The following is a 72,089-nucleotide window of genomic DNA, read 5'->3' as shown; positions in this document are numbered from 1 at the left end:
AGACCTAAATAGACATTTCTCCAAAGAAGATGTACAGACTGCCAACAAACACATGAAAGGATGGTCAACATCACTAATTATTAGAGAAATGCAAATCAAAACTACAATGAGGTATCACCTCACACCAGTCAGAATGGCCATCATCAAAAAGTCTACAAACAATAAATGCTGTAGAGGGTGTAGACAAAAGGGAACCCTCTTGCACTGTTGGTGGGAATGGAAATTGATACAGCCACTATGGAGAAGAGCATGGAGGTTCCTTAAAAAACTAAAAATAGAACTACCATACTACCCAGCAATCCCACCACTGGGCATATACCCTGAGAAAACCATAATTCAAAAAGAGTCATGTACCACGATGTTCACTGCAGCTCTGTTTACAATATCCAGGACATGGAAGCAACCTAAGTGTCCACTGACAGATGACTGGATAAAGAAGATGTAGCACATATGTACAATGAATATTACTCAGCCGTAAAAAAGAAATGAAATTGAATTATTTTTAGTGAGGTGGATGGACCTAGAGTCTGTCATACAGAGTGAAGTAAGACAGAAAGAGAAAAACAAATAGTGTGCTAACACATATATATGGAATCTAAAAAAAAAAAAAGGTTCTGAAGAACATGGGGGTAGGACAGGAATAAAGTCGCAGACATAGAGAATGGACTTAAGGCCTTGGGGAGAGCAAAGGGTAAGTTGGGACAAAGTGAGAGAGTGGCATGGACATATATACACTACCAAATGTAAAATAGATAGCTAGATGGAAGCAGCCGCACTGCACAGGGAGATCAGCTCGGTGCTTTGTGACCAGCTAGAGGGGTGGGATGTGGGGGTGGGATAGGGAAGGTGGAAGGGAGCTGCAAGAGGAAGGGGATATGGGGATATATGTATACGTATAGCTGATTCACTTTGTTATACAGCAGAAACTAACACACCATTGTAAAGCAATTATACTCCAATAAAGATGTTAAAAACAAAAAAAGCTTATCAGATATATGATTGCAAATATTTTTACCCATTCTGTAGATTGTGTCCTTGAAGCTCAAAAGTTAAAGTCCAATTTATCTATTAATTTTTGTTGTTGATTATGCTTTTGGTATAAACTACTGTCTAATCCAAGGTCATAAAATTTTATGCCTTTGTTTTTTTCTAAGAGTTTTATAGTTTTAGCTCTTACATTTAGAGACTTTGATCCATTGTGAATTAATTTTTGTACATCTTACAAAGTATTGATCTACATTCATCTTTTGCATGTGGATAAACAGATATCCAGTTGTTCCAGCACCATTTGTTGAAAAGACCATTCTTTTCTCCATTGAATTGTCTGTGTACCCTTGTTGAAAATCAGTTGACTATAAATGTGAAGATTTATTTCTGGACTCTCAATTCGATTCCATTTTTATATGTCTATTCTTATCCACACTGTCTTGATTACTGCAGCTTTGTACTACGTTGTAAAATTGGGAATCATGAGTCTTCCAACTTTGTTCTTTTTCAAGATTGTTTTGGGAGTTTTTGGGCGTATTAACCATCTGTATTAATTTTCTATGGCTCCTGTTATAAATTAGCACCAACCTAGTGGCTTAAAACAACAGAATTTTGTTATATTACAGTTCCACATGGATTCACCAAAATCACAAATTTCACATGGGTTCACCAAAATCAAGGTGTTTGCAGGTTTGTGTTCCTCCCTAGTTGCTCCAGGGGAGAATCTATTTTCTTGTCTTTTCTAGCTTCTAGAGGCCACCCTCATTCCTTGGCTCCACGATATGCTTTTCCATCTTCAAAGCCAGTGGTGGCAGGCCTAGTTCTTCTCACGCTGCTCTCTCACACATTCTCTCTTTTGAGGGAGGCACACCTCCCTCCCAAAATAATGTTTTGTAGTTTTCAGTATACAAGACTTGCACGTCTTTCATTAAATTTATTTGTAAATGTTATTCTTTTTGGTACTATTGTAAATGGAATTGTTTTTGTAATTTTGTTTTCAGATGGTTTGTTGCTAGTGTGTAGAAATAAAATCTATTTTTGTTTTTTTGATCTACCCTGCAAACTTCCTAAACTCCTTTATTAATCCAATGATTTTTTTGTGTGTGAAATCTTTAGGATTTCCCACAAGAAATATCATGTCATCTCAAAATAGAAGTAGTTTTACTTTGTGTTTTCCAATCTAGCTGTCTTTTTCTTGGCTTATTGCTATGACCTCCAATAAAATGTTGAATAGATGTACCAGAGTGGACAACCTTGTCTTGTTCCTGATCTTTGGGGGAAAGATTTCAGTTTTTCACCGTTAAGTTTGATGTTGCTTTGTGTTTTTATGTAGATTCCCTTTATCCCATTAAATAAGTTCCCTTCTACTACTAATTTGTTGAGTGTTTTTTATAATAAAAGTGTTTTGAATTTTTGTCAAATGATTTTTCTACTTCTGTTAAGATGACAGTATATCCTCCCATGTTTTTCTCTAAAAGCTTAATAGTTTTAGCTTTTATTCTGAAGTCTATGATCCATCTTGAATTATTTTTTGTGCATTGGGTTATCCTGAAGTAGGAGTCAAGGTTTCCTTTTTTCTAGTTGTTCAGTACCATTTGCTGAAAATAGTTTCCTTTCTCTATAGGATTGCATGGGCTCCTTTACTGAAAATCAATTTACTGCATAAGCATGGGTCAAAGTCTGAATTCTCTCTTCTGTTCCATTTATCTATTTGTCCCTCCTTATGCCAATAGCATACTGTCTTGATTACCATGGCTTTATAGAAAATCTTAATATTATATAGTATAAGTCCTCTAACTTTGTTCCTCTTTTTCAAGGTTGTTTTGGCTCTTCTAGCTCCTTTGTATTTACACATACATTTTATTTTTGTTACACGTCTTTATTGGGGTATAATTGCTTTACAATGGTGTGTTAGTTTCTGCTGTATGACATAGTGAATCAACTATACATATACATATATCCCCAAATCTCCTCCCTCTTGTGTCTCCCTCCCACCCTCCCTATCCCACCCCTCTAGGTGGACACAAAACATCGAGCTGATCTCCCTGTGCTTTGTGACTGCTTCCCACTAGCTATCTGTTTTACATTTGGTAGTGTATATAGGTCCATGCCACTCTCTCACTTCATCCCAGCTTACCCTTCCGCCTCCCCATGTCCTCAAGTCTATACCCTATGTCTGCGTCTTTATTCCTGTCCTGCTCCTATGTTCTTCAGAACCATTTTTTTTTTTTAGATTCCATATATATGTGTTAGCATACGGTATTTGTTTTTCTCTTTTTGACTTACTTCACTACGTATGAGTCTCTATGTCCATCCACCTCACTACAAATAACTCAATTTCGTTTCTTTTTATGGCTGAGTAATATTCCATTGTATATATGTGCCACATCTTCTTTATCCATTCATCTGTCGATGGACACTTAGGTTGCTTCCATGTCCTGGCTATTATAAATAGAGCTGCAATGAACATCGTGGTACGTGACTCTTTTTGAATTATGGTTTTCTCAGGATATACTCCCAGTAGTGGGATTGCTGGGTAGTATGGTGGTTCTATTTTTAGTTTTTTAAGGACCCTCCATACTGTTATCCATAGTGGCTGTATCAGTTTACATTCCCACCAACAGTTCAAGAGGGTTCCCTTTTCTCCACACCCTCTCCAGCATTTATTGTTTGTAAATTTTTTTTTGGTTTTCTGTATGTGGGCCTCTCACTATTGTGGCCTCTCCTGTTGCGGAGCACAGGCTCCTGACGCGCAGGATCAGCAGCCATGGCTCACAGGTGCAGCCTCGGCGGCATGTGGGATCTTCCCAGACCGGGGCACGAACCCATGTCCCCTGAATCGGCAGGTGGACTCTCGACCACTGCGCCACCAGGGAAGCCCTGTTTGTAGACTTTTTGATGATGGCTATTCTGACTGGTGTGAGGTGATACCTCACTGTACTTTTGATTTGTGTTTCTCTAATGATTAGTGATGTAGAGCATCATTTCATGTGTTTGTTGGCAATCTGTATATCTTCTTTGGAGAAATGTCTATTTAGGTCTTTTGCCCATTTTCGGATTGGGTTCTTGGTTTTGTTGATATTGAGCTGCCTGAGCTGCTTTTATATTTTGGAGATTAATCCTTTGTCAGTTGCTTCATTTGCAAATATTTTCTCCCATTCTGAGGGTTGTCTTTTCATCTTGTTTATGGTTTCCTTTGCTGTGCAAAAGCTTTGAAGTTTCATTAGGTCCCATTTGTTTATTTTTGTTTTTATTTCTCTTTCTCTAGGAGATGGGTCAAAAAGGATCTTGCTGTGATTTATGTCATAGAGTATTCTTCCTATGTTTTCCTCTTAAGAGTTTTATGGTGTCTGGCCTTCCATTTAGGTCTTTAATCCATTTGGAGTCTATTTTTGTGTATGGTGTTAGGGAGTATTCTAATTTCATTCTTTAACATGTAGCTGTCCAGTTTTCCCAGCACCACTTATTGAAGTGGCTGTCTTTTCTCCATTTTATATTCTTGCCCCCTTTATCAAAGATAAGGTGACCATAAGTGCGTGGGTTTGTCTCTGGGCTTTCTATCCTGTTCCACTGATCTATATTTCTGTTTTTGTGCCAGTACCATACTGTCTTGATTACTGTAGCTTTGTAGTGTAGTGTGAAGTCAAGGAGCCTGATTCCTCCATCTCTGTTTTTCTTTCTCAAGATTGCTTTGGCTATTCGGGATCTTTTGTGTTTCCATACAGATGGTGAAATTTTTTGTTCTAGTTTTGTGAAAAATGCCAGTGGTAGTTTGATAGGGGTTGCATTGAATCTGTAGACTGCTTTGGGTAGTATAGTCATTTTCACAATGTTGATTCTTCCAATCCAAGAACGTGGTATGTCTCTCCATCTGTTTGTATCATCTTTAATTTCTTTCATCAGTGTCTTATAGTTTTCTGCATACAGGTCTTTTGTCTCCTTAGGTAGGTTTATTCCCAGGTATTTAATTCTTCTCGTTGCAGTGGTAAATGGGACTGTTTCCTTAATTTCCCTTTCAGATTTTTCGTCATTAGTGTATAGGAATGCAAGAGATTTCTGTGCATTAATTTTGTATCCTGCTACTTTACCGAATTCATTGATTAGCTCTGGTAGTTTTCTGGTAGCATCTTTAGGATTCTCCTGGTATAGTATCATGTCATCTGCAAACAGTGACAGCTTTACTTCTTTTCTGATTTGCATTCCTTTTGTTTTTTTCTTCTCTGATTGTTGTGGTGAAAACTTCCAAAACTCTGTTGAATAATAGTGGTGAGAGTGGGCAACCTTGTCTTGTTCCTCATCTTAGTGGAAATGGTTTCTGTTTTTCACCATTGAGGATGATGTTGGCTGTGGCTTTGTCATATATGTCCTTTATTATGTTGAGATAAGTTCCCTCTATGCCTACTTTCTGGAGTGTTTTTTAAATTATAAATGGTGTTGAATTTTATCAAAATCTTTTTCTGCATCTATTGAGATGATCATATGGTTTTTCCCCTTCAGTTTGTTAGTATGATGTATCACATTGATTGGTTTGTGTATATTGAAGAATCCTTGCATTCCTGGAATAAACCCCACTTGCTCATGGTGTATTATCCTTTGAATGTGCTGTTGGATTCTATTTGCTAGTATTTTGTTGAGGATTTTTGCATCTATGTTCATGCGTGATATTGGCCTGTAGTTTTTTTTTTTCGTGGCATTTTGGCTGGTTTTGGTATCAGGGTGATGGTGACCTTATAGAATGAGTTTGGGAGTGTTCCTCCCTCTGCTATATTTTGGAAGAGCTTGAGAAGGATAGGTGTTAGCTCTTCTCTAGATGTTTCATAGAATTCGCCAGTGAAGCCATCTGGTCCTGGGCTTTTGTTTGTTGGAAGAGTTTTAATCACAGTCTCAATTTCAGTGCTTGTGATTGGTCTGTTCATATTTTCTATTTCTTCTTGGTTCAGTCTTGGAAGGTTGTGCTTTTCTAAGAATTTGTCCATTTCTTCCAGATTGTCCATTTTATTGGCATATAGTTGCTTGTACTAATCTCTCATTATCCTTTGTATTTCTACAGTGTCAGTTGTTACTTCTCCTTTTTCATTTCTAATTCTATTGATTTGAGTCTTCTCCCTTTTTTTCTTGATGAGTCTGGCTAATGGTTTATCAATTTTGTTTATCTTCTCAAAGAACCAGCTTTTAGTTTTTTTGATTTGCTAGTGTTTCCTTCATTTCTTTTTCATTTATTTCTGATCTGATCTTTATGATTTCTTTCCTTCTGCTAACTTTGGGGTTTTTTGTACTTCTTTCTCTAATTGCCTTAGGTGTAAGGTTAGGTTGTTTACTTGAGATGTTTCTTATTTCTTGAGGAAGGTTTGTCTTGCTATAAACTTCCCTCTTAGAACTGCTTTTGCTGCATCCCATAGGTTTTGGGCCATTGTGTTTTCATTGTCATTTGTTTTTAGGTATTTTTTTATTTCCTCTTTGATTTCTTCAGTGATCTCTTTGTTATTAGTAGTGTGTTGTTTAGCCTCTATGTGTTTGTATTCTTTAATTTTTTTTCCCTGTAATTGATATCTAGTCTCATAGCATTGTTGTCGGAAAAGATACTTGATATGATTTCAATTTTCTTAAATTTACCAAGGCTTGATTTGTGACCCAAGATATAATCTATCCTGGAGAATGTTCTATGAGCACTTGAGAATAAAGTGTAATCTGCTGTTTTTTGGATGGAATGTACTATAAATATCAATTAAGTGCATCTTGTTTAATGTATCATTTAAAGCTTGTGTTTCCTTATTTATTTTCATTATGGAAGATCTGTCCATTGGTGAAAGTGGGGTGTTAAAGTTCCCTACTATGATTGTATTGCTGTCGATTTCCCCTTTTATGGCTGTTAACATTTGCCTTATGTTTTGAGGTGCTCCTATGTTGGGTGCATAAATATTTATAATTGTTATATCTTTTTCTTGGATTGATCCCTTTATCATTATGTAGTGTCCTTCTTTGTCTCTTGTAATAATCTTTATATTAAAGTCTATCTTGTCTGGTATGAGAATTGCTAATCCAGATATCTTTTGATTTCAATTCACATGAAATATCTTTTTCCATCCCGTCACTCTCAATCTGTATGTGTCCCTAGGTCTGAAGTGGTTCTCTTGTAGACAGCATATGATCGGGTCTTGGTTTTGTATCCATTCACCCAGTTTATGTCTTTTGGTTGGAGCATTTAATCCATTTACATTTAAGGTAGTTATTGATATGTATGTTCCTATTACCATTTTCTTAATTGTTTTGGGTTTCTTATTTTAAGCCTTTTCCTTCTCTTGTGTTTCCTGCCTAGAGAAGTTCCTTTAGCATTTGTTGTAAAGCTGGTTTGGTGGTTCTGAATTCTCTTAGCTTTTGCTTGTCTGTAAAGGTTTTAATTTCTCCGTCAAATCTGAATGAGATCCTTGCTGGGTAGAGTAATCTTGGTTGTAGGTTTCTCCCTTTCATCACTTTAAATATGTCCTGCCACTCCCTTCTGGCTTGCAGAGTTTCTGCTGAAAGATCAGCTCTTAACCTTTTGGGGATTCCCTTGTATGTTAATTGTTGCTTTTCCCTTGCTGCTTTTAACATTTTTTCTTTGTATTTAATTTTTAATACTTTGATTAATATGTGTCTTGGTGTGTTTCTCCTTGGATTTATCCTGTGTGAGATTCTCTGTGCTTCCTGCACTTGGTTGACTATGTCCTTACCCATATTAGGGAAGTTTTCAAGCATAATGTCTTCAGATATTTTCTCGGTCCCTTTTTTATTTCTCTTCTTCTTCTGGGGCCCCTATAATTTGAATGTTGGTGCATTTAATGTTGTCCCAGAGGTCTCTGAGCTTGTCCTCAATTCTTTTCTTTCTTTTTTCTGTATTGTGCTCTGTGGTAGTTATTTCCACTACTTTATCTTCCAGGTCACTTATCCGTTCTTCTGCCTCAGTTATTCTGCTATTGATTCCTTCTAGAGAATTTTAAATTTCATTTATTGTGTTGTTCATCATTGTTTGTTTGCTCTTTAGTTTTTCCAGGTCCTTGTTAAACATTTCTTGTATTTTCGCCATTCTATTTCCAAGATTGGAACATCTTTACTATCATTATTACTCTAAATTCTTTTCTGCCTATTCCTGTTCATTTGTTTGGTCTGGTGGGTTTTTACATTGCTCCTTCATCTGCTGTGTATTTCTCTGTCTTCTCATTTTGCTTAACTTACTGTGTTTGGGGTCTCCATTTCGCAGCCTGCAGGTTCATAGTTCCCATTGTTTTTGGTGTCTGCTCCCAGTGGATAAAGTTGGTTCAGTGGGTTGTGTAGGCTTCCTGTTGGACAGGGCTGCTGCCTGTGTTCTGGTGAATGTGGCTGGATCTTGTTTTTCTGATGGGCAGGACCACGTCTGGTGGTGTGTTTTGGGGTGTCTGTGAACTCATTATGATTTTATGCAGCCTCTATGCTAATGGGTGGGTTTGTCTTCCTGTCTTGCTAGTTGTTTGTCATAGGGTGTCCAGCACTGTAGCTTGCTGGTCGTTGAGTGGAGCTGGGTCTTAGCGTTGAGATGGAGATATCTGGGAGAGCTTTTGCTGTTTGATGTTACATGGGGCCAAGAGGTCGCTGGTGGACCAATGTCCTGAACTCAGCTCTCCCACCTCGGAGGCTCAGGCCTGACACCTGGCCATAGCACCAAGACACTGTCAGCCAGAAGGCTCAGAAGAAAAGGGAGAAAAAAAAAAAAGAAGGAAGGAAGGAAGGAAGGCAGAAAGGAAGGAAAAGAAAGTTTTTGAAATAGAAAAAAATATTAAAAATAAAAAAGTAATAAAAAAAAGAAGAGAGCAACCAAACCAAAAAACAAATCCACCAAAACAACAAGCAGTAAAAGCTATACTAAAAAAAAAAAAAAAAAAAAATACAGTCAGAACCCTAGGACGAATGGCAAAAACAGAACTGTACAGACAAAATCACACAAAGAAGCATACACATACACACTCACAAAAAGAGAAAAAGAAAAAAATATATATATATAAATTAAAAAAGGAAGAGAGCAACCAAATCAATAAACAAATCTACCAGTGATAATAAGCTCTCAATTCTAAACTAAGATAAACATAAAACCAGAAACAAATTAGGTGCAGAAAGCCAACCCCAAGTCCACAGTGGCTCCCAGTGTCCACTGCCTCAATTTTGGATGATTCGTTGTCTATTCAGGTATTCCATAGATGCAGGGTACATCAGGTTGATTGTGGAGATTTAATCCACTGCTCCTGAGGCTGCTGGGAGAGATTTCCCTTTCTTTTCTTTATTCGCACAGCTCCCGGGGTTCAGCTTTGGATTTGACCAAATCTGTGCGTGTAGGTCACCTGAGCACATCTGTTCTTTGCTCAGACAGGCTGGGGTTAAAGGAGCAGGTGATTAGGGGGCTCTGGCTCACTCAGGCCGGGGGGAGGGAGGGGTACAGAATGCAGGGTGAGCCTGTGGCGACAGAGGCTGGCATGATGTTGCAACAGCCTGAGGCGTGCCTTGTGTTCTCCCGGGAAAGTTGTCCCTGGATCATGGGACCCTGGCAGTGGCGGGCTGCACGGGCTCCCTGGAGGGGAGGTGTGGATAGTGACCTGTGCTTGCACACAGGCTTCTTGCTGGCTGCAGCAGCAGCCTTAGCGTCTCATGCCTGTCTCTGGGGTCCATGCTGATAGCCGCGGCTTGCATCCGTCTCTGGAGCTCGTTTAGGCGGTGATCTGAATCCCCTCTCCTCGTGCACCCCGAAACAATCGTCTCTTGCTTCTTAGGCAGCTCCAAACTTTTTCCCGGACTCCCTCCCGGCTAGCTGTGGCGCACTAGCTCCCTTCAGGCTGTGTTCGTGCAGCCAACCCCAGTCCTCTCCCTGGGATCTGACCTCCGAAGCCCGAGCCTCAGCTCCCAGCCTCCACCCGCCCCGGCGGGTGAGCAGACAAGCCTCTCGAGCTGGTGAGTGCTGGTCGGCACCGATCCTCTGTGCGGGAATCTCTCCGCTTTGCCCTCTGCACCCCTGTTGCTGTGCTCTCCTCCATTGCGCCGAAGCTTCCCTGCCGCTCTCCCCCATCTCTGCCAGTGAAGGGGCTTCCTAGTGTGTGGAAACTTTTCCTCCTTCACAGCTCCCTCCCAGAGATGCAGGTCCCGTCCCTATTCTTTTATCTGTGTTTTTTCTTTTTCCTTTTGCCCTACCCAGGTACATGGGGAGTTTCTTGCCTTTTGGGAAGTCTGAGGTCTTCTGCCAGCGTTCAGTAGGTGTTCTGTAGGATTTGTTCCACATATAGATATGTATTTCTGATATCTTTGTAGGGAGGAAGGTGATCTCTATGTCTTACTCCTCTGCCATCTTGAAGGTGCCCCCCTGCACATACATTTTAGAAGCAGTTTGTAAATTTCTACAAAAGCATGCTGAAACTTTGATGGGCATTTCATTAAATATGTAAATCTTTTTTATTTTTGATAGATTTTTGGATAAATTTGGTAGCTCTGTTAGGCAATTAAGTAGTTTGGTTAGCTTCTTTATTGAAGCTAGACTCTGTAATTCATGAACTAAGCATGGCCCTGTGCAAGTTCTTTGCACCTGAGTATATGAAGAAAAGTGTCAAATCTAAGTCAGTCATATGACTTGGATTATTTAAGTGTCAGCAAATTTACTCTCCTGGAGATTTTTCTTCAGCGTTTTTTTATGTTAGGAAAGCAAATATACAGCTGAATTTGTAAATGTGAAATAGTAATAGAATCAGCTGACACTTAAGAAGAGGAAAGTAAATTCCAGGCTCTGTGTTAAATGTTTCACAGGCATTTTCTAAATACTTCCAATAACACATAGAAAGCAAGTGCTAGTATCATTCCCATTTTATGGATAAAGAGGCTGAGGTTTAGAGGGTCACACAGCTATTCAGCGGTGGATCAGAATTCAGTCTGGTTGTCTGTAAAGCCTGACCTCTTGAGAACTAGCCACTCAGCCACCAGCCTGTGATTGCACAGACTCCTTCCATGGTCTTGTTCCAGAGGTCTGTGATTCAGCAACAAAACATCTATTCCCTGCCCTTGGCCCCAGGCTAAGAGCAGGCTCCTGGATCTCTTCTGCGGTACATGGTCCTCTTTGCTCCTCGATCCACAGATGTCTTTTTGGCTATAAATATGTCATCTATTAAATTAGAATCTAATTCTCTGTATATCAGCAGATGAGATCTGCCAGCTGAGGGCCATCAGAACCTCCTTTGGTAGAGGTAATTTCCTTCATGCAAAAGTTGGGAAGTATTGTGCCGCTTTTTATTAGCTTTTATTTCTAAAGGTCTGAAGTCATTGGGCAAAAAGTATAAACAAAAACAAACAATAAACAGGAAGTATCAAATAAACACCACTACTCCAGGTAGAGAAGCTTAGGAATTTTTAGGTTTTCACTTCCCTTAATCAGTCACTGTGACTCTCTTGCATAGGGCTGCATGGATGTTAAATATTTGGATTTCTTTCCACAGTGTGTTTTACCTTTTAAAGTATAAGCATTTTATGGAGTGTGCATTTTTTGATGTAACAAAAGTCACTAAAGACCTTTTCTGCAATTCAGGTAAATTCAAGACTTCCTCTCTTTCTAAAAATAATTTCACTCCTGGCAGATGGCTACTTTTAGTAATAGTAGACAAACACATTTTCCTTTTGGTATAAAAATGAAAATATTTTGCAAAAATCTTACAGAAGACTCTGATACAAGGGTACAGAACTGAGGTAAACTTGTGCTACAAACTGAGGTAAACTTGTGCCCCATGTTCTCCTGAACAATTAGACATCAGAGTAAATCCTATTTTCAGTTTTCACAGATTCCACATTATTAACGGGTTGAAGGACAGTCTCACTAGAAATGTGAACTGTGACTAGATATTTGATGATATTAAGAAATTATTGATAATTATTTTTATGTGTGATAATGGTATTTTGTTTTTGTTTCTAAAAAGGATCGTTATCTTTTAGATAAACATATTAAATATCCATGAATACTATATCATGTCTGGGATTTGCTTCAAAAAACAATCCTAGGGAGAGTAGTGAGAAACAGAGAGGGGGTATTGATGAAAGCATGTTGACTATGTGTTGGCAACTGTTGAAGGTGGTGGGGAGTCTGTTATACTATTGTACTAGCATGATACTCTTTCCTACTATGGTATATTTAAAAAATCTTCCATAATAAAAAAAAATGAAGGCAATCCCACTGACTTCTGTTAAAGAGTGGAAAATAAAACTGGATTGTTAAGTATTTGAAAGATAGTTTCTGAAAGATACATGTAACTGAGAATTATTAAACTACAGAGAGTAAGAGAAGAGCTTGTGACCAAATTCTGATTTCCTCACTCTATGTCATCAAACTACAGCACATTAGAATGCCATTAATAATAGTAACAATAGCTGCTGCTACAGCAGCAACAGTTCATATTCATTGAATACATACCTTGAGCCTGGAACTGTTTTAAGAACTTGGCATTGATTATCTCACTATTTTTAGCCCCACTTAATAGATGACTAAACTGAGGCTAAGTAACTCGGCTACTGTCCTAGTAGTAAAATCCTGAGAAACCAGGATTTGAACCCAAAGAGTCTCACTCTACACTCCATTCTTTCATTCATTCTCCAAACACCTATTGAGCAGCTACCATGTTCCAGGCACTGGAGCAGCAGTGGTGAATAAAAGAGCAAAAAGTCCTGCAAGCATGGGGCTTCTATTCCAGTGGGAGGAGCAGACAAAACCCAACATGCTTAATAAGGAATATGTGTGTTTTACTTATGTATTTATTTATGTTTTTAAAATATACTTTTTAAAAATTAATTTTTATTTATTTTTTGTCTGCGTTGGGTCTTTGTTGCTGTGTGCAGGCTTTCTTTAGTTGTGGCGAGCGGGGGCTACTCTTCGTTGTGGTGTGCGGGCTTCTCATTGCAATGGCTTCTCTTGTTCTGGAGCGTGGGCTGTAGGTGCGCAGGCTTCAGCAGTTGTGGCACGTGGGCTCAGTAGTTGTGGCTCGTGGGCTCTAGAGCGCAGGCTCAGTAGTTGTGGCTCACCGGCTTAGTTGCTCCGCAGCATGTGAGATCTTCCCAGGCCAGGGATCGAACCCATGTCCCCTGCATTGGCAGGTGGATTCTTAACAACTGCTCCACCAGGGAAGTCCAGGAATATGTGTGTTTTAGAGACGGTAGTAAGTGCTGTGGAAAAAAATTAAGAAGGGAAGAAGATAGGGAGCGAAACGGTTGTCAGAAAGACCTGAAAAATGTGGTGACATTTGAGAAGACCTGAACAGGTGGTATAGGGAATTTCAGGCAAGAGAAACATCAAGTGCAAAGGTCCTGTGGCAGGAGCTTGTGTGGTGGGTTCAAGGATCAGGACAGAGGCTTGTATGGCTGCAGCTGAGGATAGACAAGGAGTACAATAAAGGCAAGACCAGGAAGACCCACATATTACAGGGTCTCTGGAGCTTATGGCGCCCCAGGACCTCCCTGGTTCCTTCTCAGAAGGTCAAGAAGGCCCTTTCCTGCTCAGTGCTTGAGAAGGAGAGAGAAGGGCCAAGATGTGGATGGTCCCCATGGTCTCAGGCCTCAGACCTGGCCTCCAGAGTATCCTCACAACTTCTAGGACTTCCAAGGCTCTCCTCTGTTTCCATCCTTCCTCTTCCCTTGGCCGTGTTTCCTGAGACCCCACAGGCAGGGTGTTGAGGACCACAAGGAGAAAGAGGCTGCAGTATGACTGAGCTCTGGGACACCAGGGGGCGCGCTAGAGCCCAAGATGTTTTTAGCAGACCAGGAAAATGTTTTAGTGTCTTCTAACATGATATAAAACATAATAATATAGTCTAGCTTGCCACCAGTGCAGTCATAAAACATAATTTAAGCAATAAAATTTTCTGTGAGGAAAGGGGCCCATGAGGGCAAACATGCCTAAAGTCTACAAAAGACATAATGTAACCCTGGAGAGGAGATAGAGTCAAACTATGCTTGGACAACATGTCCATCCTCACACAGTTCTGTGGATTCTCTCAGCTAACTCAGTTCACTTACTCATGTTCAGTTTTATGAGGGCCTTCCTTTATTAATCTTGAGACTACGTTTCTTGTTAGAGCTACTCCATTTCCAGCAACAAAAAAGAAGTTGGGGCTTGGTGGATCAGTCTGTCTACCTGTCTGTCTGTCTATCTATCTATGTCTATCTGTCTATCTAAATATCATTTATCTATCTATATTTATCTGTCATCAGCTATGTACCTATTTATTTTTATAGAGACTTAGAGAGTCAGTAAACCTGACCAGGTCTACCACTGTTTCTCTGCATATACTGTGATAAGTAAACATGTTGTCTCAGAGAACTTAAATTCTCAGTTTGAGAATTGATAAACAACTTGATATAAAAAATTTCTTTGTGGGTGATATTTGGTAGGTTGAGTAATTCTGTTTAACTTATCTAAATACACTTACCAAGAAGTCTTTGACAAATTACCTGAGATTGAACTAACATCGCTTTTTGTAGGTTCTACACTTGAAACTTTTATAAAAATTTTTAGCAACAACTTGTCCCAAATTCTTTATCAATGGTTTTCAATTGGTGTCCCCCACCACACACACAGAGCTTCTCTTCAGAGACCCTTCAGTGGCTGCATTGGGGGTGGTGTGTGAGATGATATCACAGGCAGGATGAAACTCACATCCTCTTCCCTGCCCTCTTTCTATTTATAGCAGCTCTGGTTTACTTGTGGATACCATATAAAATTTTATTTGAACAATAGGTTCCGTGACTAAACAAAACTTGTAAACCATTCTCTGTAACTGGAAGTTGTAATTCTTTTTCCATAATGACATTTTTGAACACTGACATACCTTTAAATAAGGCAAGTGTGTGTGTGTGTGTGTGTGTGTGTGTGTGTAAGCAATTTAAAGGAAATAATAGTTTATATCTTAAAGATTGGATTTTTAAATGTAACATTTTTACCCCACATATTCTGTTCAACAGCTGAGTGTTAACTTTGGCTCTTAAAGGTTAGAAAAGTCCTACAACCTTTGGCATGCTCTGAGATCTCAACTGGTTCGGGAATCAGAGAGAAATTCCATCTTTGACATTAAAATAAATGCTTCTATTACGTTTTGTGATTGACAAGGAAGAGAGGAGGGAAGATGTTGCAATTCTACCTCCTAAAGAATCTATGTTTTAAAGGTATGTATTTGGCTCTAACTGACTTCTGACACATGTCATTCAACCCTATAGAAATTCTCTTGGATAAGAACCTGACCCAGGCAAACCCACTTGTAAACTGGAGAAGGGGGAGGATTTGAGTGTAAGCACCTTGAACCAGAGGACTTTTTTTTTCCATTTAGAAAAACCTTCCTGGGGTTGATTTCCATAAGTGTACATTTCCTCTTCATAATTCTAGTCATTAATCACCAGGTAGTGTTTAAGAGCACCTGCGTGGAATCACAGATTCCACAATCCAACCTGAAAACTCGAATTTGGGATTACTTCTTTCTCTAAGAAGTATAATCCATCCCCCGGGTCTGCTCCTGGCTCATCTGGCATCTCTGCTTTTGAAACAACTTGGATCAGGGCACAGGATTTCAGTGTCTTCTCTTACTCCTCTCTTCCTGAATCCAGGGTCTCTTAACCTCCGCACTATAGACATTTGGGGCTGGATACTTCTTTACTGCAGGGGAGGGCTGTCCTGTGCATGGTAGGATGGTTAGCAGCACCTCTGACTTCTACCCACTAGGTGCTAGAAATGCTCCTACCCCAGTTGTGACAACCAAAAATGTCCCCAGACATAGCCAAACGTCCCCTTGCAGAGGTAGTAGGTAGGACTGTGAAGGAGCAAACTGTCCCCGACTGAGAACCACGGCTCTCTAATCCCTGAGGATCCCCAAACTGAGAATCCTACCAGGACTTACCCGGTCACCACTAGACATGGTTCTCAAGGATACCCATGTACTTTAACCAGGTCAGTGCTCTCAACACTGGCTGCACATTAGAATCACCTGAGATGTTTACCAATGACCAACTGAGCATTAGCATTTTTTAAAAAGCTCCCCAGAGATCTCAATTTGTAGACAGGACAGACAACCTCTGAACTAAGTGTACTTAGCAATCTTAATACTTATTAAAACTCCAAAATAAAACCTCACCCCAAATTTATTTCAAATAGGAAATGCCAAGTAGTTTCAGAGAAATAAAAAAATCCATATATCAATCTATTACAGTCTATTATAGGCCCCTGGAGACATTCACATGTGCTTTTTGTTTTGTTATCATCACAAAGTAGTTGAGAAACTGGATGACTCTGGGAATTCTGAGCTTTATAACAGTTTGACTGAAGGTGCATCACTTGATGTAGAGCAGTTTCTCTGGTGCTTGTAACTCATGGACTTTTTTGACCAAAGTGACAGGGAGGAGCCTGACCAAGAGGAAATTCCTGGAATGTACAGTGTTAGAATTGGCAGGGAAGGAAGATCAAGACTTAGCAAGACTAAGCGTGGCCTAGGAAGGGAGGCCTCTGATAATGTTCTTCAGCAGATGAAAAGTATGATCTAATGGCTACCTCTTTCCTTTGTTAGTGCTTCAGTAACAGTGGGAATAAAACCAGACAGTGGCGGTCTTCGTAACTTAGGATCCAAAAGAATGATGCCCAGAAGGTGTACATGTTCTGGCAGCTGCCAGTCCCACTTCTGGCCGGCCAGGAGGGGCTGGCCAAGGTTTTCATCCAATTACTAATCTTCTGAAAGGTATAGGATGCATTCAGTGATGTTCAACTTTCCATGTGACCTTAGGCAACTCAACTTCCCTGAGATTTTGTTTTCTTATTTGAAAGATGAGCAGCATGATATTTACCCCAGACAGTGACTATAAGGATTAAATTAGATAATATGTGTGAAAGTGCTTTGTGAAGTGTAAAGCCCAGTAGGTAGCCAATTGTAAACCCGGAGCTGAGCATGCTGTTACATTAGCACATTAAGTTCATGTTTCTCTGGTTTGTCCTCTGGCTGTTCTTCCTCGCAGTCTGGGTTAGGATCCGGGTGGTGGATTTCAATGACAAGAACATAGATGAGGCCTCCAGCCATAGCACCAACAAAAGGGCCCACTACAGGAATCCACCAGAAGTTATTTCCAGCTCTGAAATCAAACAAAGAAATTAGTGATACACCACTTGGCCTTCTTCCTGGTATTACTGCTAGTTATTCACTAACCAGCTAGTCATTTCTCATGCTCATGACTCCCTTTTAAATCAGCAAGAGCTAAGTATAAGGGCACTCACTGTAGCTTGGCAACCATCATCCTAGATTTTGCAGTATACCTGATTTCAGATGATCTATTCCATTGTCCTATTAGTACTTGTGAGAGAAATGTCCCGTTTATTTTCCTTTCGGAAAATATAGTCCCCGAAACCCATGGCTACAATTGAGGGCATTCAGGGAAAGTTCAGGTTGAATATTCGGGAGTTGCCTTCCCCTCATCCTGAAATAATGAGTCCTGGGGATTGCGAATGGTTGGGAGATGTGGAGAGATTCCTGGACATGATTGGTATATGAGGGCACTTACAAAATAAACAATCGGGAAACATTTGCCAATAAGTGAATTAAAAAAAATCAAAGGTAGAGATATGAATTACCTACTAAATATAATTGAATTCAGTACTTATATTTTGAGGTCACAGCTTAGTTAAACTTACTCTCTGATAAGGACTTTCTGCCATGTTTCCCTCTCCCCTCCAGAAATCCTCAATGTCAGCACATTGTATTGGAGGTATAGTTCTGAGAGAAAGCAGGTGCCTTTGTGAATTGTCACCGTCTCTTTTGGAGATAGAAAATCCACTTAAATAATTCTGTAGAAAGGACCATGGGTGGTCAGAAGCAAGTAAAACTATACAATTTGTTGTTTAAGGATATGTACGTTTGAGATAAAACTTTTTAAAAGCAGGATAATTATGAACAAAAAATTCAGAGTAATGCAGAGGAGGCAGAGGAAACGAGGAACACAACTACGCATGGGAATTTCACAGTGTTCTATTTTGGGGGAAGGATTCATGGCTGCTATTTTTAGTTTTATTCCTAACAACTATACGTATTTCCATGGGACCTTTTGTTTGTATCAGTTTTTTATTAGGGTAATAAAGGAAATAAGCACAAAACAGGGGGCCTGTCCTAGAATTCATGAGATTTAGTTCTAATCTCAGGAGGGTCCAGATGGTCTTTGGGCAAAGTCTCCTCATCTCTGAGCTTCATTCTTCCATCTGAACAGTGGTCCCTTCCACCTGCATCATCCAAGCACTCTCTTAGATCCTGAATCTTAGATCATCAATGCAGGCTCACAATAAGATAATAAGTCTTAGAGCATAAACGCAGTCTCCGGGGAAGAGCACCGTCATTAAGCACAGTGGCCAGCAGATGTCACTCTTACTGCACTGGAACGAGGTCACTGCATTCAGCTGTTCTCACAGCGCCCTTTCCCGTGCCTCCAAATCCAGGTGGAATTTTCTATGAGAGGCACCTGAGCTTTAAAGAACTAGGAGCCTTCTCTTCAGGTAAGCACATGAAGCAAGTTTAAGCCACCTTATTTGGTCCATCACTTCCTTTCTTCCATCACTGGTTTGTGGCACATCTCTTACTGTCGTTTAACAGATTAGGGTCCAAGATATCTGCCAGCACACATGTCCTCCTTTCACTGGCTGGACTCTCTTGAGCTGGATGTGTTGCACCAGGGTCACAAGGCTTAAATGGAGGAGCTCTGATACGGTTCCCTGCCTGGCCTCACAGGTAAACAAGGTTATTTGCACACTGTGATTTGGGGGATGCCAGAAATATGTCTGTGTTAATTGCTTACGGTACCATCATGAGGGATTCATTCCTTTGGTTAAACTATTTTAAAAATTAACAATACCCCTGAGATCCTTCATCCACTAAATTATCAACACTTTAAAGTGAATTAGTGAAGACCACTCGCTTACATCCTAATACTTAAGGGAAAAGCAAGAGTCAGCCAGGGTCTGTCTTGCCCTTGTCAGACCTGCTGGAGCCCCACTCCCACTGTCATCCTCACTCCGTGCCATACAGGGGCAAGTGAGGATCCAAGGCAGTCTCGGTTTTATCTGAGACCTTGGGTGTGGATCCAAACTAGAAAGTCCCCTGAGATACTTAGCTTGGATGTAGAACCCTGAAAGGATGGGGCACTTTAGGGACACTTTGGAGTCCTGTTATCCCTCAGCGGTTTCCTTGGGAACTTTTTGGTTGAGGATTATCAGTTAGTCTAGCTATTTCGTAACTGGTTTCTGCCCCCTCTACTCATCTTTAATCTGTTCTATATAATAATGTCGGATCAATTTTGCTAAATTGAAGTTCTAAACGTGTCAAACTTCTGCCCTAAATCTTTTGTTGCTTCCTGTAACCTACAGAAGAGGGAGCAGCAAAAACCCCAAAGTCTCATTCTGGGAATCTAGGTCCTCCAATGGTCTGAAACAATTGCCCTTCCAAGCTTCTTCACGCACCCTTCCAACTAAACTAGATCATGTGTTATTTTAACATTCTGTCTTGGGATACAGAATCCTCTCTGCCTGAAATATCCTCTCTGTCCGCTGTTTAAGCATGTCCAAATACTACCAAATGCCCCTACTTCCACCCCCATAATTCTCAAATTTGGAGCTACAAACCTTCTCTCAACTCTTGGAGTTAACTAGTCAAATCTCTTTAATGGCACTTGACAGCTCCAACCTGTGTAAGAGCCTATGCTCACTACTCTGAAATAGAATGTAAATAAAGCAGTGAAGGGCAACAACAGTGAGGGGCATCTTTAGCATGGGGCCTTGAATAAGAAATCAGGTAGCTGCATGGATGAATGAATGCATGAATGAGGGGAAAAGACCCTGATGCTAACAAGGGACATGGTGCTCAGAGTTTGGCATTAGGTGATTTCAGCATTCTCCCACAGACACGGTCTCCTGCCATATACTCAACAAAGCAAAGAAAAGAGGCAAGATCTCTACCTCTTTAGAACCACCATCACTCTTAGAACTTTGGGTGAATCACCAAGCAGGGCTCAAATAGAGGTCACGTCACTGTGGGGCACCTTTGTTCTCGGGGTCTGTGTGAAGCTCACAGAGGTGTCTTGATGGTAGGGGCAGTGGTCTCCTGGAGTGAACCTCAGCAAATTGGGATTAAAGGAAACTCATGGGCCAATTCTGGGCTTTGGAAATAAGGAGATCTTTAACGTATGCTTTTGACAGTACATGGGAAGAATACAAATGATCTTCCTAGTTGGCATTTTGTTCAACCTTTTCACGTTCTAGTATGATCATTCTGGAAGAGAGCTCCTCAACTGTGGCACTCTTAGCGTATTTGGCTGAATAATTCTTAGTTGTGGCGATCTGTCCTGGATACTATAAGATGCTTAGCAGTATCCCTCTACTGGCCTCTACCCACTAGATGCTGGTGACAACATCTGCCCCCACCCTTCCCAGCTGTGACAACCCAAAGTGTCTCCAGGCATTGCCAAATGTCCCTGAGGGCAACATCACCTCTGGCTGAGAACCACTGCTCTATAAATTCACTGCATTGTTCGTTTCTTAAAGATAGGGAATGTTTCTTGATTCTTTTTTATCCCTCATCTCCTAGGACATGTGTGTCACATAGCATTTATCCATACTTTTATTCAATAGCTTTTATTGAGGCTTTCTATGTGCCAGACCACATCCTAGTCACAGCGGACACAGCAGTGAAAACATGGTCAAGGTCTCTGTCCTCATGATGCTTACGCTATAGCAGCTCTAATGCTGTCTGTGGTGGTTATCAGAATGGTGTCAGTGATTTCAGTAGCTTGTGTTTCACGATGGTGAAGGCAACCCAGACTCCTAAATGAATTCATCACTTGTGTACAGCTATATATAGGTCAGCATTAGGGACACTCAAGTGTTTTGTTCCCACAGCAGACATTAAACTAAAATTTGCTCACACATGTTTTCCGTGCTTCTTTCTCCCATGTTAGAGCCCTGTTTCCTGGGGAACAAAGGTGGGTGCCTTTCCCAGAGAGAGATGTGATGAGTGGTTGGGGACTGGCCACCATGACTTTAGGGGGGGACGGTGGGAAGGAATTAACGGGAAAAGTTTGTCCTGGGAGCTTGGTACCAGCAGTTGGCATGTTTCATCAGCACATTCTGAGGTGTAAGGCACGGGGTCTTGCCACTTCCTGTGCACAGGCTCTCTTTGATGCCTGTTCCACTAGGAATTTCTTATGCTTCAAGAATTCAAGGACCAGTGATTAGGACTCCGCGCTCTCACTGCCAAGGGCAAGGGTTCGATCTCTGATTGGGGAACTAAGACCCCGCAAGCCACATGGCATGGCCAAAAAAAAAAGAAAAAAAGAATAAGCTCAGCACTCACTTCTTCTGTGGTGCCTCCCCCAGCTTCCCCGGGTAGAGGTAGCCAGTCCCTCATCTGTGTTCCCTTAGCGCTTTGTTTCAGGGGTTACCAGAGCACTTGTTACATTGCTCAAGGCCAGTGTCTTATCTGATTTTGACATTTCCTTGCCTAGCACAGTGACCACAGCATAGGTGGTGATTAAGGTAGATCTGTTGAATGAATGAATGAAGCGAAGCTAGCATGGTCTCCTAGAAGGAGCCCTATAGTAGTATCAGAAGATAGAAATTCTACCCCTTTGTCACAAAGTGAATACGTAGACAAGTTCTACATCCAAAATAGTCACATAAAGCCATATACCAGTTGAGAAGTTATTATTATATAGGACAAACCTATCTCTTTGAATCTATCTAGAGCCTCTCTATCTTTCTCTGTTTCTCTGTCCCTCTCTGTCTCTTATTATGTCTCTGTGTCTATCTCTTTGTCTCCCTCCCCCTTCTCTCTCTCTCTCTCTTTCCTACACACACACACACACACACACACACACACACACACACACACCGTATCATAAATCACCAGTGATACGTTCCACACTTATGATGAGGATGTGCTTAACCTCACCCTCCCATCTGCACTCTCTTGGATCTCCAGGTCAAAGCACAGCCCTCCCCATTGAGGCACAGTGTGAATCTTCCTCCCTCCTCCCTGACCGTTGTTACTTACGTGAAGACCTCAAACCCCCAACCTGCCAAGGCAGTGAAAAGTCTGGGACTCAGGTCTCGAGCTGGGTTCATGGCACAGCCACTGTTCATTCCCAGAGAGGAAGAAATGACAACAATCAGGAAGCCAATGACAATGGGCTGTAGGCCTTTGGGGACTCCCAAGTTTCTTGAGTCAAAAATGGCAAAGATGACAATGAGAAGAAACATGGTGGCCACTACCTGGGGGAGGGAGAAAATATACAAGGGATTTAGCTTATATTCTTCCCCCTTGCCCACCTCAAAATTCACCCACTCTCATTAAAAACAAACCTAGTAATAAGTAACGTATGCTGGTTGAGCACTCTGTGCCAGACCCTTATCGCAGCAATCCTAGACATGGGTGCTGATATCATTCTCCTTTACAGATTAGTTACCTGCCCAAGGTGACACAGTCAGTGACAGGCAGGTGTGGATCCAGAGAGTTCAGCTCTAGAGACTGTTATCTTTACTACACTATCCTGCTGAGCTACTACCAGCTAGATGGAGAGCAAGCTACAGGCTGGAAAAATGAACAAAGGGGCTCATTCAAATTGGTGAGAAAAACAATGTGAGACATCAATAGATGAATGGGCAAAGGAAATGAAAATTCATAAAAGAAAAATAGATTTAAGAAACAAGAGGGAAAAACTGATTCACAATGAAAAAAAGTGCAAACAATACCAAGTGTTAGGGAACTGATACCACTTCTCTCAGGCTTTCCTAATTAAACTAAGCACATACTACACTTTTGAAAGGCAATTTATCAGTAATTTAGCAACATGCATTAAAAATAATCCGTAAGATTATGTACTGAATTTGACCCAGTTGGATATTTTGAGAACCACATCATGGAAATAATCTAAAATACGGAAACATCATAAAGCAAATATGTAAATAAATAGTTAAACATCATTTATAGTATTGAAAAACTGGAGTCCACATCAATAGGGAAAGGGCTAACTATATTATGAAGTGCCCATTCTATAGTCTGTTATACAGCCATCAAAAACAAATACAAGGGCTTCCCTGGTGGTGCAGTGGTTGAGAGTCCGCCTGCCGATTACAGGGGACACGGGTTTGTGCCCCGGTCTGGGAAGATCCCACATGCCGCGGAGCGGCTGGTCCCGTGAGCCATGGCCGCTGAGCCTGCGCGTCCGGAGCCTGTGCTCCGCAACGGGAGAGGCCACAACAGTGAGAGGCCAGTGTACCGCAAAACAAAACAAAACAAAAAAACAAATATAAGAGCTATCTGGTAACATTTTTAAATGCTTATGATATTAAGAAAAATATGTGCATTATATTTGATACTTGAAAACAACATAAAAACAAGTTGTAAGAGATTATACAAACAATGAGAGCAGGTATTCTGAACTGGTGTGGTACAGTGGGTGTTTTCCCCACTCTCTAGTTTCTAAAATTTCCAAACTATTATTTTACTTTAACAGCTAAATCATAGCTTCTATTTACTAGGCACTTATTATGTGCCAGGTACTTCATATGCTTTTTCTCTTTAGAACTTCACACCAATCGGTGAGATAAATCCTATTTATTCACAGTTTACAGATGAGGAAATGTAGATAGAAGGAGGTTAAGAAACTTGCCCAAGGGCACACAGCTCATAAGCAGAACAATCAGGACGAGAACCAGACAAGTGATTTTAGACCAGAATAGTTGTGCTATTGGCTACACGACAGATGCTTGGATGCAGCTTGTTTAAATGTCATTAAGGCAGAGACACTTCTAGCTGCCTAGAGAGTCTGGATAAACCTATGCACGTGGGGAGACACAGAAGACCTGGGATACTCTAAGCTCAACTACTACACTTCACAGTCCTTGAACTGAGATCACAGTGTCTTTTCTTGAGGCCTCTACGTTTAGGTCATGTGCACAAAAGAGACAGTTAGGTGGAACAAACCCCATTTGCCCCTACAGGGGTTGAAATGTCCAGTCATGCACTTTTCTCTGAAGCTTGACTGATGTGGAAGAAGTGTATGTATTAAAGAGGAGGCAGGAAACCCGTAGTGGTATCAACTTTGGCAAGGGCAGATATTTGTCAGCAAAGCTTGGGTTATGCGTAGGGACCTCTGACTTTGGAAACATAGCCTTTCTTTTCTGATAGGCCTATAATGTTCCTATGCATCCCCCTTATTAGATTATGTCTTTTCACGAAAGTTAGGTCTTTGTTGAATGTACACTTACTTGGTCTGCAAATGCATTCACCAGAGACAGATACGGAGCTGGGTATGTTGCGAAAATGTGTGCTGTTGCGTTTTCTCCCACGACGAGCAGTTTTCCACCAGCAAAAGATAGAAATGCATCTATGGAAGACAGAGCTCTGGCATGTTAGTGTCCTCTGGGCAGGGGGGGACGTAGGCCTATGCCAGGTCTTATGCTGAACAAGTACAGGCGAACCCTCAGGTTCAGCTAGGAAGATCCATATCATTTGCCTCTTTTCACTTCACAGTATGGTAGCTTTAGAGATACCCAGAGAACTCCCAGGATAGCGGGTCAGAGAGAGAAAGCCCTGGCTTCCCTTGATGGTTCACTCCACGTTTGAGCCAAATCCTTATCCAGTGGGTCTTGGGAACCATTTTTCTTTGAGGGGAATTCTTGGAATTTTCAAGATTGACTAAAAGTGAAAGTGAAGCTTGGACTTGCTCTATGCAGAGCTCATGATTCCCAGAGAGTTCTCAGTAACCCCTAATAGCAGTCCAGAATTTGAGGGCATCAAGGTACAGTGAAGATGCCCTTAGAACAAGGAACACAGCAGTCCCCGACATAGCCAGCACCACCCCCAGGCCTCTCTGGCCACAGCAGCTGGTGCTCTAGGTTTCTGGTCTGGTCTTGAGTAATTCTTTAGTCTTCTTACACTCTAATTCTTAGGATACTCAGTGGGAAGAGGTCCCTTTCCACAATGTACCTCTCAGCCTTGGCTCATAAATTCTAGTTCCTAAGGGCTTCAGTTTAAGAGTCATAAAGTATTAAGACTTACCTTGGGTTAGAGAGAAGGAACTACTTTAACACTTGATTTTATGGAACCCCAAGATTTTTTAGTTTGAAGGGCCTAAGAAGTCACCTACTAGTTCAATTCCTTTATTTTCCAGAGGAGGAAACTGAGACCAATAAGGTCAGATGACTTACTGAAGTCACACAGCTATGTACATAGTTCACATGGAACTAAAGTCTGGGTCTTTGATCGTCAGTACTGTGGTTCCCCCAGGACTGTTGCAGAATGGAAGCTCTGGCTACTGGATGGAAGGGAGAAGAGGTTCCCCACCCAGCCCATTTCTCTGCTATGCTTCTTCCTTCAAAGACTTTGTTCCAGATTCCTTCTTTAAGTACTTACTCATCATTCTCCTTGCCACAAGTCAACGGCTCCCTTCCCAGCCAAATCAGAGAAAGCCATGGAGAAGCCAGTGGCCTATTGCTTACTTTGGCATTGTTCACAGTGTAGTGCTGGTTGGGTCTAAAAATATACTTCCTTTAAGTTCTGCCCTCCATTTAAGTTGTGACCATTTTCACTAAGAGGCTTCCTGAACGTGCCCTGATGATAATGTTGACCCCATTATTTAGAACTTACGACTCTTAGAACTGCGTGTCAAGTGGAGAACGTTTTCTGTTCTTACCTCATCTCACCTCTTCCTACCAAGTAATTCTGACTTTCAACTTATAGCCAGTTCTCCCTAATCTCTGGACTCAGGGGTCCTACTCACCATAATAAATGCCAAAGAGGGTTGCAGCCCCTAAAAAGGCTCCCAAGAGCTGGGCCCCCACATAAAAGGGGAATTTGAACCACTTCGTCCGTCCAAAAAGACACATTGCAAAAGTCACAGCTGGGTTGATGTGGCCACCTGCAAGGAAGATAAGGTGATTAGGAAAGTCAGAGGGCAGGCCAGGGATAATTATTGTGAAGGAAACCTTATCTAGGGACTGCAGGCAGAATTCAGTCTTCTAGGTGTGAGGAACTGTATGTGAGGAGACAGAGGGGTGTGTGTGTGTGTGTCTGTGTGTGTCTGTGTGTCTGTGTGTATGTGTGTGTGTGTGTTTGAGTGGAGAGGAAGAGAGGACTAATAATCCTCATGGCATCATTAGACACTGTTTAGGAAGTTTAGCTTTCTCAAAAGAAAGTCAAATATATAAAGAAACTTGTACTCAAGTGGCTCATTTTCTCTCTCTCTCATCTCTCTCTATCTATCTATATCATCTATCTACTGGGTTTTGCTTAACTATAAAGCAATAACCCCAAAGAGATTGATATAAACAGTTAACTTCAGTATATTTGTAAGTCAATATACTTACACTTGTAAGATTTAAATCTATATCCAGTCATTTCTAAGTCCATGTCCAGAGGATATAGAAACAATCTTAGGACTGAAAAGAGATATCTCTTTAAGGGGAAATGGCCCTTCCTTTGTGGGCTGTGCCTCTCACTGAGGTAAGGGGCTCAGTTTATTTTGAGGTAGTCACAGTGTCTGAGTGGATTTTCTGTAGTTTCTCTGCAGAAACGATGTATATCTCACACACACAAATGGAGCAACACTTCCTCCTCCACTCCAGCCTAAACTCTGACTAGAGAAATCAGCTTCTTTGATTCTAACCCAGTTGCAAGGTCAGGTAGAGGGGCTTGCTCTGGGGTAGGTTACTGATATCCCCAGCTGGCTTTGCTAGTAACAACAGTAACAATAATGCATATTGAACACTTGCCAGATGCTGTCATAGGCGTATTACATGCAATTGATCCTCCTAAGAACCCGGTGAGGTGGGTACTAGTCCAGTTAACTGCTGAGGAAACTGAGGCACAGAAGTTAAGTAAAATTTTAAGGTCACATGGCTAATAAGTGGTAGGTCTAGGATTCAAATTCAGGTTTATTTGAACTCTTGGGCCTATGTTCTTTTCTAGACCTTCTTCACCAAGTTTATAAAGGTGTCTCTGCCTTAGAAAGCAGGGAAAAATTTTTCAAAGATCATCTTTGAGCATATGGGCTTGATTCCTAGGAATGAAGGACACTCATATGAAGAGTGCCAATGACATTTAGTGTGGAGGGGGGAATTAGAGTAACTGTCAATGTGACCACGCTGAAATGTGGACCTCTGGGTTGTGGAAATAGTTGTAAACAAAGGAGTGATGATGATGATGATGGTGATGACACTTTGCCATTTGACCCCCCACAGAACCTATTGGTGAGCTTGTTTTGGGAAGCCTTCCCTCTTCTCCCCAGTCCGTGAAGAAAGCTATGCTTTTCCTGAGTCTCTAAGCCAAAGTGGGCTTGCAGTGGGGAGGGGTTCTGACTGCTGACTACACCATGAGGGTCCTTTCTTCACCTGCCTCTGCCACTCTGGGGCTAATACGAACAAGAAAAATGTCAGTATATCAAAGCACAGGTGACTTCCTGAAGCCTTACACACGTATCACCTGTTTTGTTTTACTTTTAAATCTAAGAGAGTCATAATTTTGGAGACTGGCAGGAGTACAGCTTCCTAGGGAAGCTGGAAACAGGGGTTAGAAGAGGGGAGCACCCAGGGCAGTGGAAAGTTCCTGGAGCCAGCCCTGTTCCTCTTCTCCCAGAGCTGGTTGGAGGGTAGCCGCCACCCAGCCAGCCTGGAGGAACCCATTGTGAAAGGACAAGGGGATGTAAGAAATCACCTCCAATCAAAAATGTCTCCCCTCAGATGAGTTCACCAATGGGACAGTTACTGTTTAGCAAGCTCCTCTTCCAAAATAAGACTTGCTGTAGGTAGGTTTATGCTTTTAGCCCCTCAAAAGCACCCTGAGGCAGGAACTATTGCTCACCTTGACCTTGACATGCTGCAAGGCACTTAGTAGGTTTTCAAGATATGAAAGTTGATGTATGTGGAATCTAAAATATGGCGCAAATGAACCTATCTACAAAGCAGAAACAGACTCATAGACATAGAGAACAGACTGGTGGTTGCCAAGGGGGAAGTGGGGAGGGAGAGGGATGGACTGGGAGTTTGGGGCTGGTAGATGCCAACTGTTACATTCAGAATGGATGAACAGCAAGTCCTAATGTATAGCATGGGGAACTATATCCAATCTCCTGAGATAAAGCATAATGGAAAAGAATATAAAAAAAGAATGTCTCTGTGTATAACTGAGTCACTTTGCTGTGCAGCAGAGACTGGCACAACATTGTAAATCAACTCTACTTCAATTTTAAAAATTGAAGAAAAAAAAAGATATGAAAGTTGAAGAAATAGTCAGAGGTCTTTATTCAGATAGCTCAGACTACAAAGATCTACAGAGGGAAAGTTGTTTGGGAGTCAGAGAGGGTGTGCCCAGGAGGGTGCTTTGCAAAGCAACGAGGAGAGTTTCTCCTTGCAGAGATGCGTGATCACTTGGCTTACCCGAAGGACAAAGCAGAGCAGTGTAGTGGAAAGAACATGAGTGCAAGAGTCAGAGAAGGCCACACTCACATCTTGGCCCTGCCAAGGTGGTTGTGATGATCAGATTATTCACATAAAGAGCCCAGGGGGATAGCTGGATTCCCCGAGGCCTGAGATGAAAGTCTTACATGAGCAAGGTGAGCTCTTTCAAGGTTCTGTCCTAGACGAGTCTCCTGCCCACCACCCACAGACAACTCTGTGATAGAGATCATCTTAACATTTTATTTGTCATTAAGCAAAGCTATTTTGATTTTTCAGTGAATTTTTATTGCTTATAAAAAAACTACATCAAAAACAACCGCCATAGTCTAGGTACAAGCTGGCAGTGTAAACGCTTTGTGGGGGATGGTGCATAATTAGGGCATTATGAGTTCTGATTGGCCAGATTGGATTGCCAGACTACTGGCAAGTTCACAAGGGAGCAGGGTGTGGTAACTGCCATGCAGTAAAGTAATGCTTTATGTTCCACAACCAGATGTCAGCTGACCTTACCAGTCTGGACCACAAAGTGGGATCCCATTTATGTTTATACCTAATATACATTGGTTATTTTTGGAATTCCCAAAGAGGGCCTCACATATGCCCACAAACCAGCATGTTAGCTGCAGCCACTGTGAGAAAGTCACCTCCCCTATGTAGTCTTCCTCTCCTGTTCCTGGGCTGCTGAAGCCAATACTGAATCTGCACTGATGTCATCAGTGGGCCAGTGTGTTGTCTGTGCATGTTCCCCCCCAGTTCTCAGGGAGCTTGAATATCATTTCCAAACAGAGATGGGGAGATAAGCTCCTTTTCCAACTCAGTGCTACCTTATATCAGCCAGGCTCAGAAACTGCTCTCCTTGCATTTTGAGATCTCACAGTCTCTCATAAACAATGTGGACAGCTCCCAAGCCTCACCCAGAAGCAGCCTCTAGTGAAAACAGTCCCATCAGTTCTGTGAAAACAGTCCCATCAGTTCTACTCTGAGCGCAGGGGCTTAATCCCAGTCTAAAGGCCGGATGGGAAGACTCCACACCATCCTTTACTCCCTCTTCCCCCTTCCTGCTGGTCCCTGTCCCTTCTCCTCCTATCGTGACTCCAAATATATCAGTGGATGCAAACAGACATTGACAGTGCTGGTGGTAAAGGGTGTTAGCTACATTGGTAGGGTCTGGGACCAATTTATCCTAAGTAAATATTTGATGAAGTTTAATTCAGGGTGTTATGCAGGTGAAATACTGCAAAACCACATCTCCACCTTAAAAAAATCACTGAAAACATGCCTACATTTATATTGCATGGTTTGTGGAAACAACACCTGTGTGAATGTAGTTGGGAGCGTGAGGGGAGGCAGTGGAGCATCCTGCATGCTTATTTGAAGCCAGGAGTGTGTTGTGTGTCTGGTGTCAAGGCCTGCAACTGTAATTAAGCCTTGGCACATTCATGGTGTTCCCCTGGTTATTCTTGTGTCTGAGGTAGGTAGTACAGTGCTGGGATCACAGCAAAGGCTCGGCAAGAGTTTGAACAGAAACACCGCTCGGGCCAAACAAACCACATGTATGGGAATCTGTAACCTGGTCTGCCCCAGGATCTGAGTCGGCCGGTGATATGGAAAGGCTGACAGCTAGCAAATGACTGTTCCAGGTGCCCAGCCCATGGATGCTCCGTGGGGGTCTGGGCAATCATTCTTTAGCGCTCCAGTGGCAGCACTTGTCACCAGTTCAGCCAGCTCAACTGCAGGATCCTCCAGCTGGACCGTACTGCCCATAGGCCCTGCCTGTACTGTCCTTCCCATAGTAGACCACTGGAAATGTTGTATAATAATGGGGACCTGTGCTTTGCTGTCGTATAGACCTGGGTCAAATCTTTGATCTGTCTCTTTGCCAGCTGTGGAACTTCTGGCAATTTACTCAATCCCTTGGAGCTCCAGTTTCCTCTGTAGAATGGACAATAATACCGGCCTCAGAGTGCTGCTATAGAAGTGAGAGGAGATAAAGTATGTACAGCACCCAGTACAGTGCCCAGCATGCAGGGGGTCCCTGCTTCCGTTATCACCAACAGTCTTGCCTTAGTTCTCTGAGCCCCCAGACAAGGCTGCTGAGGATTCTGCAAGCCTTTGGGAAGTGGATCATTTCCACAGTTCCTTCCTAAGGTCCCAGGCTGTATTAAATATCATTTCATTTTGCTCCTCAGAACCTTGAGAATGGCTTCTAATTAGCCTACCACTCAGAACAGAATTGGACAAAGACCTTCTGACTAGCCCTGCAGCTCCATGAACACACTAGCTATTTTGCAAATGACCTAGGCTCTCCCTGATTGCTGTGGATAAAGGTCCAGGGAATTGCCTCTGTTGGAGTGATATTCACTGGGCTATTCACAGCATATCTGGGAAGTGGTTTCCAAGCGTGGGGAAGAGCTAGTAAAAGACTCTATTGATAGATGAAGAATACTATTCCGTAACCAGATTTAGGAATCAGTCAGTTCTGAGTTCCAACCCTCATCTCTGTCTTTTGCTAAGTGTTGCCTTTGTGCCACTCACTTAGCATTTGCTGGCCATTTAAATTTTGTCATCTATAAAAATAGAATCAAATACATATTCTTGCAGGACTGTTGAGATCTAAAAAAATTAAGGTCTGTAGAGTACCCAGAACTGCACTAGTACATTGGAATGGTTGAGTTAATAGTAGCTGTTATTATTATTATTTCTATTACTTACCAGAGACACCTCCAGCAACATAAATGGCCATTACTATTGCCATTGAAAGTCCAATATTGATAGTGATGATTCCTCCATGACGTCCTCGGCTGAGGACAGCTTGGGCAACACAGCCACATCCAAGGACCTGGAATGAAAGGGAACTCAACAAGTAAGTGAAGATGGCCACTGTCAAAGACAATGGAAAGTCAGAGTAACAAGAAGCATTTTTCAAGCACACTCATGGCTTGGACTGCCATAGGCCTCGTGCAAATCAAATGATAATCTTCCAGCTGTGCACAGGTAGCAAAATGATGGTCCCAAGGCTGCATCTGGCTTATGGATGAGTTTTGTTAAGACTGCACAGTGTTAAAATGTTGTATGAATTTATAAACCAAGTGATTTGGTAATCATTTCATAATATATATAAATATCAAATCATTATGTTGTAAAAGTGAAACTAATATAATGGTATATGTCAATTATACCTCAAAAGGAAGGAAGGAAAGAAGGAAGGAAGGAAGGACGGAAGGAAGGAAGGAAGGGCAGGAAGAAGTAAGGGGGGAAGAAAGGAACATTTGGTGAGGGAGGGTTATTGGAAAAGATGAAACAGTCACATACAAGTTTGGTAGGAAAACAACAGGACAACGAATCACCATCAGCCTTTGTCACTCTGTGGTTGAAAGAGCCAGTGTGGTCCTGGAGGAATAAGTTCTGGGCTGCAGGATCATTAGATCATTGCTCTTAGATGTCAAGTAGCCACAACTTTTTGTAGAATACAGGTTCTGTTTTGGGTTTTATAACTAAAGAAGAGCAACCAACTGGAGGGAGGGCTCAGCATCAAGTAATGGATATTATTTAAGGGCATATGAAGAAAGGTTTCAGAAACAAACGTATTTAAGGAACAAGAGATTAAGAATGTGAAGACTTCTTATCAGGAAGGTAATAACCAGCTCTTGTGTCCCTTCACAAAAGAATGAGAAAGGAAGTCTGAACCTGAAATATGAGAAGTTGCACATAAGTCATTTCCTGATAGTGATGAATTAATTCTAAATAGCTCCCTTGGGACCCATTTGTGGAGTCCTTCAGAGAAATACAATTTACAAACAATGGATATTTAATACATATAGAATGATTTTGGTTTACTCCTCCCTGAAGGAGGAGTAAATCTCCCTGAAGAGAAATTACCTAGATGATCTTTTAACATCCACTCCAGTCCCTGATTCTAAGATATATTGATTTAGCTCTACCTGATAGACAGTAAGGAGAAGTAGGACTTGACATCTCAAGGGGAGCACAGGGGCTGCATATCACACGCACAGGGCTGTCTTTGACATTAATCACAGACTCCAGACCCTGTACTGAGAGCTAAATAAAGTTGCAGCAGGAACATGTTCCCTTTTCCCTTTCCAAAAAGAAAAAAATCCCTTGGGTTCGTTTCACAGCCTACCAATTTCACCTAGGCTTGACATTATTTTTTTCTAGGATCCCTATCTGTTATAATAACTGTCAGAATACCGTATGCTAACACATATATATGGAATTTAAGAAAAAAAATGTCATGAAGAACCTAGGGGTAAGACAGGAATAAAGACACAGACCTACTAGAGAATGGACTTGAGGATATGGGGAGGGGGAAGGGTAAGCTGTGACAAAGCGACAGAGAGGCATGGACATATATACACTACTAAACGTAAGGTAGATAGCTAGTGGGAAGCAGCTGCATAGCACAGGGAGATCAGCTCGGTGCTTTGTGACCGCGTGGAGGGGTGGGATAGGGAGGGTGGGAGGGAGGGAGACGCAAGAGGGAAGAGATATGGGAACATATGTATATGTATAACTGATTCACTTTGTTATAAAGCAGAAACTAACACACCATTGTAAAGCAATTATACTCTAATAAAGATGTAAAAAAAACACAAAAACCACACTGTGTCTTTCTTTTTAATTTATAGCCAATTAAATGCACCTGGCACAACTTCCAAGCTAACTGGCATTTTGGTAGCATCTTCTGAAAAAAGGAGAAAAACACTCCTGACCCCTGAGATGACCTGATTTAGACAACCGGGGGTAAGAAGAGACACATCCAGACACTGGCCAGTCCTGAGCTATTACTACTTTCCACATAAGCTTCTTCCCTCTTTTATGGTCTGATGTTCATGCACTTGTGATAGTCTACAGGGGGCGTAAAAGCTTTAAATGGCCTGAGTGGACCTGGGGAGGCTTCTGTCCTGTCAAACTTCATTGTGATTAATACTCTCCTCTTCTACCCTAGATGTTGAAATTGCTTTTTTGTTCTTTTCTAGAGAGGATAACTGATGCTGTGCACTGCAAGAAAGGAGCAGATGGAGAAATGAACAAGGTAAGTTACCCTAGTCAGAAATTGTTACTCAGAGGATTTCAGCCCAACTTGACATCACTGCTTCTTAATTTTTAAATACATTCATACAGCCCGAAAATCAATGAGGAAGACAGGTAATTGCCTGCTAGTATCTTTCCTTGCCTGCTTCATCCCAGCTGCATTCACAGCACCAGGGAAGCAGATCTGGGATATTCTAATGTTATCATGGTCTGATTGCTAGGGAATTGGTCATCCACTCTGGTTTCCTTCTTCTCTGTGCCCACTGTAATTTTTTTCCTTAAAAAAATGAGAGAACTGTTGTTTATGGTGTTACTGATAGAATTTCCAGCATGATTCCGTGCTCTAACCTTTAAGAACTGCCATACTTTCCCCCTTCTTAGACACAGAAAGAGCCAACCTGTCTCAATTTTTCAGGTCTCCCTATCTAGAAATCTTTTTTTGGACCCATCACCCTTTCATATTCTTCTCACTAAACCTAACCTCTTTTCTCTGAAATTCACTTGTACTGTCTGTACTGAACAGTTAATACTTAGTTGTTCTCCAGATGCCTGATCTAGATTTCCTTATCTAGAAAACAATCTCTAAGATTCCTTTACATGCCAACAGGCAACAATATGCTAGTCTATCCTGTTTTATTCTGTTTCCTTGGGTGTTGTGTTTCCCAAGTCCACCATCCATATGCATGCCATCAACAGACCGTCAAGGTCTCTTCCACCTTCTTGTCAGGATCCAGCACCTACCTTCTCCAGGTAGGTAAAAAAAATCACAAAACCATGTAGGGGAGGGAGGGTATTACAAAGCCATGGATCTAGTCTTCACTGTGCCCCCAGAAGTCTTCATTCATTTCTCATTCATATTCTCCCAATAGTTTCATCAAGCCTTCTCTTCTCTCATTAGCCCAAGACACCTGAGCCCCTTTCTGCAAATAATATCTCCTTCTACTTGACTCAGTACCTGTAGGTGGCCTTGAAGATCAATGGCAATTCAGAAGATCACATAAACATTGTGTTCCGGTTATTCAGTGCTACGAAACTAACTACTCCCAAACTTAGTGGTTTAAAATGGTAACATTTATTTTGCTTGTGAATCTATCATTTGGGCAAGGTTTGGTAGAGCATCTTACGTCTGCTCCATTTGGTATCAAATGTGGTGGTTCAAAACTTGAAAGACTGGAATTATCTGAAGGCTCACACAGTCACATGTCTAGTGGTTGATGTCAGCTGTCAGCTGATGCCTCAGCTGGTGGGTTGGCCAACACATCTACAAATGGTCTCTGTGTGGCTTGGCTGAGTTCCAAGGGTGAGCACCGTACAGCCTTCAGAGCCTGCGTTCTTAAACCCTGCATCATGCTACCTCTCGGCCATAGCACTGCTTTGGTTCTGAACTCAATAGCACACAAATTACAACATCTTTAATAGGCATTAACTTGGCCCATGTTGGTTACCTTTAGGAATAGGGAGCTCATTACCACATCAGGTAGCTTGTTCTAAATATTTTTGGTGTTCCAGTGGTTGGGGAGTCCTTTCTTATATGAAGTTGGAGTCCTTTTTTCCCGTAACTTCTGTTCATTAGTTCCTGGCTTACTCTTGGGACCTCAGAGAAGAAGCCTGTTTTATACACCAGGCACTCCATTAAGTAGAGGGAGCAAAAGGTCCTCCCTGAGTTCTTTTCTGCTGGATGTTTGTCCCTTCGCCTTTGATCCCTAGGGCTCCTCAGATTCCCAGTGAGTGTCACCTGGATAAGCTCTAGGTTGTTAGCACCCCTTTTAAGCACGGAGCCCAGGAATGGACACAGTCCTCCCTTATTTTTTTTAAGCTTTTAGAAATGTTTATTATTTAAGACCAAAAATCCTGTGTAGGCTCCTTATAGAGAATATGAGGAATATATAAAAATATAAAGAAAAAACCCAATCACAATGCCTTTACCTATGAACAGACATTATAAACATTTTGGCTTATTTCTCCCCAGTAACTTTAAAAATATTTATTTATTTATTAAAGTATGATTGACCTAAAACACGATTCACTATTTTCATACATTACAAAATGATCACCACAAGTCTAGTTACCATCTGTCACCATACAAACTTATTACAGTATTACTGTGTTCCCCATGCTGTACTTTTCATCCCTGTGACTCATTTTGTAACTGGAAGTTTGTACCTCTTAATTTCCCTCACCTATTTCACTCATCCCTCCACCGCCCTCCCATTTGGCAACCACCTGTTTGTTCTCTATATCTGTGAGTCTGTTTCTATTTGTTATATTTGTTTATGTATTTTGATTTTAGATTCTCTGACTTATTTTACCTAGCATAATACCCTCGAGGTCCATCCATATTGTCACAAATGGCAAGATTTCATTCTTTTTATGGTTGAGTAGTATTCCATTGTATATACATACCACATCTTCTTTATCCATTGCTCTATTGATGGACTCTTAGGTTGCTTCCATATCTTGGCTATTGTAAATAATGCTGCAGTGAACATAGGGATACATATAACTTTTCAAATTAGTGTTTCTGTTTTCTTCGGATAAATACCCAGGAATGGAATTGCTGGATCATGTGGTAGTTTTATTTTTAATTTGGGGGGAAACCTCCATCCTGTTTTCTATAGTGGCTGCACCAATTTACATTCCCACCAACAGTGCATGAAAGTTCCCTTTTCTCCACATCCCTGCCAACACTTGTTATTTGTTGTCTTTTTGATGATAGCCATTCTAACAGGTGTGTGGTGACACCTCATTGTGGTTTTGATTTGCATTTCTTTGATGATTAGTGTTGTTGAGCATCTCTTCATGTGCCTGCTGACCGTCTGTATGTCTTCTTTGAAAAAATGTCTGTTCAGGTCCTATACACATTTGTTTCTTTGATGTTGAGTTATATGAGTTCTTTGCATATTTGGGATATTAACCCCTTATCAGATATATCGTTTGCAAATGTCTTCTGTTTTGTAGGCAGTCCTCCCTTATTTGTGCATCACATTATGACATGGTAATTAATCATGTACCTTCTGCTCCTTGCTTGTATTGCTGTCTAGCGGAGCACTTAACCACAGGATGTAATTCAACTGTTCACATATTAATGCCTGGTTTTCCCAATTTTGTAAGATGCTTACGATTGTGTAATCAACTTATTTGCCTTTTAACAGCATCTAGTATACTGGACGTAATTAAATAACCAGATCCTACATGTTATTTCCAGTTATGACACTTGGTGTCTGTGTAAATGAACATGTTACTTCTCAGCCTAAGCTTGCTCATTTCTTAAAAAATAATACCTGCCAGACTTGTTTCATAGGATTGTTCAGTGAAGGTTCAAATGGGATAACCTTAATGAAGGCACTATTTAAACAACAAAGGACAATAATAGATGCAGGATATTATTGCCTTTGGTATAAACTCAAAAGGAAAGCCCCAATTCAGGGTGAATAAATTGAAACAAAGGGACTCATGAACTTAACCACTAATGCACTGCCTGGCAATAAAAATGGGGCGAAAACACATCTATGACAGATATTAGAAATAGCTACTATTTCATTCCAAACATGAGATCAAAATTTTGGGGCGAGAGGGGAAGTGAGAAACTGACGAGAACTTCAAGGTGTTTTGCGTATTTGTGATTACTCTTGAAAGATAGGTTGTTGCATAGATGGCAAGATTTTAGTGCTTTTGGTAGTAAAGCAACACTAGAAAAGAGGAGGGGGTAAATACCGTTGTTATCAGGTTCCTTGCATGGCAGGAGTGGGAGAAAGAATTTCAGTGGAAAAGGAAGAAAGACATTTGAAAGGCAGAACTCCTATAAAAGATTGATTGGTGAGTGAGGTACCCCCAGTCATTCCCAGTCACCCAGGCCATACATTCTGGAATCTTTTGGTATTCCTTCCTCTTCTCTCTCTTGGCTACCCATAGTCAATCATTCCCAAATCTTCGGAGTCGTCTTCTGTGGCCCCTGACCAGGGTCTCCACTTCCAGTGTCTCCCCACTCAGTGACCATGCCAGATGAAGCACAACATACATACTCTCCCACCCCCGTTGCTCAGGAATTGCCAGCATACCGAATTGCCCCTTAACCTGGTACTCAGGGCCTTGCCTCACAATCCCCAGCTACTTTCTGCCCAGGGTTCTTCAGCATAAGTCTCTGCATCAGCCAGTCACTTTGAGTCCTTTGAGCTCATGACACTCATTTCCACCTCTGCACACCTGCTCATGCTATACCTACCAGCAGAATATCTTTTCTGCATGTTTCCCAATCAAAACCGATCTATTCTTAACCGTGAGCTAAAATGCTACCTTTCCCCTAGGGCTTTCTCTGGCAACTGAAGCCCTCAAGAGTTCTCTTCTGCTTATTGTGCCATGTCTTTACAATGTCATTTCATTTCACCTTGCCTCGTGGCACCCCACCAAGGCTGTAATGTTCACCAGGGCTCTCATGCTTCTTTGTATTCCGTGCTCAAACAATACTTACGAAAAAAATTAAAATATCTATAAACAAGCAGGAAAAAATCCTGCGTAAAATGCTTTTTCAAGAGAAGAAGTTAATTTGAGGGTAAGATGTAAAAAGTGGGCGGTGTAATTTCTAAGACACACCACTTGGGACTGCTGGGAAGTTCCCAACTGAGCCATGAACCCTATGACAGGCTGATTAATGGACACAATGAAATGCTGGAGATGAGGAGAGAGGATAATGAGTCCACAGATTTTATTTCATTTGAGCCTTCTCAAATCCCCTTTGCATATACTACCTCCTTTAAAGTGAAAGCCAAGATGTTCTGAGCACAGAACAGAGTGCAAAACAGGCACTCAAAATATTTGTTCAGTGAGTATGTAAAAACTGAGCCCTTTCAGAAAAGCAGTTAGCGAAGGTTAGGGATTACTTAGCAAAATGCTGGCAAATGCATGCACCCTGGAGCCAGGGATCACCTGGGAACCTTCTAATTATCGCAAGAGGTCTGTGATTCCCTGTGCACATCAACATTATCCAAAGAAGGAAAAAATTAACATGTCTTGTATCTACCTTTCTGTTTCAGTATTTTCAGAATTGATGGATACTAAAAGAACAGTTTCTATCCTATAAAGCTCCTGAAAAAATTTTAAAGTCGAAAGGAGCTCCTTGGGAAACGTTGTCATAGACTTTGGAATAAAGGCTGTATGAAACGTTAACTATCTTTACTCATCTGTTTAGGGTAATGTGAGTAAAGGAATACAAATACCAGATACCATCTGTTTGGTGTGTGCTTTGTGCCAACTTCCGTGCTAAGTGCTTTACCTGTATTACTTCATCATTATCCCATTAACTTATGATCACTCTGAAGGGGAAGTATTATTATCTCCATTTTATGGATGAGGAAATTGAGGCTGGGAAAGGCCAAGCAATTTTCCCAATGTTACATAGTAAAAATAAAGGAGACAGAACCAGGATTTGATCCCAGGTCTTAGTCAGAGGACTGTGCTCCTAACCATGATGTATTGGACAGAGCAAAAGGTCATCAGAACCAACCAATGCCCCCAAGAATTCATGGAAGTTTTCAGGGAGGACATTGGGTTTTCCACAGGAAGTGAGATGGGGCACCATTTTTCCTATCTGCGTGCTGAGAGTAAAGGCTGTCTGGGAATGTTGAAGGACTTGGAGAGCCCAGGCAGCAACCATCTGTTACCATCCACCCAGTATAAAAGGCCTCCCTGCAGACCAGATACAGTCTGAGGAGAAAAGACTGAGGTTGAAGCTCAGTTGGAAGCCTCCTTGTAGAACCTACTCTTTGTGCCAGGACAAGTGGCTTCTCTGCTGACAACACATGTGATCACTCTAGTTCAGAAAAGTACCCAACACTTGTACTTTTTCTCTAAAGCTTCCCATGACCTAGAGAAAAATTATTTTCAGCCCCATTTCCCTTCCTTTCTCAGAGATCAAAGAGACATGTTGGTGATTAAGTGCAACTTTTTAGTTTATGCAAAACTTTTTTTATGGATTTCTGTTTGCTTGATTTCTAGCTCCCTTTGCAGAGACAACTTCCACTAGATGACCAAGTGCTCACCGGGGAAAACTAGACCTGAAGGCAGAGTTAAACCTTTTCCTCTCTTGTTCTCTTTTGCTCGTTTTCTTTCCTCATAGTGTCTCCCAATCTTGTAGTCATCAGCAGAAATCACACTCCTCCCCCTAATGCTGACAAAACCTGCCTACTCCGGGGAGTCAGTGGGCTGAGAGAAGGTGGGGTGGGCCTTTTCTACACTTACAAACCACACCCACGAGCCATGTGGATTTCTTGTGGAGCTGGCCAAAATTGAGGGCACTTATTTAGCATTCAACCTATTCACAACACCAAGACTCAAGAAGTCAACCAATTCCACCTCTTCCTCTCCACCCCAAGTGCCCCGTTAGTACGTTTTACTGAAAAAGAGCCAAAGAACTAACCCAGGTGGCCATTCTAAACTGCTCCAGTATCTCCAAAGCACACCTGGCTAGTGTTTCTTTACTATTGTTCTTTTAAAAATGTATCTAGGAAGCCAATATCCTCCTTTAATCCAGTAATGTCAGTTTGGGTCATGTTTGCTGTGTGCCATGTGGGCAGCAACAACGTGACCCAGGACATGAACCATGTATGACTATTTACCTTATGTTGCTGCAGGTCTTCTTGGAAATAGGTAAGGAATATATTTTGAATGAAAAGTATTCTTCAGTAGATAATTTGTCATTAAATGATGTAAATATTCATAAAACGGAAGTCAGCATTAAAAGGGCATATCTGTGGCAACATTTATATTTTAAATAAACTGAGTTGTATTATGTGTAGGTGGGTGAGTGTATATGTATACACCCACCCACCCACATATATATATAGATATAGATATGTTATAAATAATCTCATTTAGTCCCAATAATAACCTAAGGGGGAGGAAAACTGCTGTTTTCATCTAAAGAAAACTTAGATCAAAGAAATTAAGTAATTTGCCTGAGGACTGTAGCTAGTGAGAAGATCATTTTGAACCTGAAATTAACATTTCCGTCCAAAGTCCATGTTCCTTCACTTACATAAACAGCCCTCAAGTGTACCTGAGCCAAATAAGTCATTTGTCCAGATTTGTACTTCAGAAGCCTCTCTTTCAAAAAATCAAATTGTGGGAAATGAAGATCTCCAAATCTACAAATACCTCTCACTGGGAATTGGCATTCACTTTTCTTCATCCATTCCTCCCTGTTCATGTACAATGAAAAATTCTAAGTGCCATGCACAGTGCCTGGTGTCATAGGGATGCAAAAAAACAGACACAGGGCCTCCAAAGTTCACAGACCAGTAGGAGAGGTAGGAGCTGGGAACTGGTAAGAATCACAAGAACAGTATGAAGTGATTCCCTGTCGTTTTATGTTATACTCCTGTTATTCGTGGATGGTTTAAGTATTTATGCCTAGGGAAAGTGTGCATGGGGATGTGGTTTCATAATTCAGCCTTACTAACTAGGTGATGGAAATTTTGACATTTAAGTCTCCCCAAATTCTTGAATTACTTGATTAATACCCAAAATTATTGAGCCACCTGACAATACTATTAAGTCCAAGATGTATTAATATATCATGAGTGTATAACAGATTGGCCTCATAAGGAACTTGACTACGATAATATAAGATCAAGATTTATCTTCTGATATTGCCAGAAATAAAACTGTTTTCACCCTATTGCCTCAACCAATTTTACCAGGGGGTAGGATGGGAAAAGGAAAGGACCACAATCTTGCATGTAGGACTTAGATTTCTAATAGCCAGGGCCCCTGTAAACAGGCGATATTGGACAGTAGCCCTCACAATCTCTCCATTTGCGCTTTTGTGGTGAGAATATTTTGTCTTTGTAGAATGTGGTTAAGGACACCTTCAGGGCAGAGTCACAAACTGGTGGTCCATGGCTAAAGACAGCCTATGAGTAGGATTGACTCAAAGATGTGTTTTGTTTGGCCCACATGGTGATTTTTTATAATTTTAGAAATTGTTACCAGTATTTAAAAATAGAAAAATTGTGCTTCCCTGGTGGCGCAGTGGTTAAGAATCTGCCTGCCAATGCAGGAGACACAGGTTCGAGCCCTAGTCCGGGAAGATCCCACATGCTGTGGAGCAACTAAGCCCGTGCGCCACAACTACTGAGCCTGTGCTCTAGAGCCCATGAGTCACAACTACTGAAGCCCGTGCGTCTAGAGCCCATGCTCCACAACAAGAGAAGCCGCTGCAATGAGAAGCCCGCGCACTGCAGCGAAGAGTAGCCCCTGCTTGCCACAACTAGAGAAAGCCCGCGCGCAGCAGCAAAGACCCAACATAGCCAAAAAAACCCCATAAATTTGCTAAAAAAATAGAAAAATTACACATAGAACTCTGGATTACTGACCATTCTTGAAAAACTGGAATATCTGATAAAGCCTTACCCCATTCCCACTTAGCCACAGTGGAGACGGTCTGGGTGGCAGCTGCCCCCCCAGGACATGGCATACACTGTCCACTTCCTCCCTAACTCCACCATGCCCATGTCACTCAGATATCTTACCTGACTGGTCTCAATAAGCTTTGGGGCTATTGAGTACCATCTTAAGTCCTAGAAAGAGAAACACATTGAGATTTTGGGGCCAGTGACTTCCTGGCCCCACAGATACCATGGGGATAACCTACCTGGGCTGAGACACAGGACAGCTCCCACTTTCTGGAGGAAGGATTGTTGGCTACCTTCAAGTGAAGGAATGACTATGGGCAAAGCTTTATCTAGGGAGGTAGTAACAGGGAGACCGAAAACACAGTCCTGTTCTTGAGAAGAAAGTCATTTTGGGGCCTGCCACAGGCTCTCCTCTCCCTGTAAGCGTTGTGTCTTTTGTAATTGGAGAAGAAGAACAAATCCCAGCCTGTCAGTACACTGGTCTCTGCAAACCTTGTCCCTCCGGCTCGTTCTGTAGGTACGTGTTACCAGAAGTCCCACCTCCTACTCTATCTGTCTGTATATACCTATTTAGTTTATGTAACTGTGTCCATTGGAACATGTAATGATAGTAGTAACAACAAGAACAACAATAACAAATACTACTTATTGAGTATAATAGCATACATTAGCCCATTAATCCTCACAAAGACCCTATGAGTCAGGTCCTCTTAACTGTCTCCACTTTACATATCAGGAAACAAAGCTTAGGGAGGTTAAGAGGTCAAGAGAATTCCTCACATACACACAGGCAGTATGTGATAAAGCCCAGGTTTGATTGCACATAATTTTGGCCGCTGGGTGGATGAATGAGCAAACATTTACAGCATGTATACTGTGGGCCAAGCATGCTCACTTCTGTTACTTCCATTATTCCTCCCAACACTTAATCCTCATTTAAAAAGTGAAAGACTGGATGACTTAGCAAAAAATCCTATAGCTAATAAGTGGCAGAATCTGAGTCGGGAGCCAGGTTCTCTGATTCCCAGCCCTGTGTTTCTCCTGAGACAACTTCTGCTACCTTGGTGGGGCTGCTTGGTTTGTTTATTAGGACAGAATGCCTCTTCAGGCACGGCTTTCCAGTCAGTTAATTTTCCAACTGGAAAATAAAACTTTCTCAGTCATAACAAAAATGGTCACAAAGAACCAAGACTGAAATCTGGACATTCCAGTTAAAAATAAAGTATTGGGTGGCATGTAGCCTGAGATAATATCAGAATGTGATCAGTGACCTCTCAAGAACCAGCTGTACTTCAAAAGAGATGATATTAAGGCAGGTTCATCAAAAGAGAGGAATCTGAGATTTGAGAAACAGGTGAATGGGCAAATGGCCAATTTTATAGGTCTCCAAATAGAAAAGAGTACCAAGAACCAACACAGACCTCAGAAATGAGAGATGACTAAACTCCACTATTTCCACTAGGCTGAAAAGAATAGTGCTCTCCTTTTCTGATCTACACCAGGCATTCACTCCTCCCTCAGCTCATCCCAAATAATGTTAGCTTGGACAAGAGCTTGACCATGATCCCAGGGCCAGAATAAGAAACTAATTATTGATTAAGGTGTGTGTGTTCATATCAGGATAACCATGGGGCTGAGTGTGCTGGGTGTGGATGGGGGGTTGCTGAGGACAATTCTCTCTTTATTCAGAGTGGCCCAACAAAGTCAAGTATACCTCGGGTCACCCTCAATCTGGAAGATCACTGAAGATGGAGGAGTTTTGGGCACTGATTTGTTTCTTAGGTTCATTCCAGGGCTTGCAGTTCCCAAAGTGTGTTCCGCAGTTTATCAGTTCTGTGAGGTGCTCCTCAAAAAAAGTGGTTTGTGGTCAAGTAACTCTGGGGACAACTGTATGTTCTAGTCCCCTCTTAGAAATTTACAGTGAAGATTAAAGGCTCTGATAACTCCTACAGTTAAGAAAACTACTTAGGGCTTCCCTGGTGGCGCAGTGGTTGAGAGTCCGCCTGCCGATGCAGGGGACACGGGTTCGTGCCTCGGTCCGGGAAGATCCCACATGCCATGGAGTGGCTGGGCCCATGAGCCATGGCCACTGAGGCTGCACGTCCGGAGCCTGTGCTCCGCAATGGGAGAGGCCACAACAGTGAGAGGCCCGCGTACCGCAAAAAAAAAAAAAAAAAAAATAGAAAAGAAAAGTACTTAGTTTGGTTTAACCCAGTGTTTCCAAAGCATATCTGGGAAGGACGGCATATTTTCTTTCATGTAGTTCTTGTTTGCATTTCACAGAACTGGTGTTCTTCAGAACACAGTTTGAGCATCTCCCTAAATCACTTGGAAGGGATAAATTCTGCTGAGTGAGCTCTTTTGTGGGAGCAGAGAGGTGAAGAAAATATACATGAACATTAAAAAATTTTCAGTTACAAAGGGTATATGATAAAATATAAGAATTCGTGGGACTTCCCTGGTGGTCTAGTGGGTAAGACTCCATGCTCCCAATGCAGGGTGCCTGGGTTTGATCCCTGGTCCGGGAACTAGATCCCACATGCATGCCGCAACTAAGAGTACACATGCCACAACTAAAAATCCCACATGCCGCAACTAAAGATCCTGCATGCTGCAACAAAGATCCCACGTGCTGCAACTAAGACACAGCACAGCCAAAATAAATAAATACGTAAATATTAAAAAAACAAGAATCTGTGTCCTTCCCACCCCAGATTTCATATTTTATCCTCAATAGGTGACTAATATCAATACTTTCTGGTGTATTCTGTTAAATGTGTGTATATGTGTGTGTGTTTATACAAATGGGAGTTTTTATACATACCATTTTCTGCCTGCTTTTTCACTTTAAAAGCTTAGCGAGTCTTTCTATATTAGCATTTAAAGGTTGACCCCATTATCTTTAATGGCTGCATAAGAGTCCGTTGCAGCAATGCACCCCAATTTCTTTAACCAATTACCTGTTGATAAAGGCATAGGTTTTTGTTTTGTTTTGTTTTTTTTCGGTACGCGGGCCTCTCACTGTGTGGCCTCTCCCGTTGCGGAGCACAGGCTCCGGACGCGCAGGCTCAGCGGCCATGGCTCACGGGCCCAGCCGCTCCGCGGCATGTGGGATCTTCCCGGACCGGGGCACGAACCCGTGTCCCCTGCATCGGCAGGCGGACTCTCAACCACTGTGCCACCAGGGAAGCTCGAGGCATAGGTTTTGAGGGGAGTTGTCCTGCTAAGAAAGTTTTACACAGAGTCTAAGCCATGTGGGCCAATTCTAGGACGAGAGGGACTAAGCCCTTGGGTCCTTTTTGGTCTTCGCTGACCATCCCAGACCTGTACCTTAGAGCATATCAGCCAATCTATCAAGATGGCTGAGGGGGGGCGGTGCATAATTTGCTGGCATATTTTCTTTTAAAGCATTTGCTTTGCTTTCCAGGGTCAGTGAACGTAGCAGTCCTACCTCAGACGTGAAATAAGGTGCCCACTAAATGCATGGAGTCACTGCTGGGCTCTTTCAGCATCTTGATATGTTGTATGGGTTGTCTCACTTCTGTGAGGCTTCCCTTCCTCAAAGGCCTCACTTTATGCCATATCTACATCACAAGGCTGATGAGTAAGGAGGAGCCAGCTTCTGCTGTCATCCCATGTTCTCCTTTCTTGTCAAGTAATGAAAACATGTTGCAGAAAACTTTGTCATTAAAGAAAAATTAAGCAACTCCACTTCTGGAAAGTAAAAGCAAAAATACTTCCCCTTTGAAAGTAATGAAAATAGCAAGTTTTCTGGGTCAAAATTAAAACTCAGGGATCACAAGCACAGTTTTGTTTGGCAGAATCAAATTTGGCTTTATGAGTCTGCAGCCCTTAGATCAGTGACTCAGAACAGACGTTTCTCCCCAGGTTCTTTGGCACTCTGAAATTTCCCAAGTTAGTCTGGCCCTTCATGTTCACTGATGATAAGGGGAAGCCCGCAGGAAAATCCTTCTTCAGCTGATACTGACTCAGGGTCTCAGGACTTGAAGAGGATCAGCCTCATTTAGAGAAAGCATGGGGTTTCCTAGTCACTCATGGTCACACATCCCATGTGGGAGAAAGGGAGCAGAGAGCTGTTCTCTAGAGTGAGTGCTCTTCACCACCACACCCACGTTCATCAGTCTTCTTTTTTGTCAGTTTTCCACCTCACAGTAATCATTTCTGGTTGGTGATATACCTGGACACCCTAGCAAAAGCAAATGCAAACCTGTTCTGGAAGAGCAACTCCACAGGTTCAGGCCGTACAGATTTCCCACACTGAATAATAAACCTTCCTGAAGAGCTTAAAATACATATTTACAAAACACTAAAGGAAATGATCCTTTGTGAATGAGACAGTGGATAAAATAAGCAAGATGATTAGCAACTCCAAAACTTGAGATGATGGAAATAAAATATCATAAAATACTGTAAATATGTTAGGCTTTAGTAAGTTAAACAGATTAAAAATAAACACATAAGGAGGGAAAAGAAAAGCAATTAAGTAAAAGAACCAAATAGAACTTCTAGAAATGAAAACATATTAATGAAACTGAAGACTTAATGAATGTATTAAACAGAAGACTAGATATAACTGAATAGGAAATTAGTGAATCAGAAGACAGATTTAAGAACTCTACAGAAAATTCATCATAGAGAGGTTGAGATAGATTTATGAAAGAATGGTTAAGAGACATATAGGAAAAAGTGAGAGGGTCAAGCATATATACAAATATAATAGGAATTCTAAAAGGAGAAAATAGTCTGGAGGAGAGGAAAGGTGATAAGCTGAGAATTTTCTAGAATTGGTGAAAATTGCAAATCTTTACATTGAAGATGAACAGTGAATCCTGAGCACTACAAAGATTCATTCCTAGTCATATTATAGTGAAGTTTCAGGAAAAAGAAGAAACTTGTAATAGTAGGCAGAGAAATGCAGGTTATTAAGGACAAAAATTAGACCAGTAACAGACTTGTCAATAGCAATAATAAAAACATTGGGATGACACCTGCAAAATGATAAACAAAACCAATCATCAACCTAAAGTTTATCAACTAATTTATCACTCACTGAACCTTGAGAATGAAATAAAGACATAGGCAAACAAAGACTGAGAAAGTTTATCCCTAGCACACCCTTCCTGAAAAATTTCCTTAAGAAAGTTTATTTTATTGCACAAAGAAAATTGCTCCTGAAAGAAAGTAATGAATGGATGCAGTAATGATTAGCAGGTAAACTGGTAAATGATAGTAAATTTAAATAAGTATTCACTCTTAAAAACACTAATATTAAGAATAATGAGAATAGAATATTAGATAACAATGGCATAAGATGGAGTGGTTGATTACAATGAGGCTTTTAAAAAGTTTTTGTGTTGTTCAGAAGCAAAGAGATATTCACTTTAAAGTTTGTGAATGCAATAATAACATTTTTAAATGTAAGGATAAGTACTTAAAGAATAGAAAGTGTAAGCAGAGGAGAAAAGGGAGAAACAAATCTGATCAACTCAATGGGAGAATATAAGAAAGGTCAAAGCAGAAACTACTAAGTGGAAAACAAAGAACCACATTAAAAATTAAAGAAAGGGCCATCACCACAGGTACAGAAGAGATTTTTTAAAGCTGTAAGCAAATACTATGAAAAATCATCTCACAATTACTGCTTTCACTATGTTAATTTTGAAAGTATTAACAATTTTGAAAAACTACATTTGAAAACAGAAATGAAGTGTACAGTTCCCTAGGAAAAAAATAAATTGCCAAAATGGAAGTAAGAGTAGAAAATCTAAATGAGACATAGCTTTAGGGAAACCTTCTCTCACACATCTCTCTCTCTTTTTCTCTCTCCTTCTCCCTTTTTCAGTTCACATGCTAAGTAATCTTTAAGAAACATAATCTTCATTTTATACAAAATGTTCCAGAAAACATAAAAAGAGGGAAAAATTCCAAAACATTTCATGAAGCTAATATAACTTTGGTAATAAAACTAGACAAGGGCAACATAATAAATGACATTATAGTTCAGATCCTTAATAAGACATTGCAAACTGAATGCTGCATGAGTAGGTGGGAATTAATCTCAGGAATGTAATGATGATTTAACCCAAAAATATTTATCAATGTAATTTTCTTTATCAACAGATAAGAAGCCCTTGTGCTTATTTTAATAGATGTAGAAAGGTATTTTTAAAAAATTCAACAATCTTTCCTAATGAGAGTTTTAGTAAATGAGGAACAGACAGGAGTTTCCTTTCTCAAATCAAGAACATCTACCAGGGCTTCCCTGGTGGCACAGTGGTTGAGAATCTGCCTGCCAATGCAGGGGACACAGGTTCGAGCCCTGGTCTGGGAAGATCCCACAAGCTGCCTAGCAACTGGACCTGTGAACCACAATTACTGAGCCTGCGCGTCTGGAGCCTGTGCTCCGCAACAAGAGAGGCTGCGATAGTGAGAGGCCCGCGCACCGCGGTGAAGAGTGGCCCCCACTTGCCACAAGTAGAGAAAGCCCTCGTACAGAAACGAAGACCCAATACAGCCATAAATAAATAAATAAATTGGGAGTATCATTCTCTGTTTAAAAAATATGTCTACCAAAAATTTACAGAAACTATCACATTTCATGGTAAAATACCAGAAGCAGATTTTTGAAAGTTGGAAATAGAACAAGAATGCTGCAATTATAGCTTCTAATAACATTGAACAAGAGGTTTTAACCACTATAATAAGATAGTAAGAAGAAATTAATAATTTAAGAACTAAAAAGAAAGAAAATAAAAACTCTCATATTCTCAGAAAAAAGTATTATCTGTGTCAGCACAGTCCAATAATGCAGTTTTCAGTGAGAGAGAAGTTCTACATCTGTGTCGTCCAATATGGTAGTCAGTAGTCATATATGGCTCTTGAGCACGTGAAGTGGAACTAGGAAGACTGAGGAACTAAATTTTTAATTTTATTTAAGATTAATTTTAAGTAGCCACATATGGCTAGTGGCACTCAAATTTGATGGCCTTGATCTATACAGAATAGCCAAGATAATCTATAAACTTACTTGAATTAATAAGAGAATTACCAAGTTTGCTGAATGTAAAATCAATATACAAAAATCAATATTGTTCTTAAACCCTAGTAATAACCAATTAGAAAATATAATTTTTAAAAGGTACTATTCACAATAGTGATAATAACCATAAAGTAGCTAAAAATATATCAAACAAATATTTCCCTGGCACTAGCAAAGGCATAAAGGCTTACCTATCCCAATGTCTAAAAGGCCAAATTAGAGCTAGTTTTTTAGCTTATGACTTAATTATTGTTGTTTTTAGTTGTAGTATACAGAGAATTTTTCATGGACCTGCTCTTTCCTTAGTGCTACGAGTAGCCCTTATTAGTCATTTATACCACAGTGTGAGTGAGCTTGAGATGCTTCCCTTAAGAGCAGTTTTCGAGAAGAGGGAGGCAAATGGCATCAGACTCTCAGTGTCTGGGGGAAAACTAATTTTACATATGAAAGACCAGTGAGTCCTGCATATACTCTGTCATCTTTTCAGTGCTCCCTTTGCTCCATGCCTTATCAACATGCAAAGCTTTTTACTAGAGAAAGTCAGGCAAAATGCACATTTTCTAATAAAGCAGAAACAATTACTTTGATTAGCCTTTGAGAAAAACCATGTAGATTTATTAAAAATTAAATTTTAAATTTACATGTATATTAAAAATTGTGTTTTTGCAGAAGTTTCTTGTTTACACATCCCCACAAGCCTCAACAAAATTGAAGATTATACTCACCATGAAAGATTTCATCAGGGTTTGTTTTAGAACAGTATAAATAGAAATCAAACCTTTCAGGAAATTATTGGCTTTAGCCAGATGATACAAAGTTTAACTTTTCAGCATACAGTATTAAGATATTATTTCTTTAGCTCCCACCTTGAATAGTAGGGGAAGACACAATACTATTTGCATGAGTAGAATAGTGAATGGCTAAAAGCCACTTTCCTTTACTTAACTCAGACAGGATGGGATCATGAAATAGGTTCTTGTTAAGAAATAAAGAGGGTTTTAACTTTTTTGGTTACAAAATACATAGATGTTTAGTTTACTTCCTCTTCTGTATTATTTGCAGAGCACTTAGAATTGTAACTGAATTTGCCTCACTTCTCTATACCACAGATCACCTTGAGGATGAAGTTAGGCCTGGGGCAGTAACCACTCTCCCCTTTGGGACCAAATTATCAAGTAACATGACCCCAGGGTTTCTGTCTCCCTGAGGGCAATTTTCCAGTAAAGAGTGAAGAGAATCAGAAGAATCTTGGACTTTTATTTTCTCTCTCTGTTCCTTCCAATGCCCTTCTCCCCCACACTACCCCTGCCTAACAAGTCACCATAGATGAGAGGTGAGGATGGTCAAGAGGGAATGTAGGAAATTGTCCGTAACACCTTGAAAATACTTGAACAAATCAGGTACAAAGAGGTTTTCAGAGACCAGAAAACGTATTGCCCTCTTTTATTTTACACTAGTTCCATTTTTTGAATTCACATTTGTTTCTCAGTGTTGGCTTAGTCTCCTAAAGTATTATGTATTTACCCAATGCAAAGAACTTTTTAAAAAATTAGGTATAATTAGCATATAACAATTTATTAGTTTCAGGTGTACGACATACTAATTCAATATTTGTTTATATAATGAAATGAGCACCACAATAAGTCTAGTTAACATCTATCACCACACATAGTTACACTTTTTTTTTTTTTTTTTTTTGCGGTACGCCGACCTCTCACTGTTGTGGCCTCTCCCATTGCGGAACACAGGCTCCGGACGCGCAGGCTCAGTGGCCATGGCTAACGGGCCCAGCCGCTCCGCGGCATGTGGGATCTTCCCAGACCGGGTCACGAACCCGTGTCCCCTGCATCGGCAGGCAGACCCTCAACAACTGCGCCACTAGGGAAGCCCAGTTACACATTTTTTTATCTTGTGATGAGAACTTTTAAGATACACTCTCTTAGCAATTTTCATATATGTAATATGGTATTATTAACTGTAGTCACCATGCTGTACATTACCAAAGAACTTTTAATGTACAAAGTTTATGGACAAAAATAACTTTTTGTTATTTTTTTATAACAAATCAGAGAATACTCACAATCATTATAAATGTGCCCAAGAACTCGGAGAGCATTTCTTTAGCTAAGCTGCTCTTCAAGACCAGTCTCTGCTTCAAGCTTTTTTTCTTTTGTTCCATCTCAGGCTGCATCTTGGGGCCTCTACAAGGACCACTCTTTTCACCAATACCTGCTTCTTCTGGTCCCTATTTCACTGGCACATGGAAGTTTTAACAACTGCTCACAGATTCCTGGAGATGCCTGATTAGATAATATGGCTGTACAAATCCAGTCCCAATTAGAGCCTGTGGCTTAATCCTCTTCTGGTGAAATTGTCATTCCCTGTTTGCTGCTGTTTATTTGAAATGGCGTATTAGAACCTGAAATCCTGAAAACAGTCTTTTTTGTACCTGATGGATTAATCATTACCTTTATTTTCAAGGTATTTTTTTTTCTCTGTTGGGTTTTTTTTCAAGAGATGAGAGAAGATATATTTTGGTTGCGTTAACAAACCACAGTAATGGGCTCCAGTCCAGGAGAGATTTACATGTTGCACAATTGCAAGCTTCTGATGTTTTTTTCCTATTCAGAATTGGTTGGTTGAGGTGTAGTTTGGAATTGTCAGATCAGGTATGTACACATCTAATGTAAACATTCTTTTCTGAAGGAGCTTTCATGCAAATTGGAGAACAAGAAGAAAAATAAGATGTGTTGTTCAACAAGATTAATCACTCTTTTTTCTTCCAGTAACATTTCAGTGATTTAATTACACCTCCCTGAGGGTGTTAAGAACCACTGCATTCCTTCTAGAGATGGAGAAATTAACGTACAGAGAGACCATTCCAAGTCTCACATGGCAAGTCTGTAGGACAGGATGGGATCTACTCCTCTGTTACTGTAGCTGGGGTTCATCTACTGAGGATAGCTTGGGATCGAGAATCAGAAAGATGGAGAAGCCAACTTCTTAAGAAGCATTCTAGTTTGAAAACCAAGTTACTCTCCTTCATTTTCCATGAAATATTTAGGCAAAATACATACAAATAAACAATAGTAGCTTGAAAGTCTATACTGCTTGGAGATCTGGCTTAGTGAAGCCAGAAGGAGATCAATCTGAGTATATGTCACCCCAATTAAACAAGAAAGGGAGTAAACATGCCTAAACAAGGCTCCTAGATTATATCTTTTAAGTTTAATGAATTAACATCCTTACAGGCAACAAACTGTGTTCAGGACTAGCTTCTCATCATGTCAAGTATTCAAGCCTTGTTTTTCAAAACTAGTTTGTGAGAGGAAGTAGAATCCAGCAGTTGTTTCTGAATACCAAGGCAGTCCCATGGAATTAGTACCCTTGCTGTGTGCTTCCTCCCAGTCCTCCCACAGAAAAGCCTGCTCTTTTTCAGACCCTCCCCTGTCTTTGCAGGAGGCCCACAGTCATCCCCAGTTGAGGAGGCAGGCTGGAAGAGGGGCCTGGAAAAAACAGCTATAGAGATTTCAAGGACAGAAGACATACCTAGTCTGTAGGTGAAATCAAGTGTTAAGGCCTAAAGAGGTTCTAACTTGCCTGAGGGCATGCCGTTGCAGAGCCAAAACAGGAATGAGCATTTTGACTGTAACTCCTGGTTAACTTATGGATACCATCCCACTACTGGGCATATACCCTGAGAAAACCATAATTCAAAAAGAGGCATGCATGTACCACGATGTTCATTGCAGCTCTATTTACAATAGCCAGGACATGGAAGCAGCCTAAGTGTCCATCAACAGATGAACGGGTAAAGAAGATGTGGCACATATATACAATGGAATATTACTCAGCCATAAAAAGAAAGGAAATTGAGTTATTTGTAGTGAGGTGGATGGACCTAGAATCTGTCATACAGAGTGAAGTAAGTCAGAAAGAGAAAAACAAATACCGTATGCTAACACATATATATGGAATCTAAAAAAAAAAATTGTTCTGAAGAACCTAGGGGCAGGACAGGAATAAAGACGCAGATGTAGAGGAATCGACTTGAGGACACAGGGAAGGGGAAGGGGAAGCTGGGACGAGGTGAGAGAGTAGCATTGACAGATATGCACTACCAAATGTAAAATAGATAGCTAGTGGGAAGCAGCTGCATAGCATAGGGAGATCAGCTTGGTGCTTTGTGACCACCTGGAGGGGTGGGATAGGGAGGGTGGGAGGGAGACATAAGAGGGAGGGGGATATATGTATGCATATAGCTGACTCACTTTGTTATAAAGCAGAAACTAACACACCATTGTAAAGCAATTATACTCCAAGAGTTATTTATGACCATGCTATTCCCAGGTCCCGGTGGATGGACCAGAGAGACAGGACTTCATTGTGATTACAACTAATACCACACAAGGGTGTTCTGTGGTCTCTCCATTCCCTCACCTAACAAATATTTATGGCATACTCATTATGTGCCAAACACTGTACTTAACAAAAGCACATGGGGTTCTTGCCCCTTATAGAGCTTAGAGTCTCATGAGGGAGAGAGACGTGAGTGAACTAATCATAAACACAGAAATATGAAATTACAACAGAAATGTATGCTCTGAAGATAGAGGACATATTTCTGTAAGCAGATGTAAGAGGGGGATTTCATCTTGCCAGAGATCTCTGATAGCTTTTCCAAGGACATCATGTCTGAGCTGAGATCAGAAACAAGTGTAGTGGGGAATGTCTTGTGGGCTGGGGATGGGAACAGTATGATGTGTATCCAAGAATGAAAGAGAGGCAGCAAAGGAGCACAGTGCGGAATGAACCTGGAGCCGTGGGCAGGGATCGGACCATAGTGACCCTTGTAAATCAAGTTTAGGGTAAGAGCAATAATAAGTCACTGAAGTGGTTTAAGCAGGAGCAGGACACCATCAGATTTGAGTTTTAAAACTCATGTCCATGACACATAATGTTTGAATAAACATATGTTGAGGTAGGGAGTGAGGAGAACCCTCATCCTAGCTGTGAGGTGGAGAGGGGATTGGTGGGGGCCTAAGGTGGGCATATGTAGACATTGGGGGTATTCCAGAATTCCAGGACTAGGTGGTGGCTTTCACAATGGAGAGAAATGGAAGGACTCGAGAGTTCTTTATATCTTAAATTGGAAGGACTTCATGGATTGGATATGAAGGATGAGGAAAAGAAACTCAAGTTTGATGGCTGTATTCCTGGCTTGTTGGGGAAGGAGGTGCTAAGCCTCCAGAGAGGAAATGCTGGAAGAGGACCAGGACTGCAAGGGAAGGTCATGAATTCTGCTTGTGCAGTTTGAGACCTCAGGGGCTCTCTGGTGCTTCTGAGAGAAGATGTCAAGTAGGAAATGATATAGGTCTGTATTCAGAGGGAAGGTTCTTGTGCTCATCGAGGTGATAACTGAAGCCATGAATAAAGATGAGGTTACCTAAAATTAAATTAAATTTTTAAAAAAGATAAGGTTACCTGAGGGGAGAGTTTGAAGAAAGCACAGGTTAAGCTTGTGGTACTGAACATTTCAGGCTTAAGTGGAGGAGATGAAATATTTATCATTTCTTTCAGTCTACCTTCAGAGGACAGTTACACTTTTTACTTGCATCACCATGAATTCATCATCAGACCTAACTCACTCACACCCCCCTTTGCAAAGCACCCTCATGCCAAAGTTCCTGTTAGAAATATGGGGCTGCTTAGTTTCTTTCATTCATTCAGAAGAACCTTTCATTATTTACCATATGTCAGGCACAGCATTAAGCAGTAGGGATTCAAAAATAAGGAATACAAATCTCTACTTCTAAGGAGTTATATAGTCTACGGGACAAGTACCTCCAAATGAACACATCATATGGTAAAATAGAAGCATGTGCAAAGTACTGAACCAGAAGTCCAGCTATCACTGCATGGATATCCTAGAGGTTACCGTGCTGCCAACATATTGACTCATCCTGCCACCAACAGTCCTAAAATTGTGCTTACCTAGACACCTAGTGCCATGCTGAATCTATGGAGCTAGCCTACCCAGCTCTTTTATTTATTTGTTGCCTCAGTTTCCTCATCTTTTATTTTTTTAAATTTTTATTGGAGTATAGTTGATTTACAATATTGTACCCAGCTCTTTTATTGCTCCCTGACTCTGTCCCTCCGTGACCCTGACATTCTCTTCTCTGCTTTTGCCTTGAGAAGAGAAACCATCTTTGCCTCCATCATGGGATTCAACAAATCTGTTGTTCGTAAGGATAATCATCTCACACTCTGACCTTTACTCCCCAACCTCTTCTACTTTGGCCAAATTTATCCCCACTCTAGTTCAGAAGCCCCTTTCATGGCCACTGTTGGAACTGTGTCACCATCTCCTCTCTCAAAATCTTTCATACCAAGACACATCCCACTGACTAAAACTTCCAGTTCCCGCCTTTCACCCACTCTCTTTCACAAATCTGCTTTACATCCTCTTCATAGATTAGAGTTTCTCAACTCCTCCCTCTCCACCCAGCCCTTACCTCACTGTCACCCGGGTTAATGATGCACTTACCAGCGTCTCTGGTTCCATTGACCCCTTGACTTTCTTCTACACCCACATTGCCAAAGCCCAACTCTGAGTAAATCCAGTGATCGATTTTTCTCAAATGCTCTCTTCCCACACTGTGAATAATGCTGGAAAAATTATATAGACATGTCGATTGACCCTAGAGATAGTTGCGATCTAGCATCAGCAGTGGTCCCATATCCTTAGTTAACCTTTTATTTCAAAGGTTCCAGACTTCAGGGTGCATTCGGACACCCAACTTCAGAGGGTGTGATTTGGTAGATCCGGGATGGAGCTCAGGAATCTCACACATATACCTGATACTCCAGATACCATGCACTATTTCATTCTCTGCAGCAGTAATACACCTCTTCCATGCCCCTCCAGTTCCCTGTCCCGGTCCTCCTACTCAGCTGATGACCTTTTCTCCCAATGCACTGGGAAAACAAATGGGTTCATTAGCTATAATACTTTTGTACCTCTTCTCCTCAAAAAGTTGCCCTAATTTTATTTATATTGTCCTTTCCCTTCTTTCTTTCTAAAGTTAGCCCTGATGCTGGTGTACTGTCCCAGCCCCTCTGAGATCTTGGCTGACTAACATTCTCCTCACTCTCTCAATCTCTTTCCCCCATTGGCTTCTTTCCTGGGGCCTAAAAACAAGCTTAAGTCTTGACTATCCTGAAAAACGTTCCTTCAGAATTGTTTCACCTCAAAGTCCACAGTCTTAGTCAACTTGGGCTACTATATCAAGACCCGTAAACTGGGTGGCTGAAGCAACAAGCTTTTATTTCTCACAGTTCTGGAGGCTGAAAGTCTGAGTAGGATACCAGTAAGGTTGGGAGAGGGTGAGAGCTCCTTTCCTGGGTATAGACAGCCACCTTCTTGTTGCATCCTCACATGGCTGAGAGTTCTAGTCTTTTTATCCTCTTTTACGAGTACCAGTCCCACCATGGAGACTCTACCTCCATAACTTCATTCAAAACCAGTTTCCCCCAAAGTCCCCCCACTCCAAACACCACCACATTTGGAAATTAGGGCCTCGTGTATGAGGACACGAACATTCAATTCATAGCAACCGTTTCATGTCTCATCTGCTTTTTTTCTTTTCTAGTTGGGGTAAAGAATAACCACTTTACCTTGAGCAAAAAATCGTACTAAACTGAAAAAAAATCAAAAGTATTTAAATTAAAACAAAAATCTGTCATAATCCCAGCCCTCATAGATAACCACTGTTAACAGATTGAAATATATCCCTCCAGAATTTTTTTCAGTAGATCTATATAAATATTTTTTTCTAAAAGTGGGATTATATTATACATACTAGATTAATGTGTTTTCTCTTCAGAATTTCTGTCTTCTTTCTATGCCAATGTATGACTCATCTTTTTAATGACTGTAATATTCAATTGTACAAATGCGCCATAATTTAAACAACTTCCTTTCAATAGACAATTGGTTGTTGCTATTTTTCCCCCGTTAAATGAACATCCTAGTGTATATAATTATCTATCTATCTCTTAGCACAATGACCTAGAAGTTGAATTACTGGTCAAAGAATATGCATATATTCTGGGTTTTAAAAGTACCTATTTCTCCGGGACTTCCCTGGCGGCCTAGTGGTTAAGACTCTTGGCTTCCACCGCAGGGGGCACAGGTTCGATCCGATTCTGCATGACATGTGGTGCGGCCGGGGGGGGAAAGTACCTATTTCTCCCATTCTCTTTAATATTGGTTAATGTAAATTCTTTCTAATTCTTTTCCGACTATAGCAGTTAAAAAATTACATTGTTTTAGTAGGCATTTCTTTGTTAACAGGGAGGTTGGGCATCTTTCATGTGTTAGCTATTTGTGTTCATTCTTTTATATGTTTTAAATTTATGTGTGTTTATTCTTTTATACATTTTAAATTGATGTCCTTTACCCCTTTTTCATCCATTTCATTTATTTATTAATTTTTGTCACTCTTTATAAGAATATAAATCTTTTATCTGTTATATGTGGCAAATCATTTTCCACTTAATCTTTTATCTTTAATTTATAATGATGATGTGTGCATGCCATAGAGAAGTTTATAAAATTTGTGTACTTAAGTCTATAAATATTTTTCTGTATGGTTACCAAATTTGGTATTTATGCTAAAAAGGCCTACTCTATCTCCAAATTACAAAAATATTAAACTTTGTCTTATGTTTTATTCCAATATTTTCATGATTTTACTTTTCACACTTAAGTTTTTAATTTTTTTAGAATATATTATGATGTACGGTATAAGGTAGAATTCTAATATATTTCCAAAATATTTTGACAAGTTTTGCAACACTGTTTGGTTTGAAAAAAAGATTTCCTGAAAGTAGAATTGTAATTTTTTTAACATCTTTATTGGAGTATAATTGCTTTATAATGATGTGTTAGTTTCTGCTTTATAACAAAGTGAATCAGTTATACATATACGTATGTTCCCATATCTCTTTCTCTTGTGTCTCCCTCCTTCCCACTCACCCTATCCCACCCCTCTAGGTGGTCACAAAGCACCGAGCTGATTTCCCTGTGCTTTGTGGCTGCTTCCCACTAGCTATCTGTTTTACGTGTGATAGTGTATATATGTCCATGCCACTCTCTCACTTTGTCACAGCTTACCCTTCCCCCTCCCCATATCCTCAAGTCCATTCTCTAGCAGGTCTGTGTCTTTATTCCCATCTTGCCCCTAGGATCTTCATGACCTTTTTTTTCTTTCCTTTCTCTTATATTCCATATATATGTGTTAGTATACAGTATTTGTTTTTCTCTTTCTGACTTACTTCACTCTGTATGACAGACTCTAGGTCCATCCACCTCACTACAAATAACTCAATTTCCTTTCTTTTTATGGCTGAGTAATATTCCATTGTATATATGTGCCACATCTTCTTTATCCATTCATCTGTTGATGGACACTTAGGTTGCTTCCATGTCCTGGCTATTGTAAATAGAGCTGCAATGAACGTTTTGGTACATGACTCTTTTTAAATTATGGTTTTCTCAGGGTATATGCCCATTAGTGGGATTGCTGGGTCGTATGGTAGTTCTACTTTTAGTTTTTTAAGGAACCTCCATACTGTTCTCCATAGTGGCTGTATCAATTTACATTCCCACCAACAGTGCAAGAGGGTACCCTTTTCTCCAAACCCTCTCCAGCATTTATTGTTTGTAGACTTTTTGATGATGGCCATTCTGACTGGTGCGAGATGATATCTCATTGTACTTTTGATTTGTATTTCCCTAATGATTAATGATGTTGAGCATTCTTTCATGTGTTTGTTGGCAGTCTGTATATCTTGTTTGGAGAAATGTCTGTTTAGGTCTTCTGCCCATTATTGGACTGGGTTGTGTTTTTTGATGTTGAACTGCATGAGCTGCTTGTAAATTTTGGAGATTAATACTTTGTCAGTTGCTTCATTTGCAAATATTTTCTCCCATTCTGAGGGTTGTCTTTTGGTCTTGTTTATGGTTTCCTTTGCTGTGCAAAAGCTTTTAAGTTTCATTAGGTCCCATTTGTTTATTTTTGCTTTTATTTCCATTTCTCTAGGAGGTGGGTCAAAAAGGATCTTGCTGTGATTTAAGTCATAGAGTGTTCTGCCTATGTTTTCCTTTAAGAGTTTTATAGTGTCTGGACTTACATTTAGGTCTTCAACCCATTTTGAGTTTATTTTTGTGTATGGTGTTAGGGAGTGTTCTAATTTCATACTTTTACATGTACCTGTCCAGTTTTCCCAGCACCACTTATTGAAGAGGCTGTCTTTTCCCCACTGTATATTCCTGACTCCTTTATGAAAGATAAGGTGACCATATGTGCGTGGGTTTATCTCTGGGTTTTCAGTCCTGTTCCATTGATGTATATTTCTGTTTTTGTGCCAGTACCATACTGTCTTGATTACTGTAGCTTTGTAATATAGTCTGAAGTCAGGGAGCCTGATTCCTCCAGCTCTGTTTTTCTTTCTCAAGATTGCTTTGGCTATTCGGAGTCTTTTATGTTTCCGTACAAATTGTGAAATTTTTTGTTCTAGTTCTGTGAAAAATGCCAGTGGTAGTTTGATAGGGATTCCATTGAATCTGTAGATTGCTTTGGGTAGTAGAGTCATTTTCACAATGTTGATTCTTCCAATCCAAGAACATGGTATATCTCTGCATCTATTTGTATCATCTTTAATTTCTTTCATCAGTGTCTTATAATTTTCTGCATACAGGCATTTTGTCTCCTTCGGTAGGTTTATTTGTAGATATCTTATTCTTTTTGTTGCAATGGTAAATGGGAGTGTTTTCTTAATTTCACTTTCAGATTTTTCATCATTAGTGTATAGGAATGCTAGAGATTTATGTGCATTAATTTTGTATCCTGCTACTTTACGGAATTCATTGATTAGCTCTAGTAGTTTTCTGGTAGCATCTTTAGGATTCTCTATGTATAGTATCATGTCATCTGCAAACAGTGACAGCTTTACTTCTTCTTTTCTGATTTGGATTCCTTTTATTTCTTTTTCTTCTTTGAATGCTGTGGCTAAAACTTCAGAAGTACGTTGAATAATAGTGGTGAGAGTGGGCAGTCTTGTCTTGTTCCTGATCTTAGTGGAAATGGTTTCAGTTTTTCACCATTGATGATGATGTTGGCTGTGGGTTTGTCATATATGGCCTTTATTATGTTAAGTTCCCTCTATTCCTACTTTCTGGAGGGTTTTTATCATAAATGGTGTTGAATTTTGTCGAAAGCTTTCTCTGCATCTATTGAGATGATCATATGGTTTTTCTCCTTCAATTTGTTAATATGGTGTATCACATTGAGTGATTTGCATATATTGAAGAATCCTTGCATTCCTGGGATAAACCCCACTTGATCATGGTGTATGATCCTTTTAATGTGCTGTTGGATTCTGTTTGCTAGTTTTTTGTTGAGGATTTTTGCATCTGTGTTCATCAGTGATATTGGCCTTTAGTTTTCTTTCTTTGTGACATCTTTATCTGGTTTTGGTATCAGGGTGAAGGTGGCCTCATAGAATGAGTTTGGGAGTGTTCCTCCCTCTGCTGTATTTTGGAAGAGTTTGAGAAGGATAGGTGTTAGGTCTTCTCTAAATGTTTGATAGAATTTGCCTGTGAAGCCATCTGGTCCTGGGCTTTTGTTTGTTGGCAGATATTTAATCACAGTTTCAATTTCAGTGCTTGTGATTGGTCTGTTCATATTTTCTATTTCTTCCTGCTTCAGTCTTGGAAGGTTGTGCATTTCTAAGAATTTGTCCATTTATCCAGGTTGTCCCTTTTATTGGCATAGAGTTGCTTGTAGTAATCTCTCATGATCCTTTGTATTTCTGCAGTGTCAGTTGTTACTATTCCTTTTTCAATTCTAATTCTATTGATTTGAGTCTTCTCCCTTTTTTTCTTGATGAGTCTGGCTAATGGTTTATCAATTTTGTTTATCTTCTCAAAGAACCAGCTTTTAGTTTTATTGATCTTTGCTATCATTTCGTTCATTTTGTTTTCATTTATTTCTGATCTGATCTTTATGATTTCTTTCCTTCTGCTAACTGGGGCTTTTTTGTTCTTCTTTCTCTAATTTCTTTAGGTGTAAGGTTAGGTTGTGTTTTTGAGATGTTTGTTGTTTCTTAAGGTAGGATTGTATTGCTGCTATAAACTTCCCTCTTAGAACTGCTTTTGCTGCATCACATAGGTTTTGGGTCGTTGTATTTTCATTGTCATTTGTTTCTGGGTATTTTTTGATTTCCTCTTTGATTTCTTCAGTAATCTCTTGGTTATTAAGTAGTGTATTGTTTAACCTCCATGTGTTTGTATTTGTTACAGATTTTTTTCCTGTAATTGATAGCTAGTCTCATAGCGTTGTGGTCAGAAAAGATACTTGATACGATTTCAATTATTTTAAATTTACCAAGGCTTGATTTGTGACGCAGTATATAATCTCTTCTGGAGAATGTTCCATGAGCACTTGAGAGGAATGTTTATTTCATTGTTTTTGGATGGAATGTCCTATAAATATCAATTAAGTCCATCTTGTTTAATGTATCATTTAAAGCTTGTGTTTTCTTATTTATTTTCACTTTGGATGATCTGCCCATTGGTGAAAGTGGGGTGTTAAAGTCCCCTACTATGAATGTGTTACTGTCGATTTCCCCTTTATGGCTGTTAGTATTTGCCTTATGTATTGAGGTGCTTCTATTTTGGGTGCATAAATATTTACAATTGTTATATCTTCTTCTTGGATTGATCCCTTGATAATTATGTAGTGTCCTTCTTTGTCTCTTGTAATAATCTTTATTTTAAAGTCTATTTTGTCTGATATGAGAATTGCTGCTCCAGCTCTCTTTTGATTTCCATTTGCATGGAATATCTTTTTCCATCCCCTCACTTTCAGTCTGTATGTGTCCCTAGGTCTGAAGTGGGTCTCTTGTAGACAGCATATATACGGGTCTTGTTTTTGTATCCATTCAGCCAATCTGTGTCTTTTGGTTGGAGCATTTAATCCATTTACATTTAAGGTAGTTATTGATATGTATGTTCCTATTACCATTTTCTTAATTGTTTGGGGTTTGTTATTGTAGGTTTTTTTCTTCTCTTGTGTTTCCTGCCTAGAGAAGTTCCTTTAGCATTTATTGTAAAGCTGGTTTGGTAGTGCTGAATTCTCTTAGCTTTTGCTTGTCTGTAAAGGTTTTAATTTCTCCATCAAATCTGAATGAGATCCTTGCTGGGTAGAGTCATCTTGGTTGTAGGTTTTTCTCCTTCATCACTTTAAATATGTCCTGCCAGTCCCTTCTGGCTTGCAGAGTTTCTGCTGAAAGATCAGCTGTTAACCTTTTGGGGATTCCCTTGTATGTTATTTGTTGTTTTTCCCTTGATACTTTTAATATGTTTTCTTTGTATTTAATTTTTGATAGTTTGATTAATATATGTCTTGGTGTGTTTCTCCTTGGATTTATCCTGTTTGGGGCTTGCTGTGCTTCCTGGACTTGACTATTTCCTTTCCCATGTTAGGGAAGTTTTCAACTATAATCTCTTCAAATATTTTCTCAGACCCTTTCTTTTTCTATTCTTCTTCTGGTACCCCTATAATTCGAATGTTGGTGCATTTAATGTTGTCCCAGAGGTCTTGGAGACTGTCCTCTATTCTTTTCACTCTTTTTTCTTTATTCTGCTCTGCGGTAGTTATTTCCACTATTTTATCTTCCAGGTCACTCATCCGTTCTTCTGCCTCAGTTATTCTGCTATTGATCCCATCTAGAGTATTTTTAATTTCATTTATTGTGTTGTTCATCGTTGTTTGTTTCATCTTTCGTTCTTCTAGGTCCTTGTTAAACGTTTCTTGCATTTTCTCTATTTTATTTCCAAGATTTTGGATCATCTTTACTCTCATTATTCTGAATTCTTCTTCAGGTAGACTGCCTATTTCCTCTTCATTTGTTAGGTCTGGTCGGGTTTGCCTTGCTCCTTCATCTGCTTTGTTTTTTCTGTCTTCTCATTTTGCTTATCTTACTGTGTTTGGGGTCTCCTTTTTGCAGGCTGCAGGTTTGTAGTTCCTGTTGTTTTTGGTGTCTGTCCCCAGTGGCTAAGGTTGGTTCAGTGGGTTGTGTAGGCTTCCTGATGGACGGGACTAGTGCCTGTGTTCTGGTGGATGAGGCTGGACCTTGTCTTTCTGGTGGGCAAGTCCATGTCTGGTGGTGTGTTTTGTGGTGTCTGTGGCCTCATTATGATTTTAGGCAGCCTCTCTGCTAATGGATGGCCTTGTGTTCCTGTCTTGCTTGTTGTTTGGCATAGGGTGTCCAGCTTGCTGGTCATTGAGTGAAGCTGGGTCTTGGCGTTGAGATGGAGATCTCTGGGGAGATTTTCGCCATTTGATATTACGTGGAGCTGAGAGGTCTCTTGTGGACCAGTGTCCTGAATTTGGCTTTGCCACCTCAGAGACACAGCCCTGACGCCTGGCTGGAGCACCAAGCGCCTTTCATCCACATGGCTCAGAATAAAAGGGAGAAAAGAAAGAAAGAAAGAGAGAGAGAGAGAGGGAGGGAGGGAGGGAGGAAGAGAGAAAGAGAGAGAGGGAGGGAGGGAGGGAGGGAGGGAGGGTGGGAGGAAGAAACAAAGAAGATAAAATAAAGTTATTAAAATAAAAACTAATTATTAAGAAAAAAATTTTTTTAAGTTAAAAAAAAAAACACAGACAGAACTCTAGGACAAATGGTAAAAGCAAAGCTATACAAAATCACACACAGAAGTATCCACGTACACACTCACACAAAGAGAAAAAGGGAAAAAATATATATATATATCTTTGCTCCCAAAGTGCACCGCCTCAATTTGGGATGATTCGTTGTCTATTCAGGTATTCCACAGATGCAGGGTACATCAAGTTGATTGTGGAGATTTAATCCACTGCTCCTGAGGCTGCTGGGAGAAATTTCCCTTTCTCTTCTTTGTTCACACAGCTCCTGGGGTTCCGCATTGGATTTGTTGCTGCGCCTCTGCGTGTAGGTCACCTGAGGGCGTCTCTTCTTTGCTCAGACAGGACGGGGTGGAAGGAGCAGCTGATTCAGGGGCTCTGGCTCATTCAGGCCAGGGGCAGGGAGGGTATGGAGTGTGGGGCGAGCCTGCGGCGGCAGAGGCCAGCATGACATGCAGCAGCCTGAGGCGCGCCGTGTGTTCTCCCGGGAAGTTGTCTCTGGATCATGGGACCCTGGCAGTGGCAGGCTGCACAGGCTCCCGGGAGGGGAGGTGTGGATAGTGACCTGTGGTTACACACAGGCTTCTTGGCAGCTGCAGCAGCAGCCTTAGCATCCCACGCCCGTCTCTGGGGTCCGCGCTGATAGCCACGGCTTGCGCCCATCTCTGGAGCTCCTTTAAGCAGTGCTATTAATCTCTCCTCGCACACCGGGAAACAAAGAGGCAAGGAAAAGTCTCTTGCCTCTTCAGCAGCTCCAGACTTTTTCCCGGACTCCCTCCTGGCTGGCTGTGGTGCACTAGCCCGTTCAGGCTGTGTTCACGCCGCCAGTCCTCTCCCTGGGATCTGACCAAAGCCCGAGCCTCAGCTCCCAGCCCCCGCCCGCCCACCCTGGCGGGTGAGCAGAGAAGCCCCTTGGGCTGTTGAGTGCTGGTCAGCACTTATCCTCTGTGCAGGAGTCTCTCCACTTTGCCCTCCGCACCCTGGTTGCTGTGCTCTCCTACGTGGCTCCAAAGCTTCCCCCTCTCTGCCACCCGCAGTCTCTGCCCACGAAGGGGCTTCCTCTTGTGTGGAAACCTTTCCTCCTTCACAGCTCCCTCCCACTGGTGCAGGTCCCATCCCTATTCTTTTGTCTCTGTTTTTTCTTTTTTCTTTTGCCCTACCCAGGTACGTGGGGGGTTTCTTGCCTTTTGGGAGGTCTGAGGTCTTCTGCCAGCATTCAGTAGGTGTTCTGTAGGAGCTGTTCCACATGTAGATGTATTTCTGATGTATTTGTGGAGAGGAAGGTGATCTCTGCGTCTTACTCTTCCGCCATCTTGAAGCTCCTCCTCTGTAATTTTAATTACTCTTGTCTTGCTATACTTTTTGATGTGTTTTTGGTAGTATAGGACCCTCCTAATTACTGTTTTCAAATATTTATTATGTAGGTGAACTTTAAAATCATTTTTAAACTTTCATATCCTCCCAACTCTAATTAATGAAAAAGCATTAACTTTATGGATAAACTTATAATATTGAATTTTCCCTTCAAAAATATAATTCTCATCTCTCCATTTATTCAAGCCTTTTTTTATGTTCTCACGTAAGGTTACATTGTTTTCTCCACTGGGTCTTGCAAATTCTTAAATTTATTTCTAGGCATTTGATATTTAGTTGTCTTTATTTTTGGAGTTAGGATGAGATCCCTGTTTTAATTCTGTTTTCTGACTGACCATTAATTATAAGCAAATTTCTGCATGTATATCTTTTATCTGCCCATTCTAATGAACTTTCTTATAGTTTTAAATAGGTTTCTAGTTGACATTGTAGTGAACAGCATTAGTTGCCTGCTTGGAATCTCTTAAGCCCCCTTTCTAATAGGAACAGATTTTTATTTGGATATCCACCTTTTTTTCTAGGCAACTATAGGCTTTGGGTGGAACACTGAGTAAGGGTAAATACAGGTTTAAGGTTTAAGGGTAAAAACAGATTAGTCTAACCTATGAGAACCATTTTTCCACCCTTGAAACAATGCCTGGTTCAGAAATAACAATGTGGTTTAATTTGGGCCAACGAAATTTGACAAGAAACTTTCTGAGGCTTTAGAAAGGAATTCCTCAACTCTCTGAAAGCTGTAAGAACCCAATTCTCTGTCATCCCGTGGACATGAACAAGGAAGCTTATAGCCCCAACTACTGTAGACACCCATCCTATAACTTTAAGGGAAACTAGCCTTTCAGTTAAGCTGACACAGGGACCAGGACATGAAGGCAGAATGCAGCTGAGTCCTTGATGATATCACTGAATTACTGGATCAATCAACCCTGAGGCCCATGCCATTTCTGGGCTTTCAGTTATGTAAACCAATAATGTTTAATATTTTCAAAACCAGTTTGAACAGGATTTCTGTTCATTTCAATGTTGAAGAGCCCTAACTTGTTTGGTATCTTAAATTTTTAAGATAGAATATAATATGAACTATAAATAATCATCATTTACTCTCTTTTTTTCTTTTTAATCCTTATATTTATTTCTTTTTCTTCCCTTATTATATGGGCAGAAATCATTACAGAAATACTGAATCATAATAATAAAAACAGGCATCCTTGTATTGTTCCTTAATTTACTGACAGTGTCTTTAGTGGGCCATTCATTAAGTTTCATGTTTCCTGTTTCTCATGATAAGACTTTAAAAAAAAATTTAAGCAATGTGATTTTAAAAACAAGAATGAGTTTGGATTTTATCAACTGTCTTTTGAATATTTAATGAGGATATTGCATTTCAAACAATTCTTTTGTTTCTTGTTATGTTATTACTTAATTATACTATATTTTAAATGTTCTACTGTTGAGCTAGCCTTGTATTCCTGAAAGGACCCCTATTTAGTAATGATACACGTATTCATATACTGCTAGATTTAATTTTCCAGTATTTAGTTTTTGATTTCTTTTTGGCTTGGAAATTATAAGTAGGTGATTTGTGTTTTATTTGTCAGACTTTGATATCAAACTAATACTATACATGAACAAAAGAACTGGAAAGATTTCCATATTTCTCTAGCCTATGGAACAATTTAAAGAACCCAAGAATGATCTGTTCCTTAAAAATAATGTGTTCTATTTATATACAGATATGAGCCAACCTCCTCTTTGGTTAGCAGATCTTGGAGAAGGTTTTAATATCTACTATAGTTATTGTTGTTTATATGTCTTAAGTGATTTTTGATCAGTTATGCTTTTCTAGAAGTTCTTTTATTTGATTTAGATTTTTAAAATTAGTAATACTGATGTAACATACAATTTCAAAGCATCCGTTTTCATTTCAAAAATTATTTACTTATATTTTCCTCTCTTTTTTCCTTGGTCTCAGTTGCTAGAGGTGTATCTGTTTTCATAGTTATTTTTGAAGAACGATGCCTTGATTTTTGTCAGTTAGTTTTGTTTTATTTAAAATCAACTAGTTTCTTATTTTTCTTAATATATTTCCCCTGATTTAGTTTAATTTCTTTCATTGTTCTTATTTATTTCTTTAAGTTTACTGATTTTAATTTATATGCTTCCTTGTAGAAGTAATTCAGGTTTTGAGTTTTCCTCTGAGAACTGCTTTGGTTGTATAAATATATTTTGGTATATTGTGTTTAATTGTTGTTAATTCTTAGAAAAATCTGTCATTTCTGTTTGATTTCCCTTAGACCAAATAGTTATTTGTCAGTGTGATTATTTAATATAGTATCCAAGGAAGTTTTATTAGTAGTATCTAACTTTATTGTAGAATATTCAGAGAATGTGTGCTAAGATTTCAAATTTGTGGGATATATTGTAAATGTCTTTGTGGCCTAATATACAATCAAAGTTTTTAACAGTCTGCAAGCTTTTGAAGAATATCTTTGCATTGCACAAAGTTATATATTTATATAATCAAGATGAATGCTTATTTAAATTTGTTACTTTATTATACTTATTATATTAGTTTTCTATTATTGCATAACAAATTACCACAAACCTAGCATCTTAATACAACACAAATTTATTATCTTACAGATTGTATGGGCCAAGACGGCATTGACGGTTCCACTGCTCAAACCTCACAAGGCTAAAATCAAGCTGTTGGCCAGCCATCAGCCAGTGTCCTTACCTGGAGGCTCGACTAGAGAAAGCCATTCTAAGTACCTCAGGTTTTTGGGAGAATTCTTTTCCTTTTGGTAGAAAGAATGTTTCCATTGTGTTGCTGGTTGTTGGTTGGGAGCTGCTTTCAGACCCTAGGGTTGCATTCAGGTCCTTGCCATATAACCCCCTCCATAAGCCCTCTCTGACTTCCAAATTTCTTAGTTAGGGAACAGCCCTGTCCATTTTAAGGGTTCCTCTAATTAGATCTAGCTCACCCAGGATAACCTCCCTTTTGTTTAACTCAAAGTCAACTGATTAGGGATATAAATTATAGTTGCAAAATCCCTTCAGCCATTAACATAACACAATCACAGGAGTGATATCCCATTGTATTCAAGCCTGGCCCATGCTCAAGGAGAGTGGACTATAGAGAGTGTATATACCTGCGGTGGGAAACTTGGGGACCAACTAAGAATTCTGTCTGCCACACTTAACCTATCAAATCCTGAGGAAACTATGTTCAAGTCTTCCGCCATGATAATGGTTTTAAATTCCTGTGTTATTGGAAGGTTTTACTTAATATATGTCTATATTATGCTTTGTTGTTTGTTGGGTGGCTTTGCACTGTGTCAGCTTGGCTGGGCTCAATGCATCTCCCCAAATTCCCTTTTCTGTATATTTCTGGTTGGGGTGGAGCCACCAGAGAGATTCTTACACAAGTTGTAGAGGACAGAATTAAAAGGGTAGGCATTTTGTAGCTCACATGTGTTGCTGCTTGTCTGCTGGTTCACCTTGTGGGTGGGAGGCAGCAGCCAGATTGCACCCACTTCACCTCCCCTGGCTCCTCCTTCAGCTTCTCTGATTCCTGCACTAGGGGTGTGTGTATGTGTGTGTGATTCCACGATGAAGTGTCTCAGCTTCTGTGGGACATCCAAACCACCATGGTCAGGGACAATAAGGGCTAAGAGTTTTCAGCAGTTGTCAGTCTGTCCTTGTGGACTCCTGATTGTGCTGGTAGTTTCCGGCTTGTTCTTGTTCTCCCTCACTTTTCATGCATCTTCCCTTTCTGACTGCCTGCCCTATGGACCTCAAATATGCTCCCCTGTGCTAGTAACTGAACAAATGCAAATTAAAACCCCAATAACAATTCATGCCAATCAGATTGGCAAAAACAAAAAGTGCTATAATATCCAGGGTAAGCCAGGGTTTAGATCCACTGCAACACCAGTACATTGCTGGTAGCACTATAAATTGATATAAAACATTATGAGACAACACCTAGTTTGGCATTATCTAATAAATTTGAAGGTGTGGGTACCCAATGACCCAGCAATTCCACACCAAGAAATACACCCTGGGAAAATGATTGCATAAATGTACCTAGAGAAATGTACCCGATGGTTCCTAGCAGCACTATTTCTAATAGTAAAATAATTAGAAACAATCAGATGCTAAACAATAGTTAAATAGATAAATAAACTGAGTAAATTTTTATAATGGGATACCATAAAGCAGCTGAAATTAATGAATTACAGTTACAAAAAACAACATAAGTGAATCTCAGAAATAGAATGTTGACCCAAAAAAAGCATGTTGCAGAAGAATTCATAAAGAACAGCTCTTTTTACATTAAGGAAAAAACATAGAAAATTGTCCAACAATTTTTAGGAACAAAGTCTATGAAGAAATGCAAAATGATGCTAAAAATGAAGCTCAGGATTATCAGGGGTTATGTCTCAGGAGAGGCGGAGAAGAAGGGATTTGAGGGACCAGGCGGGGACAGTAAAGTAATAGTCCTATTGATCATCATAAGCTGGGAGATGGGCTCAGAGGTGTTCATTGTATCATGAATTTTTATACCTTGCATTTGTTTTATTTATAAAGAGAAAAAGTAAAACATTGAAAAAATAACAGAAGAAATGAGCTCTCTGCTTCCTCTGCTCACTGATCCACCCTGTATGTCTTTGAGAGAGAAGTCTTTTTTTTTTTTTTTTTTTTTTTTTGGCTGCACTGCATGGCTTTCAGCATCTCAGTTTCTCCACCAGAGATTGAACCCAGGCCACGGCAGTGACAACACTGAATCCTAAGCACTAGGCCATCAGGGAACTCCAAGAGAAATCTTTTAAAAACATGATTTAGTTACAATTTTCCCTTTCCTATAGCTCAGTGATTCCCCATTCTTTAAAGAGTGAAGTCCAAACTCCCTAGACAGATATTCAAGGTCTTTCACAAATCTGGCTCCTCCAGACCTGCCCAAATATGTATGTCAATATTCCCCCAATGGGGCTTCCCTGGTGGCTCAGCGGTTGAGAGTCCGCCTGCCGATGCAGGGGACATGGGTTTGTGCCCTGGTCCGGGAGGATCCTACATGCCGCAGAGCGCCTGGGCCCGTGAGCCATGGCCGCTGAGCCTGCGCGTCCGGAGCCTGTGCTCCACGAGGGGAGAGGCCACAACAGTGAGAGGCCCGTGTACCGCAAAAAAAAAAATAAATAAAAATATTCCCCCAAATTAAACACTCCATTTCTTCTGGAAGGGCCCATAAGGGTCCCACAAAGTGCCTTGCTCATTTCTGCCCACAGGTTCTTCCTTGTGTTCTATCCATTCACCTCAAATGCCCTTCCTCTGCCTCCCTTCCCATTCAAACCCTACTCATCTTATCTCCCTAAGGCCATGACTACTTGCTAACTCATTTATGAACGCTTTCCTCTCAGTTCCACTGAACAGTGAAATCTCTCACAGTCAAATGCCTATCCCATTCATGGCATGAATTACTTATCCCTTAATTATATACAGCTTCTTACCTCTTCTTGTCTGTGTGTGTATGTATGTACACATGTTTTTTTTATCCTCAAATAGATGACAAACTCTTCAAAAATAAGAATTATGCTTTATATTTCTTGGTATGGCCTAAAGGGCTTAGCATAGTAAACATTTGTCGTAAATAAAGAAGCTTTCTCAGAGACCTTCAAGATGGCAGAGGAGTAAGATGTGGAGATCACCTTTTTCCCCACAAATACATAAGAAATGTGGAACAACTATGGAACAACTCCTACAGAACACCTACTGAATGCCGGCAGAAGACCTCAGACTTCCCAAAAGGCAAGAAACTCCCTCCCTAACCCACCTGGGTAGGGCAGAAGAAAAAAGAAAAAACAGAAACAAGAGAATACGGATGTGACTTGCACCTAGGGGAGGGAGCTGTGAAGGAGGAAAAGTTTCCACACACAAGGTAGGCCCTTCACTGGCAGAGATGGGGGGTTGGCCGCTGGGGGTGGGGGAGCTTCAGAGCCACAGAGGAGAGCACAGCAACAGTGGTGCAGAAGGCAAATCAGAGAGATTCCCGCACAGGGGATCCGTGCCGACCAGCACTCACCAGCCTGAGGCTTTTCTGCTCACCCGCCGGGGCGGGTGGGGGCTGGGAGGTGAGGCTCGGGCTTTGGTTGGATCCCAGGGAGAGGACTGGGGTTGGCTGCATGAACACAGCCTGAAGGGGGCTAGCTCACCACAGCTAGCCGGGAGGGAGTCCAGAAAAAATTCTGGACCTGGCAAAGAGGCAAGAGACCATTGTTTCAGTGTGCGCGAGGAGAGGGGATTCAGAGCACCGCCTAAACGAGCTGCAGAGACGAGTGCGAGCTGTGGCTATGAGCATGGACCCCAGAGACGGGCTTGAAACGCTAAGGCTGCTGCTGCAGCCACCAAGAAGCCTGTGTGCAAGCACAGGTCACTATCCACACCTCCCCACCCAGGAGCCCGTGCAGCCCACCACTGCCAGGGTCCCGTGATGCAGGGACAACTTCTCCGGGAGAACATGGTGCACCTAATGCTGTTGCAATGTCTCACTGGCCTCTGCAGCCACAGGCTCACCCCGCATTCCATACCCATCCCTTTCCCCAGCCTGAGTGAGCCAGAGCCCCCAGTCACCTGCTACTTTAACCCCGTGCTGTCTGAGCAGGAACAGATGCCCTCAGGCAACCTACACGCAGAGGCGGGGCCAAATCCAAAGCTGAAACCCAGGAGCTGTGTGAACAAAGAAGAGAAAGGGAAATTTCTCCCAGCAGCCTCAGGAGCAGCAGATTAAATCCCCACAATCAACTTGATGTACCCTGCATCTCCGGAATATGTGAATAGACGACAAATCATCCCAAAATTGAGGTGGTGGAGTTTGGGAGCAACTGTAGAGTTGGGGTTTGCTTTCTGCATCTAATTTGTTTCATTTGTTAATTCCCCGGTCCAGGAGGATCCCACATGCTGAGGAGCGGCTGGGCCCGTCAGCCATG

The 72,089-nt window shown here is 40.8% G+C and overlaps 1 protein-coding gene and 1 long non-coding RNA gene across 2 annotated transcripts; one reads left to right on the top strand and one right to left on the bottom strand.

Annotated features, from left to right (window-relative positions):
• Positions 1–16,119: 16,119 nt before the first annotated feature.
• On the bottom strand, positions 16,120–51,428 carry AQP9 (aquaporin 9). Its single transcript, XM_082853969.1, has 6 exons — positions 51,075–51,428; positions 31,187–31,313; positions 25,801–25,938; positions 24,287–24,405; positions 22,071–22,288; positions 16,120–17,115 (listed from the first exon to the last, which is right to left on the bottom strand). The coding sequence occupies exons 1-6, from the start codon at positions 51,183–51,185 to the stop codon at positions 16,941–16,943; spliced, it is 888 nt and encodes a 295-aa protein (XP_082710095.1). The 5' UTR covers positions 51,186–51,428; the 3' UTR covers positions 16,120–16,940.
• On the top strand, positions 33,142–48,732 carry LOC309971151. The gene is made up of 2 exons (XR_014326720.1): positions 33,142–43,913; positions 45,137–48,732. It is a non-coding gene; the product is annotated as an uncharacterized lncRNA (long non-coding RNA).
• Positions 51,429–72,089: the final 20,661 nt, after the last annotated feature.

The sequence above is a fragment of the Leucopleurus acutus genome (assembly GCF_964270905.1).
Source record: "Leucopleurus acutus genome assembly, chromosome: 1".
In the NCBI taxonomy this organism is placed as follows: domain Eukaryota; kingdom Metazoa; phylum Chordata; class Mammalia; order Artiodactyla; family Delphinidae; genus Leucopleurus; species Leucopleurus acutus.
Note: the sequence above shows the minus strand (reverse complement) of the source record. Positions and strands in the feature narration are given on the sequence as shown.

Bases quoted from the DNA above. Each gene is read 5' to 3' on its own strand.
- AQP9 (XM_082853969.1), bottom strand. From the start codon at position 51,185: ATGCAGCCTGAGATGGAACAAAAGAAAAAAAGCTTGAAGCAGAGACTG. The intron at 31,314-51,074 runs GTGAGTATTCTC...CTTTCATTCCAG, and splicing joins TGGGCACATTTATAATGATT to GTCCTTGGATGTGGCTGTGT. The intron at 17,116-22,070 runs GTAAGTAACAAC...GTTTGATTTCAG, and splicing joins TGGGGGTTTGAGGTCTTCAC to AGCTGGAAATAACTTCTGGT.